General features: G+C 33.4%; 1 pseudogene; it reads left to right on the top strand.

The window, feature by feature from the left end:
* The first annotated feature begins 36,633 nt into the window (after positions 1 to 36,633).
* LOC120204691 lies at positions 36,634 to 58,125 on the top strand (annotated as a pseudogene).
* The last annotated feature ends 13,964 nt before the right edge of the window (positions 58,126 to 72,089 follow it).

Below are 72,089 nucleotides of genomic sequence, written 5' to 3'. Positions count from 1 at the left end.
TCCTATCGAAAAGAATCAACCTTTTAAGCCTTAAAGTAGTTAATTCCTACTCAAATCGAAATAAATAAATATTATAATTTCATTCTAAAGCTCATTATTAATTCCAAATTCAAATGAATAAATAACATTAAAATAAAACAAATTAAGTCTAAGGCTTCTTTTTAAATACATTCCTTGAATTTTAATACATAAAATGACAATGTTTAATTATTTCCTATCGAATAGAAACGACCTCTCATACCTTAAAGTATTCATTTCTTATTCCAATTGAAATAAATAAATATTACTATTTTTGTACTACAATTCATTATTGATTCAAATGCTATTTCTTTTGAGATCCGATTAAAACACATACAAAATAAAACGAAAATAAAATACATATATCAAACAAATACGATTAATTAATTATTTTATCAACCTTTAATTAGAATAGGGATGTTCAATTATTTAAAAACATTGAGAGGAGACCTTATATCTGATCTAACATTATTTTCTCAGTTAATTTAATTAACATAACATAATCTTTTTCTCAGTCCCAAATTTTAAATGTAATTAATTGTATTCGTTTAGCTTGATAGGATACCCTTTTATTTTAAGATTATTAAAAGCGACCTCTTATTCTTTAAGACAGTCACTTCCCCTAATCTCCAAATAAATGGATATTCCCTTAGTCAAATTATTTCGATTCGAGTCAAGTCGTGCTTATGAGGGTCTCCTACAATTTAATATTCAATTTAATTAAAGGATGACACATAAATAAATAAAAGAACCTGGATCTATATGTTCGAGTGATCATTTGCCTATGTATAATATTTTGGAAAATACTTTACGTAATATATTAATAATTTATCTTGATCTAATAAAACTAATGTACATATCTACAAACATCTTAATAAAAAAAACAAAGGAGTACATTTCATATTAATGAATTAAATTGTATATTATGTTAAATTTAATGAAAGAGAACTAAGGACAAAGAAGTATTTACAAAATTAATGTATTAGGAAAGTACCAAACATGTATTATATATTATATATTAAATGTAAAATATTCATCATTATCAAATTACAAATTAATATATAAATACACATCAAAGCAACATGTATTAGTGACCAAATTCAAAAGAAAAGCAAATTCCAGGTTATAATAACAAATTAAAACAATCCATGTTTAGGCCTGAATAACAAAAAATTACATCATTTTGGCACTGGAATCATGATTTATCCATAAACAAGTATGTGATTAAAACAAAAGTTTTGAACAAAACATATCAAATGTGCAAACTGGAAAAACGTAAAACATATAGACTTGGGGAACAAAATAAAACAGTGTTCAAATTACAAGCAAAATGTAAGAAAACATCATAAATTAAAATAAGCTAATACATAGAACCAACATGAACAGTGCACAAAATAAAAAAGTCAAATTTAGAAATATGAAAAACTGGAGTGGGGGACCAAACTGAAATAAATAAAAAATGGAAGGACCTCTAACCTAAATATCCTCTATGCTGATGGGCGGACTGCCCTAGCCCTTAAATGCTGTCATTTTGGCAGCGATTTATATATGATGTTTTGGTTAAAAATTGCCCTAGCCCTCCAATTTTATACTCATTTGTTTTTTTAGAGAGATGGAGAGAAAGAGATAAAAAGGGAGAAAGATCTCTATTTCTCATCGTCGGGGAAGACGACCACCGCTCGCAGATGGCCGCTCACGGCGGTCGGGGGGAAAACGAAGCCCATAATGTTCCTTTCCACTTCCTTAACCAAAATCTAAGACCCTTTTACTAAAAGAAACATCTTAGAAGCCTAGATATGAGGATTTACCGTCGGGGTAACTCAAAAATCTGACGAAGATCAAGTTTTCCGGTGAACTACGGTCACTTCAATGGTCAACAAAGCAAGATAAGACCTCTTCTATCTCTTTCCTTTTCTTTCTTTTTCGAATGGTTGTTTTTCTGTGGGTTTTTATCAAAAATCTCCTTCTCCTATCTGTTTCCTTTTTCTAATTTTTTTCTCTATTGTATTTTCTTTTTTTTTTCAAAACTGAATGCCCTTTCTTTCTCTCGGTTTTTCGTCCATTTTTTTCATAACCCCCTCCTCATCTCTTTTTGTTTGCATGCATATATTTCCCCATTCTGATCTTCATCCAGTAAGGAAAATTGAAACATCTAATGTCTCGAATTTTCTGGTATTAGGTAGATTTAGGACTTTATTTTAAAATATTGGATTTGGTCTTAAGAATTTCCTTTTTTTTACTATTGATAACGGGATAGAGCAGTTGGATGACTTTGGAAATAGCGTCATCAGGAATGGATGGCTAGAATAGTGGCGTTGGCATGGGTATGTTCTGTTGACACTGGAGGCAGCAATGGCGGCATGGCCTGAAAAATCACACGAGGGAGTAGTTTCTCACTCCTGCTTAAATTGGACAGAGCGGGTTTTAGCAATGTTATGCAAATGCAGTTGTGCAGTGTATGAAGAAAAGTAAAAAAACAAACACACAACCAACACAAAACAGAGTTCTCAAATCCCTTTAAGACATATTTAATCTGAAAACATTATCAAACAACTTAGTACACCTATTCAGTCGTTAATCAAATTATAAACATAAAATTTATTTAAACCAAACAAGGGATCAAAAACTAAATTAGAACGAACTTGTAATTTTCATTGTAAAGACAACTAATTAATTGACTAATGGCTCGACTCTCTAAAAAAATTCCCCAGTGGAGTCGCCAAGCTGTCGAAACGATTTTTTTCAAAAAAACAAATTTAATTTTTAAATGTTATTTTTAAAAGATCACATCTCGACTAATTTGGTGTTTCCTTTTAATAATAAAACATGGTTCAATGAGCTTCCACTATTCTTTGATTATGGCGTGATTGGCACCCAAAATGTTGTCATTTTAATAAAATTTAATTTTATCGAAAACATCAATTTTCAGTCTTCATTACCAAAAAATTGAGTTCGGGAGTCGGTTATGCGTGGGGAAGGATTAGCACCCTCACAGCGCCCTAAATCAATAACTATTCATTTAATTAATTATATTTGTAATGACATTTACGAGTTCGAATTTAATTTAATTTAAGATCCCTTTAAATGATAGTCTTTGAATTTTAGGGTGAAACACAATAATATTTTATTATCTCCTATCTAGAAGAATAAACCTTTTAAGCCTTAAAGTAGTTAATTCCTACTCCAATAAAAATAAATAAATATTATAATTTCATTCTAAAGCTCATTATTAATTCCAAATTCAAATGAATAAATAACAATAAAATAAAACAAATTAAGTCTAAGGATTCTTTTTAAACACATTCCTTGAATTTTAATACAGAAAATGACAATATTTAATTATTTCCTATCGAGAAGAAACAACCTCTCATACCTTAAAGCATTCATTTCTTATTCCAATTGAAATAAATAAATATTACTATTTCCGTACTAAAATTCATTATTGATTCAAATGCTATTTCTTTTGAGATCCGATTAAAACACATACAAAAAAAGGAAAATAAAATACATATATTAAACAAATACGATTAATTAATTATTTTATCAACCTTTAATGAGAATAAGGATGTTCAATTATTTAAAAACAATGAGACGAGACCTTAGATCTGATCTAATATTATTTTCTCAGAGAATTTAATTAACAAAACATAATCTTTTTCTCAGTCCCAAATTTTAAATGTAATTAATTTTATTCGTTTAGCTTGATAGGATACCCTTTTATTTTAAGATTATTAAAAGCGATCTCTTATTCTTTAAGACAATCACTTCCCCTAATCTCAAAATAAATGGATATTCCCTTAGTCAAAATATTTCGATTCGAGTCAAGTCGTTCTTGTGAGGGTCTCCTACAATTTAATAAGCAATTTAATTAAAGGATAACACATAAATAAATAAAAGAACCTAGATCTATATGTTCGAGTGATCATTTGCCTATGTATAATATTTTGGAATATACTTTACGTAATATATTAATATTTTATCTTGATCTAATAAAACTAATGTACATATCTACAAATAAAAAAACTAACGAGTACATTTCATATTAATGAATTAAATAGTGTATTATGTTAAATTTAATGAAAGAGAACTAAGGACAAAGAAGTATTTACAAAATTATTGTATTAGGAAAGTACCAAACATGTATTATATATTAAATGTAAAATATTCATCATTATCAAATTACAAATTAATATATAAATACACATCAAAGCAACATGTACAAGTGACCAAATTAAAAAGAAAAGAAAATTCCAGGTTATAATAACAAATTAAAACAATCCACGTTTAGGCCTGAAACACAAAAAATACATCATTTTGGGCACTGGAATCATGATTTATCCATAAACAAGCATGTGATTGAAACGAATGTTTTCAAAAAAACATATCAAATGTGCAAACAGGAAAAACTTAAAACATATAGACTTGGGGAGAAAAATAAAACAATGTTCAAATTACAAGCAAAATGTAAGAAAACATCATAAGTTAAAATAAGCTAATACATAGGACCAAAATGAATGGTACACAAAATAAAGGGTTAAATTTAGAAATATGAAAAACAAGAGTGGGGGACCAAACCAAAATAAATCAAAAACAGATGGACCTCTAACCTAAATATCCTCTGTGCTGCTGGGTTGGCTACCCTAGCCCCTAAATGTTGTCATTTTGGCAGCGATTTATATATGATGTGTTGGTGAAAAATTGCCCTAACCCTCCCATTTTATACTCATTTGTTTTTTTAGAGAGATGGAGAGAAAGAGATAAAAAGTGAGAAAGATCTCCATTTCCCATCGTCAGGGAAGACGACCACCGCTCGCCAGTGGCCACTCATGGCGGTTGGGGGAAAACCAAAGCCAATAATATTCCTTTCGACCTCCTTAACCAAAATCTATGACCCTTTTACTAAACGAAACATCTTAGAAGCCTAGATATGAGGATTTACCTTCGGGTAACTCAAAAATCTAGCGACGATAAGTTTTCCGGTGAACTAAGGTCACTTCAATCGTCAACAAAGCAAGATAAGACCTCTTTTCTCTATTTCCTTTTTTCTTTTTCGAAGGGTTGTTTTTCTGTGGGTTTTTTTATAAAAAATCTCATTCTCATATCGTTTCCTATTTTTGATTTTTTTCTCGATTGTATTTTCTTTTTTTTCAAAACTGAATACCCTTTATTTCTCTCTATTTTTCGTCCCTTTTCTCCATAACCCCTCCTCATCTCTTTTCGTTTGCATGCGTATATTTCCCCTTTCTGATCTTCATCCAGTGAGGAAAATCAAGACATCTAATGTCCCGAATTTTCTGGTATTAGGTAAATTTAGGACTTTATTTTAAAATATTAGATTTGGTATTCTGATTTTCCCTTTTTTACTGTTGATGACGAGATGGAGCAGTTGGATGACTTTAGCAGCAGCGTCATCAGGAATGGATGGCCAGAACAGTGGCGTTGGCATGGGTCTGTTCGGTTGACAGTGGAGGCAACGATGGCGGCATGGCTTGAAATCCTATGGTTCACACACCCTAATTGAAGTAGGCTAGGGTTTGGGCTAGTTGGGTGATTTAATTTGGGCCTGGTTGGCTGATGTAATTTTGGGTCCGATTAGGCTTATTGTAATGGCTTGTAGAAAATAAAAAATTATAATTATAATTATAATTATAATTAAATAATAATAATAATATACCAGACAAAACAGGTGTCTACAGTTTACCCTATTTGTCCATGCTTGTGTTATCAAGAATAGGGCAAAGATAAAAAGACAACGTGTTTTTGTCATGTTTCATCTTGATATTGCCTCAAGTGACACTGACAGATTACCCGAAGGATTTAATCATCATGCTCAAAAGACATACTAATAGACGGAAGGACTTATCAATTTTGGAAATAGTTTACTAGGTAATAAACTTTGGAAATCGTTTTCTTACTTTTCAAAAATTTCATTTTCTGAAAAATACTAAATGAGAAACTTTGAAATCACTTTCTCATTTTCAAAGTATCATATGAAAGCATCTTGCCCAAAGGTATTATAGATGTCCTGAAAGATTTATCATTTTGCTCAAAAGACTGACAGATGACCCGAAGGACTTAATTATCATGATCGAAAGACTTATTGATTGCCTAAAGGACTTATTAAGTAAGAAACTTTGGAAATCGTTTTCTTACTTTTCAAAAAATATCAAATTTCAGAAAATATTTAAATGAGAAACTTTGGAAATTGCTTTCTCATTTTTCGAAAATCATGTGAAAACATCCTGCCCGAATGTCTTGTAAATGGCCCAATGGACTTATCATCTTACTCAAAAGACTTATAGATGGCCCAAAGGATTTAAGCATTTGGATCGAAAGACTTACTAATGGCCTGAAAGACTTTCCAATTTTGAAAATAGTTTATTAGGTAAGAAACTTTGGAAATCACATTCTTACTTTTCACAAATTTCACTTTTCTGAAAAGATTTAAATGAGAAACTTTGTAAACCGCTTTATCATTTTTCGAAAATAATGTGAAAACATCCTGCCCGAAGGTCTTGTGGATGGCCCAAAGGACTTATCATCTTGCTCGAAAGGCTTATAAATGACCCGAAGGATTTAACCATCATACTCGAAAGACTTACTAATGGCCCGAATGACTTACCAATTTTGGAAATAGTTACTAGGTAAGAAACTTCAGAAATAGCTTTCTTACTTTTCATAAATTTCATTTTCTGAAAATATTAAATGAGAAACATTGAAAAGCATCTTCTCCTTTTTCAAATTATAAAAACAACTTAATGGTCGGGTAACATGCCCCATTTCTAAGTAATGTTTTTTTGTAGATTGGCCCTCTCTGTTCTTCAAGTTCTACCTTTCTAAACATGATTCCCTTCATTTGAGGTTTAAATTATAGCTTTCACTTATTGGGATTTTGACATCGTGAATCTTCTCTTTTTATTGGAAGATATGTCAAAACCATGTGTTTATGTTTCAAGCGTGAATGCAATATAATGCATTTTCTTTTATACAAATGATGTTATCATGAATGCATAAATGATTATTCAATCTTCCTTTGACTCTTAAGTGTAGAACTTTGTCTTCTTCCACTTGATCAATCTTCTTTAGGGATTACTCAGGTACCAGTGTAGTAACTTATAATTTCAAGCTTGCATTTTTAAGAGACATTTGATCATCTTATGTATTTGTGTCTTCTTTGCCTTTTATCTACATAAAAGTATCAGAAGAAATGTTTTATTTCTTGAATTCTTGTTGCTAAGAAATATGACCTTGATGCCCCTTTCTATCCTCCACTCAATTGCGCTATCAGAGTTATTTTTCCAAGACTCTATAGTTAATTGATGGTTAAATGGTTTGCGCTACAAGGTAAGCTCTTCTCAAATTCATTTTCTGCCCTTGACACTCGAAGTTGTGAGGCACATTCTCAATGTCTTTTCATTCTGAACCTTGTTATGTCAACATGATCTGGGTCTTTGGTCATGCCCAATGTGGGTGCTTTCATGACTCATCCATATTTGGGTACCTAAATTTTATCCTTGATTGGTCTTACTCTAACATCATTAATAAAAAATCACAAGCGTTTCTTATTAAGGCAATTGTCTACTTAATGATCTATTACTGATGTTAATGATGCCACAACAAATTATGAGAAGTTTTGTTCTCGAGTCTTTTGATCTTTCAAACTTCATTGTTTTAAAAGAAAACGAAGAATGTCTTCATTTCTCCTATGTTGTTTATTCTTCTTGCTTTGGCTCTTATTCTTTCCTATCACTTATTCATTTGAGGCAGAACAAGTCTTATTATCTTTAAGTACCTCTTTAATTCTCGAGAGATTGTTCTGTTTGAAAAAAAAACTCATCTTTCAATTTTTCAAAATGTGAAAATGTTTGATTAAGAATTTTTGAAAACTGGTGCCCCATCCAATAGGCTCACAATTGAAAAAAATTATAAAACAAGAGTTCATTGAGTATCTAACAAATCAATTACTCTTTTGATTCTTCAAGAATTATGGCCCTTTGACAAGTGTCAATATTAATGACAAATTTGAGGTATAGTTTGATTTTGGAAAGGTAAGTCTCTCAGGTTAGCCTTTTTATTATACCATATCTGGGAGGAAATGGTTGTTATGTTCATCTTCTAGAGAGACTAACTGGTTCTAAGCTATTAGCATCATATTTGGGATGTGAGGTGCTTCATCAAGAAATTTTTAAGATCGCCTCTTATGTTGTAGTTGCTCAATTTAATATTCGAGTCGCCATTTTAGGTTTTCAACTCGAATCCTCCTTTGGCTTCAAGACGTCTTCCAAGATTTTATGTCTTGAACCCCCCTTTGTCATTTTTCCTATCATGCATTAAAGATTTTAGAAAACCTTTTGAAAATAAAAAATTAATCCTGAGAGGCGAAATGAAATATGAAGATAGTCTCTTCTGCTTAGAACTCCATCTATGATTAAAGGGACTTTTTAGGCATGCAATGTATGCTACGGTTCACGATTACGAAAGATAGGGATAATAGGCCCAAAAAAGTGTTTAAAGGTTATCAAACCAAGGATCAATTCATTTTGATGCCTTTAATCTCATCTTATCAGCTTTAAATCTTCTTGCCACTTGTCTTTTATTTTTATTCTTTTTTTGGATTCATTTATACTGCCCATTTTTGGGTTTTCATCCTAGAGTTAATCTCCATTTCCTATATCTTTGGCATTTCTCGCTCTTCTTGTTGAATCTGGATCTTTGAACCATTTATACTTGATTAACCTTGTGACTTGAGGCTCAATGAGTCACTTATTTTGAAGTACTTGATATGTTCTCTTTCTTCTTATTCTTCTACTTCTTTTTTCTTTTTTTCTTTTTTCTTTCTTTCTTTTTTTTTTTGAATATGAATTTATTGGATGAGTTTAGGACTTCAATTGCTTTGAGCACCTTCTTGTCCTCTTTATTTCTTACATTAAGAACTTCTTTCATTGTTCTCGACTAGATTTGATCTCCGAGCACTTTGGATTTGAACTGCCTTGTGGTTCCTTGTTATTTATCACTTGATTTCACAAGGACTTGCTCTTGTAATAAAACCTGGATTGATGGTCTTCACTCATACGAGCAGGTTTCCTTCTCCTTTCCACCCAGTGTGGAGGGTGATCCTTGGTTAGGGTTGAATCAAAAAAAAATAATTCAAGCTCAAATGGGGACAACAAGAGGTATATATTTTTCTCCTTTTATGAATGGATATTGAAATAAAGTCATTCATCATTTCATACATAGAAGTCCTTGCAAAAAGAGGTATCTACAAGGGGATGAATAACCAGTATTAACTTTTATTTACATGAAACAAATGTAATTAATACATGATAGAATTACATCATTCCCTTCATTTCTCATTCTTCTTTCTTTGAGTGCCCTGATTATTTTAGGTTATCTTCATAAAGTTGATTTATGATGCCCCATCTCGTCTTTTCTTATAGGAAGATTCACAGACAAATGAAAGTTTTGCACTTAAGGCCTACAGGTTTTATTGACGTAAAAAAGGATTTTATGTCTGAAAAGATGAGGGTGTGACTTTATTGCCTCAAAGATAGGTAAGGGTATGAATTTTGGTGCCTCAAAGATAGGTAATGGTAAGACTATTTTGACTCAGATAGAAGTAGTGTCGAAATTTGGTTTTGGTAGTGACCATGAATTATTGAAGGTAAAAATTTGAGTAATTTTTCTTTTGGCTTTAGACGGGATATAAAGGGTCTAATTTTTCCACTTACGAAAGATCTATAATTCTTGAAAAATTAAAATAATCTTTAATTCATTTGATACTCAAAGAACTAATAAATAAAAATTTTGATTTATTGCTTATAACCGTAAACAATAGCATAAGTTCAATCACCAAATAATTTTACAAAATATTTAGGTAAATAAAGAAAGGACGAACAAAAATAAACTCAAACAAGACAATGCAAGTGAAATAAAGCTTCATGATGGATGAAATGCTCTCTTTCTAATTAGGATGCCATATATGATTCATCTAATACAATGTCATTGGACTCGATCAGATGTTACATATTGTGCTTTGATGCCCCACTCGAGTTCGTCATCTACTGATCAACCAATTCTTGTGTCAATGTTCTATTTTCAACAAGCATTTCTTTCTTCTTTAACAACAACCTACAATTCCCCGTAGAATGCCCATATGCCCCCAAGTTGAAATCACATACACTATCTTTCTTAAACTCATCTTTAAAGAATTGTCAGGTCACTTGTTCAGGTGATCCATACATCGTAGTATTTGACCACCACACTTGAGCTGATCCTCGAAGTAAAGATACAGCTACACCTAGCTTTTCATAATATGAGCATTGAAGACTTTCCAACATCGCCATCACATCGGTTAGCCATAAATCAGCATCAATCGGACCTTGATCCTCTTCTCCCCGAAACTCAGGAGCTCCCAAACTTCTTAACTCTTTTGAGATTAGCATTCGCGGTGCTGGAGGAGCAGGGGGAGGTGGAGGAGGTTGGAACCGAATCAAAATGGCATCAAGAGCTTGCATAAAGGCTCCAAACTCTGGCACATGTATACCCTGATGTGCAGGAGCACTAGCATTTTCAGAAGTGATCGATTGCTCGCTATTAGCTTCATATCTCTCGCTACCCGACTTTTCTCTAAATTCTTGACCAGACGCTCTTCACGAATTTGTAAAATCCGAAATCTAATATAACATACATAAGGATAATACTTAAGTTAGTAATGAGTGACATTATTCATATTCTAGCTATAGCCTATCAGTAACCTTGACATTTTAGTGGCATGTAAACCCTTTTTACATTAAAATACACTCAATTTCTACCGAGAATCAACTAAACTTGTAGCTCTGGTACCAATAAATGTAACAACCAATTTCTCGTGTACGGTTTCGTACACGAGTCATAGATGTCACATCGCTTTTAAAACTTTCCACTTTTTACATTACCAGTATAAAATTTGTTTCTAATCATAAAACATTTTGATTTAATAAACTAAAACCTTTATTTACTTATAATATGTAAATAGATCTTAAAGGTTCGAACATCTTTAAAAACATTTTACAACATCATAGTTCAAAATATTTTTTAGAGTATTGTAATAAATCGATCACATGCCAAATAACAACATCAAAAGTGGAAATATTTGTCGTATAGTTACTGATGAAGTGACCCTTGAATAAAAAAAGTCGGATGCACTCCTTACTCTGCTTGCTAAAACCTACGCGTGAAATAAAAACATGTTATATATTTACGTAGTGAGGCCATAACACTAATGAGGTGAAATCAATGCATCAGAATATCATAACAATCAAATTCAAAGTTATTGTTTTCAAATCATTATAAGTTCTTTGGGGTGCACACATAGTGCCGATACGGTCGTTCATAAACTTATTATAAATTACGTGGGTTGCACACTTAGTATCGATACAGTCGTTCATAAACTTATTATGAATTCTGTGGGTTGCACACTTAGTGTCGATACGGTCGTTCATAAACTTATTATGGATTCTTTGGGTTGCACACTTAGTATCGATACGATCGTTCATAAACTTAATATGAATTCCATGTGTTGCACACTTAGTGCCGATAGTACACATAGTATTGATATAACAATGCAACATATGTATTTAACTACATGCAACTATAACTCTTAATCTACATAATAAATGCACTCACCTGGTATGCCTCACTAGTAAGTTGGAATGATAACTGATTATTTGGCAACTTTATCTTTACCCTTTTTCTTGCTTGACTCAGGAGCTTGGTTATGATCTACACAAGCATTTATTAAGTACACATATAATACCAATGTTAGTATACTATCTAACATTTATACTTTTAACGATACTCAAAAGTACTATTATATTCAATTTCTATCAAAATTCATCCTATCTTAAATTTTCAAACTCAATAGTATCGGTACCCCTACTATGGTATCGATACTCCCTTTCAGTATCGATACCATTTCTACATTCTGGAATCCATGGTATCGATACCTTCCTCTTAGTATCGATACCCACAATAATATCGATACTAATTGCATCAATATCGATAATGTTCATTATATTTCCCCAATTTTAAACCTATAGTATCGGGTATTGTTCTTCTAGTACCGATACTCTTACCTAGATTTTCTATTTCTCAACTCGATTTTTATCCAAATTTCGTTTAGATCTCTTACTTTTACCTCAAACAATACCATTAAACTTAACATCACTTAACCCCACTAACTTTCCTCCATTTAGCTTCTTATAACATATAAATTCTCCAAAGAACATCCCAAATCAAGAAGCATACTACTTTTCCATACATGTTTTTAATCTCATACAATGCTTCTAATCTCATATTTACTTATTTAACAAGTCAAATATACTTGTAAACATCCATAAAAACTCATATTTCAACAAATCACTCAAAAACCCATTTTCTTCAATCTCAAATATATCATTCATCTCTTAGTTTTAATCCTTTTAAACCTTCCTTAAGCTTATACATCAGTTAAAGTTTCATGAACAAACCAAAAATGAAAGGAAAAACTAGCTAGATTAAGCCTTACCTTTGGTTATGGAGGAGAGCACGGGACGAGCAAAGAAGAAGAAGAATAGAACATAGTTTTTTTCCTCAAATTTTTCTTTTTTTTTCCTCACTTAAATATCCCTAATATAATAAATTTTAAAATCCATTTCCATCTAAAGGACCAAAGTGCAATTTCATTCTTCTATTCTTACTAATTAGTCTCAAACATAATTTATAAACCATTTATTATACTTTACCATTTAATTAATTTAATCCTCTAAAATTTTAAATATTTTCAATATAGTCACTAACACGATATTTGGGGCATTACACTTACCATCTCAGGCAGAGCTGATGTTTCCATAACATTACCTTTTTCTGAAGCATTATCTTCAAAGTCATACCCTTACCTCTATAGACGTAAAACCAATTATTTCCAACCATAGGAAAACCTAGAGGCATAAAGTACAAGGTGTCCGTGTGTATGTGAACCATTCCTGTAAGAAAACAAGATGGGACATTTGGGACAATTTTTTTTGAAGAGAATCTCGAATAATTGGGCCATGCTAGTATCGAGAAGAAGTAGAAATAAAGGGAACAATTTAAATAGTTCTATCATGCATTAATTATATTATTTTCATAAGAATAAAATTTAATCTTGAATATCTATCCCCCTGGGATACCTTTTTTGCAAGGACTTCTTTGTATGAAATGATGAACAACCTTATTTCATTATCCATTTAGAAAAAGAAAAATAATTCCTTATTGTCCCCATTTGAGCCTAGAATGTTTTTCATCTGATTTAACCCTAAACAAGGATCACCCTTCACACTAGGGGCAAGGTGAAGGAAATCTTCTCGTATGAGTGAAGACCATCTCTCTAGATTTTATTATAAAGACAAGTCTTCGTGAAATAAAGGGAAATAACAAGCTATTTCAAGGTAGGCCAAATACAAAGTGCTCGAAGATTAAATAAAGTTGAGAACAAAAAATGAAGAAAGAAAAGAAAGAAAAAGATATTCAAGAGCAAGAAAAAAATGGTATTCAAATGGAAGTGAATTCTCAAAATAAAGAGAATAAAGAATGTGTTCAAACCAAAGTGAAGTTCAATATTCAACAGTAAAGAGGACAAGAACTACAAGTAAAGAGTTCATCAAAATAAAACGACTCAATGATCCTCAAACCACAAGGTTGATCAATTACAACTAGTTCAAAGATCCAAATTCAACAAAAAGGTTGAGAAATAACAAGGTATGGAAAGATGAAAATGAACTGTACGATGAAAACCCAAAAATAGACTGTCTAGAGGGATCCAAAAAAAAGAAAATAAAAGAGTTTCAAGCAAACCCAAATTAGATAAGGAAAGATTGAAGACAAAAACACAAGTTGATCATTGGTTTGATCACCCTTAAAAAATCCTTTTGGCCTATCTATCCATTTCTTTCATAACCGTGAGCTCTGGCCTACGTTACATGCCTGAAAAGTCCCTTCTAATCATACATGGATTTCTAAGTGGGAGATATTATCTTCAGATATCATTCTACCCCTATGGGTTATTTTTTATTTGAAAATGATTTTCTAAAATCTTTAAAGCATGTATGTAAAAATAACAAAGGGGGGTTCAATACGTAATAACCTTTTGAAACCAAAGGAGGATTCAAGTTGAAAACTTGAAAAGGCGGCTCAAATATGAAGATCATGCAATTGTTGCATAATATGTGATTTTATATGATAAAGCTTCATACCACTTGAAGATACCTACGAGAGTTGGGAATCGGTGACATTTCCAGAAGATAAGCATAACAACTACTTTTTCATATCAATGAACACCATAATCAAAGATGCAAGATCTTGACAAAAAAATCAACCTGAAACACTCTACCTTATCAAATAAACCTAAGCCTTAAAGTTAGCATTAATTTTTACACTTGTCAAATGGATATACTTTTGAAGGATTAAAAGAGAAGTTGACTTATGTGATATTCAATGAACTCTTGTCTTATAATTCTTTTTGATTGTGAGCCTTAATAAAGTGGCAACATTTATAAAACTTATTTATCAATCTTTTTCACATTTTTTTAAACTGAAAAAGAAAGAAAAACATTTTTAAAAGGATAATCTCAAGTGAATAAGGTCCTTGAAGCTGGTGAGGCTCATTTTTCCTCAAGCGAAGAAAGGAGATAATAAATGAGAGTCAAAGCAAAAAAAATGATGCAAGAGAAACAAAAACATTCTCTGATTTTCAAACATTAAATCTTGAAAGATAAGAAGACTCAACAATAATATCTCAATCTTTGTCGTGACATCATCAATAATCAGATAAGTATAAGATCTTTTAATGAGATAGGGCCATGATATTTCAAAATTTCTTAGTATCTCATCATGCGGAAAAGATCCGAAGCATTTCAGATAGAAGAATTGATCACTTCTTGAGTTTTCATCTGGTTTTGATGCTTCACATAAAGAGGCCCTTAAACTATTTGATCAGAATAGAAAGAAGAAGAAGAAAGAACATTATATGACACTTTTGCTTTTCCAAGTTGACAAACAACATGAGAAGGACACCATTCAAAACTAAATTTTTTGGAACTCACATTGGGGCATTTCCAAAAGTATAAATCATGTTGAGACAACAAGATTTAGATTAAGAAGACATCAAAATTCAATCTTTGTCACTTGAAGTGTCAGAGGATAAATATAAAGACAAGAAGATATTGCCTTGAGAAATAAATAATTCATGCTTTAGTTTACCGATGGGCCCTGAAAAATAATTTTCATTGAGCATCTAATGCCCCAAATATTGGGTTAGTGACTATATTGAATGATTTAAAATTTGGAAGATTTAATCAAATAAATGATAAAGTATAAGAAAATGAATGAGGATTTTTGTTTAAGAATAATTAGTTAAAATTGAAAAATGAAAGGGAATTTTAGTCCTTTAGAGGGAAATGGATTTAAAAGTTATTTTAGTTGGGATATTTAAGAAGAAAAAAAGGGTCAATTAAGTTATTTTCTTCTCCTCTTGCTCGTCTCGTGCTCTCTTCCATAGCCAAAGGTGAGATTTCTTCAAATTGGTTTTTCTTTTAGTTTATGGGCTAGTTTTAAAACCTTAAGTGATGTGAAACTTAAGGAAGGTTTATATGGGATTAAAACTAAGTGATTATTTAATTATTTGAGATTAAAGAAAATGGGCTTTTGAGTAATATGATGAAAAATGAGTTTTTATTAAAGTTTAAAAGTATATTTGACTTCCCAAAGAGGTAAATAAGAGATTAGAAGCATTAGATGTGATTAAAAACATGTGTGAAAAAGTAGTATGATTCTTGGTTTGGGATGTTCTTTGGAGAAATTAGATGTTAAAAGAAGCTAAAAGAAGGGAAGTTAGTAGGGAAAAGTAGAAAAGAGTTTGATAGTATTGTTTGGTGTAAGCATAAGGAAATTTGACCAAATTTGGGTAAGAATCGGGCTGAAAAATGGAAAATCTATGTAAGGGTATCGATACTAATAGATTAGTACTGATACTATAGGCTTAAAATTGAAAGAATCAGCTGAACAGAATCGATACTGATATAATTGGTATCGATACTGAGAGGGGGTATCGATACTGTGGAGAAGATATCGATACCATTGGTTACAAAATGCAGAAATGGTATCGATATTGTTGGTTACAAAATGCAGAAATGGTATCGATATTGTGGAGAAGGTATCGATACCATTGGTCACAGAATGCAGAAATGGTATCGATACCATTGGTTACAGAATGCAGAAATGGTATCGATATCATTGGTTACAGAATACAGAAATGGTATCGGTACCACATTATAGTAGTATCGATACCATGGTAGGGGTACCGATACTATTGAGGTAAAAATTAGAAAATAAACTGAAATTGTTATAGAAATTTAAATAATAGTACTTGTGAATATTATTAAAGTATAAATGTTATGGAATATACTAACATTTAGTATGGTATATGTCTTTAATGGATGCTTATGTAGATCATAATAAAACTCCCGACTCAAGCAAAATGAAAGGCAAAAATAAAGTAGCTAAGTAGTCATATTTGCGTTTTGGATATAATAACGAGGCAAGCCAGGTGAGTGCATTTATTATGTACTTATATGTTATGATAGTCATAGATGCATGTTGCTTAATATATGTATGGTGATTACCAAATGGTACTATGTGTGCAAGAACTAAGAAATTCATAATAAGTTTATGAATTTTCAAACGGGCACTGTGTGTGTGCAAAACTATGAAATTCATAATAAATTTATGAATTTTAGTATGGGAATTGTGTGTGCAAAACTAAGAAATATATAATAAGTTTATAAATTTCCGTATTGGTAGTGGGTGTGCAACCCACGTAAATTATAATAAGTTTATGAATTACCGTATTGGCACTACGTATGCAAACTATAGAGCTTATAATGAATTAAAAGAGTTAATTGATATTAGGAATAATTATTAGAGTAGAAATTGTTCTAAAATAAAAGTCTAAAGGCCTAACTGTGCATTTGGTAGAAAGGTGCCAATAATACAAGTTAGAAGAAAGGTTAAATGACTTTAGGATAAAAGGCTAAATACCGAACTGAGTTTAAAGGCATGAAAGGATGCCATAAATGAAATGCATAACGGTGCATTAAATGCATGAAAGGATGCCATAAATGAAATGCATAACGGTGCATTAAAGACATGAAAGGATGCCATAAATGAAATGCATAACTGTTCATTAAAGGCATGAAAGGATGCCATAAATAAAATGCATAATGGGGCATTAAAGTCATGAAAGGATTCCATAAATGAAATGCATAATGGGATGTCATAAATGAAACGCATAACGGTGCATTAAAGGCATGAAAGGATGCCATAATTAAAATGCATAACGGTGCATTAAAGGCATGAAAGGATTTCATAAATGAAATGCATAATGGTGCATTAAAGGCATGAAAGGATTCCATAAATAAAATGCATAAAAGTGAACTAAAGGCATGAACGTATGCCCTAAATGAAAATAATGAATACTTACTAAAGAATAATGGGAAAAATGCACAGAAAGAAAAGTATGTTGAAAATACAAAGAATGTTTACAATGATAGTATGAAAGAAATTTAATTTAAATAATAGGGACTTATCTAATTCTTATGGATGATACGAATTAGTTCAAAACCAAATAACCAAAATATGCTTATGTATACACAAATGCTCTTTATAATATTATGGCTCACTAAGTATATATTTAACGTGTGTTGATTTCACGCGTAGGTAACATCAAAGACTATTCGGGTTCTAAGAGGAGTAGAAGCTCTCATCAATCTAAGGTTGACTCTCATCAGTAACAGTAGGACAATAAGGTTTATTTTGAAAAATTATTGGCTAATCAAAATTAAGAAAATTTGCTCTAAAATGTATTTAAAGTGATAAATTTGGTAATAGGTTTTAATGACTATTTTATTGTTTTATTAAGATGTTTTTAATTTTAAATTTCAAACAAAATTGTATAGATTTTACAAATTGGTGAACTTTTAAAAATCATGTGACACCTATGACTTGTGTACAGAAATGTATACGGGAAATGGGTGTTACATTTATTGGTATCAGAGCTACAGGTTTAGCTGTTTCTCGAACAAAACTGGTTTTATTTGAAACTAGAAAAAGGGATTACAAGCCATTAAGATTGTCAAGGTTACTGATATGGTGTCATTATAGTGTGATTGATGACACTCCTTACTAACTGTAGTGTTATTACTAAGTATGTCATATTAGATGTCGAAAACTAAGGATAAAGGTAAGAAAGTTGATAATGTTGAAAAGAATGTCGAGATTAAAATCGACCCAAGAGAATCCGACGTGACTTCAGTATCACGCTTAAGAATGGTAGAATTTGGTAGGAATTTTCCTCCATTCTGTGGAAGAAATGCCCCAGCGTTTAACGAAGTTTCTGTATTGAAAGAATCAATTAAGAAGTTTGAACGACTAACAAGAGAAGTTGAATCAGATGAGGATTCAGAGGAGATTTTCCGAATCTAGTGTTAACTCTGAGGTTTCTTAAGGTAGTCTTAAATGATTGAAAAATATATTAGTGAAGCATTAAATTGTTTAAAACATGGTTAATTGGAGTAAGAGGAAATCAGTAAGCGGTAAATATGTTGTCCGCTAAACGTTTAAAGAAAGCTGATTTATTAGTAAATCAAATGATTATGAGGTTGTTTGAGAAGAAATGTTGAGTTTTATATACTTGATATAGTTACTTTTAGAAGGTAATTTGTGAAAATGGATTGTCTACTCATTCTATGCTACAATGAATTAATGCTTAGATTAAGATTGACTCTCAAGAACTTGAAAAATATCAAGTTTGTAATGATAGGAAAAAGAGTAAATTTGTTTATTAGGGTAATATTTAGCATTAACTTCTAAGAAGTGATTCCTACGAAGTTATCAAGTCTTCTTATTAAATTATGTATGTATTTAGACTTTCCTAATTTAAACGGAAAATGTTTCAACTGCTCGAGAATGTTTTCAAGGATCCCGAAAAGTTACACAGATTACCTCAAAAAGGAAATAAGAAAAAATTTAAAATAAAAGTATTCTATTCAACTTAATCTCGAGTGAGATGATAGTGGTAAACCCTAGTGGGTCATAATGCAAATGTGAGTTGGACATGTAGTAAACAATTGATAAAGATTCCAGGGGCTATGTTCCCGGTGAACTTGATGGAATTATCATTTGATAAGTTAAGATCATATTGGGTATATGTTGTTTGTCTCCGAAAATGATTAATTCAAAAAAATGTAGAGGGTATGGAAATTATAGTTTTTGGTGAGAAAGTAAAATCATCACTCAAGGTGATATCGATAATGATTGTGAAGAAAATGATGTTAGAAAAAAATATATTTATATATATAGTTTTTTGGCTAATGTGATAGATACTCATTTAATTAAAGTAGAATTGTCATATAATTTCATAAAATTGGGAATTTATAGATGTCTTTTCAGATAAATTCATAGGGTTACCTCCATATTAAGAGGTGGAATTCAAAGTTAGTGGTTATTAAGGTATTGAACATGTTTATGTGATTTCGTATCAAATTAATTAAGTAAGCCAAGAGAATTAGGGGTCTAATTATAAGAGTTGATTGATTAAAATTTTATCAGTCTGAGTATTTTATCTTGGAAAGTATTTGTGTTATGAGCAAAAATAAAGATGAATCTATGTGGTTATGAATAGATTTTTTAAGTTAAACAAGGTAACAAGAAAGAATAGGTATCCTCTTTCGAGGATTGATGATCTGTATGATCAATGGAAAGGCACATCAATGTTCTTTAAGATATACTTTAGGTCAGGATGCCACCAATTAAAGATTAAAGAGGATATTAATATAGGCACCAATGTTTATACAATATAAGTTGGGTAAGTATTATGTGGTTTTTTTAGTGATGCATCTCCTAACGGCTTAGGAAATGTACTTATGCAGAAAGATAAAGTTGTGGCATATGCCTCAATAAAGTTAAAGACTCATAAGAGGAATTTCCTTATGCATGATTTAGAGTTTGTAGCAGTCAAGTTATTTTAATAAATGGACGCTATTAACTGTATGGTGAACGATACTATGATTATACGAATCATAAAAGTCTAAAATATTTGTTGACTCATAAAGAATTGAAATTGAGATAGAAAATATGGATAGAGTTTTTAAAGGATTATTATGTGATCATTGATTATCACCAAGGGAAGGCAAATATTGTTGCAGATGCACTTAGTTGGAAAACGTTGGTAGCTTGGAAAGCTATGGATGTGCGATTAGTATTGACAGAAATGACACTATTGACTAAATTAAAGATAAAGATGACGTTTTTAGATTGGAAAAAAGAATTACAAAAAAAGTAAAAAATTAAAATTTTCTTTCGGTAAGAATTGTAAGTAGAAATGACGAGATTAACGACTTTTGAGGTTAGGTCCGATGGATGTTGTACATCAAGGGAGACTTTGTATTTATGACAATGAAGATATAAGGAAAGATAATCTTTTTGGGGAATTAATTTAGTTGATTATGCATTCAGATGGAAATAAAATGTACCAAGTTTTAAAGAGTCAGGTTGGTGACCTAGTTTGAAAAGAGCTATCAAGGAAATTGTGACAAAGTGTCTGATGTACCAATATAGGAAAGCTAAACATAGAGTATCTTCCGGATTGTTTCACTCGATCTCGATTCAAGAATGGACAGGGGAAACAAGTCACTGTGGGCTTTGTTACAATGAGATCTTTGACATCTAGCAAGAGAGACTCAATAAGGGTGATTGTTGATAGAATTACCAATACAACTCACTTCATTTTGATACGAACATATTATTAGATGGATAAATGTGATGATATATGCACATAAGAGATAGTTCGACTACATGTAGTGCTTATATCAATAGTGTTCGATCGAGGCCCAAGGTTTACTTCAAGGTTTTAGAAGTCCTTGCATGAGTCATTGGGTATTCGATTGAATTTTAGCACAGCTTTTCATCCACAAACAGATTGGCAGTCATAACGAATTATTCAGGTATTGGAGGATATGCTAAGGGCATGTGTGATTGATTTAAAGGATCATGGGAAAGATATTTGTTTTAGCGGAATTTGCATATAATAATAATTACCAATCGAGTATTAAGATGGCCCCGTATGAATCATTGTTTGGGAGAAAATGCATAACACCCTTAAATTTGTTTGAATTAAAAGATTCCTCCAGTTAAAGTATTTTAGCAAAACCATAAGGTAAAAGAAACTACTTGGGAAAAAGAAGAGGACATAAGGAAGCAGTTTTCACGCCTCATATATCAGGTACTTCTTAAAATTCGAGGATGAATTTTCTTAAGGGGGAGAATAGTAATACCCCCAAAATCGGGTTAGTGACTATATTGAAATGACTTAAAATTTGGAAGATTTAATCAAATAAATGGTAAAGTATAAGAAAATTAATGAGGATTTGTGTTTAAGACTAATTAGTAAGAATTAAATAATGGAAGGGCATTTTAGTCCTTCAGAGGGAAATGGATTTAAAAATTATTTTAGTTGGGATATTTAAGAAGAAAAAAATGGGTCAATTAAGTTATTTTCTTCTCCTCTTGCTCATCCCGTGCTCTCCTCCATAGCCTAATGTGAGATTTCTTCAAATTGGTTTTTCTTTTAGTTTATGGCTAGTTTTGAAACCTTAAGTGATGTGGAAGCATAAGGAAGGTTTAAATGGGATTAAAACTAAGTGATTATTTAATTATTTGAGATTAAATAAAATGGGTTTTTGAGTAATATGATGATAAATGAGTTTTTATTGAAGTTTAAAAGTATATTTGACTTCTCAAAGAGGTAAATAAGAGATTAGGAGTATTAGATGTGATTAAAAACATGTGTGAAAAAGTAGTATGATTCTTGGTTTGGGGTGTTCTTTGGAGAAATTAAATGTTAGAAGAAGCTACATGAAGGGAAGTTAGTAGGGAAAAGTAGAGAAGAGTTTGATAGTATTGTTGAGTGTAAACATAAGGAAATTTTACCAAATTTGGGTAAGAATCGGGCTGAAAAATGGAAAATCTGGGTTAGGGTATTGGTAATGATAGAACAGTATCGATACTATAGGCTTAAAATTGAAAGAATCAGTTGAATAGTATCAATACTGATGTAATTGGTATCGATACTGAGATGGGGAATTGATACTATTGAGAAGGAATCGATACCATTGATTACAGAATGCATAAATGGTATCAATACTATAAGGGAGTATCAGTACCACATTATAGTAGTATCGATACCATGGTAGGGGTACCGACACTATTGAGGCAGAAATTATAAGATAAGCTGAAATTGTTATAGAAATTTAAATAATAGTACTTGTGAATATTATTAAAGTATAAATGTTAGGGAATATACTAACATTTAGTATGGTATATGTTGAAAACATTTTGATGTTTCGATAAAACAAATTAAGTTAAATGAATTTTAAGATTTTACAAATGATTTTCTAAGTATATTCCATAGAACAATTCGAATATCAAAATATTACTCCAAGCTTTTCAAAATGTCAATTTTAATTCTTACTCAAGTGCAAAAATTAAGTTCAATCTTAAAATATTTTTGAAACAATTTTACAGTATTTCGAGCTCCATTCAAGCCAAAAATTACAGTTTACTTAGAGGGTACCGATTCCCCCTAAATGAGGGAACTGATACACCCTGAAAGGTTTTGGCTCAGAGAAATAACAGATTACTCGGAGGGTACCGATCCCCCTGCAGGAGGTATCGATTCCCCCTTCTCATAACGGTCGAAATATTTGAATTTTACACTACAGGAACCAATTCTCCATGAGGGGGTACTGATTCCCTCCACGCTCAAGCTGTTTTATTAATTGTTTTCACACAATAACGGCTCTATTGACTCCACTAATGATCCCCAACGTTCAGAATCAATTGAAGGAGTATTTAAACAAGCTTAGAAGCCATTGATGAACAACAATTATCAAGAATCAAGAGAGAATCAAAGAGAAAGCATCAAACCTCAAGTTCGAGCATTTTCAAGCCTATTTCATTTAATATTCATTTTTGCTTTCAAGAACACTTATTGTACTCAATTGTATTATTCATGAGTGTTCTTTCTTTGTTATAGAATTGTGCAAACATCTTTCCTTGTGAGGGTTTTCTTGAAGTTTGCAAAATTTGTATTGTTCTCTTTCGGAAAGAGTGTTCTCAAGAATTTGAGGTATAATTCTTGAGTGATTTGTAAGGTTACTCTTTGTCCTGAAAAGAAAGAAAAATTCGTGAATTTGTAGAAAATCCATAGTGTGGATAGCTAAGGTAGTGGACGTAGACTTTGGTTGAGAAAGTCGAACTAATCCAAATCGCAGTGCAAATATTTTCAATTTTCTGTAAAAACTTCTATCGATATTTGTATTGCCAATTTACCCTATCTTGGCCAATTCCATCGATCGATTAACTCAACAATTGATATCAGAGCTTGACTCATTTTAAGGTTTAATCACCTCTTGAGTAGATCCGAGAAGAGTTACATCGATATTCAAGTCATCAATGGCCGACACTTCAAACTCCGACTTCGTTCTCGATTCAATGCCCTTCAACAAGCCTCCTTTCTCGATTCAATGCCCGTCAACAAGCCTTCTTTTTTCAATGGAGCTAACTATGCTTATTGGAAGAATAGAATGATGTACTTTATTCAAGCAAGTGACATGAGAGCATAGAATGTCATAGAAGATGGATACATCAAACTTTTCACTCACCCAAGATTGTGGAGTGAATGAGAGACAAGAATGTTCCAGCTCAACTCCAAAGTCATCCATATCATATTTTGCGTACTTGGACCAGATGAATAAGGAAGAGTTTCATCGTGTACAACCGTCAAGGAGATATGGGATAAACTACAAGTCACTAAAGAAGGCACGGACGAGGTAAAAGAATCTAAAATTAGTCTTCTAACTCATAGCTATGAAAATTTCAGGATGAAACTGAATGAAGATATCAAAGCTATGACGAATAGATTTTCAACGATTGTTAATGGTCTCAAATCATATGGAGAGATCATTCCAAATGAAAAGCTCGTGAGGAAATTAGATTTACTCACTTCCAAAATCATGCCAATCAAAGAATACGACAATCATCTAGGCTAAGAACTTGAAGTCCTTAACCCTTGAAGAACTAATAGGTTTCCTCCTCACTCATGAAATGATGCTTGAAGATGAGGTAGACCTCGATAAGATTGACGAGAAACCAAAGGAAAAGGAGGAGAAGAAGAATGTTGGAGTTGCTCTCAAATCTACAAGAGATGAGAATGATTCAGATGAAGATGACGATGATGAAGAAATGTCATTATTTTCCAAACGGTTCAGAAAATTGATGAGGCCCAACCGAGGAAGAAAATTCAAAAAGGAATGAAGGCTTCAAAAATGAACCGAAGGAGAAAGGCCCCATTATTTGCTATGAATGCAAAAAGCCGGGGCATGTCAAATATGATTGCCCTCAATTGAAGAAAAAGGGTCAATCTAAGAAGAAGCACAAGGCTCATGTGGCTACATGGAGCGATGAGGAAGGTTCCGATGAAGAGGAACAAGAAGTTGCAAACTTGTGCTTGATGGCCATCGGGGATGCTCTAAGGTAACCTCTATCTCATTTGATTCAGATGATTTATCTTATGATGAGTTATTAGGGGATTATAATGGTTTGGCTTCGGATTATAAGTCTTTATTTTCAAAATAGAAAAATGATATTTCAAAATTGAAAAACGAAAATAGTCTTATGTCCAAGACCAACAATGAGCTTGAAAGTAAGATTAAAGAATTGCAAATCAAACTTGATTGTTTTTAAAAGAAAAATACTGATTTGCATAACTTACTTTCAAAAGTTCATGATGATCATCAAAAAGAAATTGATGACCTTAAAACTTCTTTTAATAAAGTTGGTACAAAACGTTTTGAAAAAAGAGAAAATTCAAAATCCAACTTTGTTAGAAAAAGTTTTAGAAACTACAATCATAGAAGTCCTCAACGAACCTTAAATGGTAAAATTATTAGGAGTATATGGGTTTCTAAAGAACTCATTACTACTAAATATATGAATATCCTACATCAATGGATACCCAAGGGGACTAGGATTTTAAGTACTAATGAATATGGACCCAAAAGACTTTGGGTACCAAAAATTAGAAATTAATCTATGTTTGTAAGGAAATGAGCATTGCTACAAGGCACGGGAAACGAATTGAAACCCATGGTACCTTGATAGTGGATGCTCAAGACACATGATCGGAGACAAGAGCTGGTTCATAGAGCTTAACGCCAAAAATGGAGGAGTGGTGACCTTTGTTGATAACTCAGAATGTTACATTAAAGGTATAGGTACTATATGTAATACCTCTTCTATACAAATTAAAAATGTGTTATATGTGAATGGATTAAAGCATAATCTATTGAGTATTAGTCAATTCTGCGATAAGGAATTCAATGTCATATTTGAAATTAATGGTTTTAAAGTAATCGACATTGCATCTAATCAGATTATGCTTATTGGTCATAGAATACGAAACATTTACATGGTGCATTTAGATTGCATTGATATAAAAAATTTATGTCTAGTTGCTAAGGATGAACATGATAGTTGGTTATGGCTTAGGAGACTAGGACATACTAGTATGAGTGTTTTGCAACGACTAATTCAAGGAGACTTATTAAGAGGGTTGCCAAAGTTAAATTTTGATAAAGATAAAATTTGTGATGCTTGTGCTAAAGGAAAACAAGTTAGAGCTTCCTTTAAGTCCATTAATGATGTATCAACTAGTAGAGTATTACATTTGATCCATATAGATTTTTTGGGCCAACTAGAACTACTAGCTTGGGTGGAAAACAATATGCATTTGTCTTGGTAGATGACTATTCTAGATATACTTGGTTTCTATTCTTAAGTACTAAAGATGAAGCATTAGAAAATTTCATCACGTTTTCAAAAGTAATCCAAAATGAAAAAGGTTACTCCATCATTAGTGTTAGGAGTGATTATGGCACTAAATTTAAAAATCTTGGATTTATCGATTTTTGAATTTCTAATGGTTTTAGTCACAATTTTCACCACCTAGAACCCCTCAACAAAATGGAGTTGTTGAGAGGAAAATCGAACTTTAGAAGAAATGGCTAGAACTATGCTTTGTGAAAATAATTTGCCAAAATATTTTTTGGCGGAAACCACAAATACTGCTTGTTATGTTATAAATCGAGTAATGATTAGGCCAATTTTATAGAAAACTCCATATGAAAATTTCAAAAATAAAAGCCTAACATTAGCTATTTTCATCCTTTTGGATGTAAATGTTTTATTTTAAACAACGGTAAAGATAATCTTGGCAAATTTGATGCTAAAAGTGATGAAGGAATTTTTATGGGTTATTCCTTAAATTCTAAGGCTTATCGGGTTTTAATAAAAGAATTTTAGTAATAGAAGAGTCTATACATGTTGTTTTCGATGATAATCCCCTTTCGAGGAAGGATTCTTGTATAAATGATTATGTAGGTATTGTAAATTCAAATGACGTTGGACATGACGTTGGAGAACCATCATCAAATGAAGAAATGAAAAATGAGGAAACTCACGATCCCCTCGAGAATCCAACCATTGAAGAAAGGGAAGTATATTTCCCAAGAGATTACAACTATGTCAAGGATAGTGAAATTATAGGTGATCCATCTAAAGGGGTAACAACTCGATCTTCACTTAGAAATATATGTAATTATGTTGTATTTATTTCATGCATAGAGCCTAAGAATATTAAAGAAGCATTAAATGATGAAAATTGGATAATGGCTATGCAAGAAGAATTAAATCAATTTGAGAGAAGTAGAGTATGGACATTAGTTGAAAGGCCTAGTAATAAATCTACTGTAGGTACTAGATGGGTATTTAGGAATAAGCTTGATTAAAGTGGTAATATAGTGAGGAACAAGGCTAGAATTGTAGCTCAAGGCTACACTCAAGAAGAAGGAATATATTTTGATGAAACATATGCTCCCGTAGCTAGGATGGAAGCAATAAGAATGTTATTAGCATTTGCATGTTTTCATGAATTTAAACTATATTAAATGGATGTTAAAAGTGCATTTTTAAATGGTTTTATAAAGAAGAAGTGTATGTGGAACAACCTCCAGGTTTTGAAGGTTCAAAATTTCCAAATCATGTTTTTAAATTGACAAAAAGCACTTTATGGTTTAAAACAAGCTCCTAGACCTTTGTATGAAAGATTGTCAATTTTTTAATTGAAAAAGGTTTTTCAAAAGGGAAGGTTGACACTACATTGTTTTTAAAACATAAAGGTAAAGATTTATTAGTAGTACAAATTTGTGTTGATGATATAATATTTGATTCTACTAATGATGTTCTTTGCCAAGATTTTTCTAAGCTAATGCAAGGTGAATTCTAGATGAGCATAATGGGGGAGCTCTCATATTTCTTGGGACTCCAAATCAAGCAAAGAAAAGATGGCTTCTTCATCAATCAAGCAAAATACATCAAGGATATGCTCAAGAAGTTTGGATTGGAAAATGGTAAACCACATGCCACTCCAATGAGCTCTTCTACAAAGCTTGACATAGATGAATGAGGTAAATGTGTGGATATTAAGTTGTATAGGTCAATGATTGGTTCTTTACTTTATCTAACTGCAAGTAGATCGACATTATGTTTAGTGTTTGCTCATGTGCTAGATTTCAATCATGCCCTAAGGAATCACATTTACTAGTCGTTAAGAGAATCTTTAGATACCTTAAGGACACTCCTAGTTTAAGACTTGGTATCCTATAGACTCTAGTTTTAGCTTGCATGCCTTCTAAGATGCGAATTATGAAGGATACAAAATAGATAGGAAAAACACCTCCGGTACTTGTCAATTCCTTGGAAATATGTTGATTTCATGGCTTTCAAAGAAACAAAATTGTGTTGCATTATCTACCACTGAAGCGGAATACATTTCAGCTGGTAGTTGTTGTGCACAAGTTTTATGGATGAAACAACAACTTTTTGATTATGGAATTGAAGTAGGTACCATTCCTATCAAGTGTGACAATACAGTGCTATTTGTCTCACTAAAAATCCTATCCAACACTCTAGAACTAAGAATATTGAAATTAGACATCATTTTATTAGAGATCATGTCAATAAATAAGATGTAATTCTAGAATATGTTGATACTTTGCATCAATTAGCGGATATTTTTACAAAACCCTTAGATAAAGAACGATTTTGGACACTTAGGAGAGAATTAGGTTTAACAAACCTACCTTGACTTAGGGTTTAATAATTTTAGCCCTTTTAATTAAAAATGAAAAATACTTATAATAATAATACTTTTGATTGAATTATTTGTTATTAGTTAGGGGGAGTTTATGATTCTTGGTGAAAATTAATTATATGTTCAAATTATGTTTAAGGATAGAATTTATTGTTTGAACATAGTTAATCTTCTTAATATGAGTTGCCAATACCACTAGAGAAAATTAATTTAGCATTTTGAGTGTTTGAAATACATATTTTTAATTTTTCTGGCTCTAGGAATCGATACCCCCCTTGCATGGGTATAGATTCCCGCTTTGAGTAGGTACTGATTCCCCTTTGAGGGAACCGATACCCTCCACGAGGTCTGGTTTTTAAACGCCTAAAAATAATTTCTTCTCTCAAAACCCTTTCTTAACTCTTTCTCTCACCATTCCCTCTCATTATCACCCCTAATCTCCATTTTTGTTAAAATCTTCAAAAACAAGTTGGATTACTTCAATTTTCAACTCTAAAACCTGCTAGCATCATTAATTTCATGTAAACAACATCAAAATCTACTTAATCTTCATCTTTCAAGGTAATTTTTCTAAACCTACTATTTTATTGATTTTGAACATAGGACTAGTTTTAATTAGTTCCAGGTTGAAATAGTTATTGGGCATTGTTTAAATTTTCATTTAGAACTATAATCTACAACTAATTTCATAAAAAACACAAGATTTTTTCAAAATTATTTGAAATATTCAAAATAATATAAAAAATTCAAATTGTTGTGTTTTGATTTAATTATATTATTATTATGAAAACTATACGTATATTGATTTTCAAACCTTGTTTTCAAACTTAGTTTTCAAAATTGTCCATTAGGATTATTTTAGAGAACCTTGAAATAATGAGGACTCATTTGAGTTTTGGGATTGATATTATTGCATACATGTGTTTTAAAATTGCAGGTTACTCTATTCCGATTTCCTTAGTCATGTCTCAAAAATGCCCTAGGACATCCACTAGTCGATCAAACCAACCACCAAACCCACCCTCCTCCTATTCAACAAATTCCTAATCTCGATGATCCTAATATGACTATTCGTAATTCATGCTATGTTAGACATAAATTTTAGATATCTTCCTACCCTATGAGAGTGGAAATTTGATAAACTCTTTGAACTTGAACCAATAGTTTATCATCAACTTGTTCGAATTTTCTATTCTAATGTCGTTTGCATTCAAAATCGGGCTAAAACTGCAACCATATGAATTTGATCCTGTCTTCTAGGAAATTTCTTTTATATTGACCCGAAATACATAGCCAACGCATTAGGATTAGATAATGACGGCTTAGACAATGAAAAACAAATGGTTGGTTCTCATTATGAAAGAAGGGATAGTGCGAGTGTATTAGATCTCCATGAACGTTTCCTTCATCTAATGATATCTTAGTGGTTTCGACAATCCGGAGGTAGATACTCCATTCTTCGAGCCTTGGATCTTTGGTGGATACATTGTATCCAAAATAATCTTAAAATAAACCTACCCCATATTATCTTTACCGAAATTATCAAAACCGTAAACCTTGTTCCTAGTAAGAAACTCTGTTCATCTCTAGTTTATGGTTGTATTCTGAGTAATCTGTTTTCTAAAGCCAAGCTTAGGGTTGGCCTTGATGCCTCTTTTCCTCTCAAAAATCTAATCAATCTCTTTTCCTTAACTAAATCGGGATGGAAGATAAATGAAGATATTTGTCAATGGGTTTGTACCAGTGAGCAAACTCCGAGAGCTAGTTCTTCACGAGCTCCACCGGCACAAGCTGAGGACGATGATCCTGAACTTCAACAGCTGATGTAAGATATCAACAACGTTCCCAACAATGAGCCGGAGCAGCATGAGGAACAAGCACATCAAGAAGATCAAGTGCCTACATACTTCCGATCATTTATGGAGAATCTTGATATGAGGTTTGCATCCATAGAATCACATCTGACTGCTAACAACGAAATGATGAATCGTCATTTCGACACTTTGGACGAGAGGGTCAATGCACTTTGACGTGATGTGGCCAACATTTGGACACATTTATCTCCTACTAATCCACCGATGGACGATTAGGCCTTGTTTCTTGCTTAGCTTTATTAGATACAACTTCGAACTTATTGCTTTAACATTTTGATGCTTATGGATGTTTGGATTTGTGAATGTTTAAATTTGTTTTAGATATTTTAACTTATTTGGTTTGGCTTAAATTTCATTTTGTGCATCATTTACATCATTTTAGATATATGACCAATTCTGCCATTTCACATTATTTTTTAATATTAAATTATGAAACTAATGACTAACGTCTTCTCTTCATTGTGATCTTAGAAGCTTAAGCTATTTTTAGAAAAAATCAACTGGCTAAAATTTTCAAAAACATTGTTTAAAGGTGCTTTAGAGTCTCTTTTTGATTTAACAAAAAGGAGGAGAAGTGTTATAGTAAGGGGAGTAATTTTTCAAACTTAATTTTTGATTTCAAAAATGATTTTTCAGTTAAGAAAATCTTCAAATTACTAATATTTTGTTATATAAAAAAGGGGGAGATTGTTGAAAACATTTTGATGTTTCGATATAACAAATTAAGTTAAATAAATTTTAAGTTTTAACAAATGATTTTCTAAGTATATTCGATACAACTATTCGAATATTAAAATATTACTCCAAGCTTTTCAAAATGTCAATTTTAATTCTTACTCAAGTGCAAAAAATAAGTTTCAATCTTAAAATTTTTTGAAACAATTTTACAGTATTTTGAGCTCTATTCAAGCCAAAAATTACAGTTTACTCAGAGGGTACCGATTACCCCTAAATGAGGGAACTGGTACCCCATGAAAGGTTTTGGCTCCGAGAAATAACATATTACCTAGAGGGTACCGATTCCCCCCATCTCATAACGGTCGAAATATTTGAATTTTACACTACATGAACTGATTTTCCATGAGGGGGTACCGATTCCCCCCACGCTCCAAGTTGTTTTCTAAATTGTTTTCACACAATAACGATTCTATTGACTCCACTAATGATCCCCAACTTTTAGAATCAATTGAAGGAGTATTTAAACAAGCTTAGAAGCCATTGATCAACAAAATTATCAAGAATCAAGAGAGAATCAAAGAGAAGCATCAAATCTCAAGTTTGAGCATTTTCAAGCCTATTTCATTCAATATTCATCTTTGCTTTCAAGAACACTTATTGTACTCAATTGCAATATTCTTGAGTGTTCTTTCTTTGTTCTAGAATTGTGCAAACATCTTTCCTTGTGAGGATTTTCTTGTAAGTTGGCAAAATTTGTATTGTTCTCTTTGGGAAAGAGTGTTCTCAAGAATTTGAGGTATAATTCTTGAGTGATTGGTAAGGTTACTCTTTGTCCTCAAAAGAAAGAAAAATTAGTGAATTTGTATAAAATCCTTAATGTGGATATCTAAGGTAGTGGACGTAGACTTTGGTTGAGAAAGTCGAACCACTCTAAATCGCTGTGCAAATATTTTCAATTTTCTGCAAAAGCTTCCACCGAAATTTTTATTTCCAATTCACCCCCCTCTTGGCCAATTCCATCGATCGATTAACTCAACAGTATATGTCTTTAATGGATGCTTATATAGATCGTAATCAAACTTCCGAGTCAAGCAAAACGAAAGACAAAGATAAAGTAGCTAAGTAGTCATATTTGCGTTTTGGATATAATAGCGAGGCAAGTCAGGTGAGTGCATTTATTATGTACTTATATGTTATGATAGTCATAGATGCATGTTGCTTAATATATGTATGGTGATTACCAAATGGCACTATGTGTGCAAAAACTAAGAAATTTATAATAAGTGTATGAATTTCCGTATGGGCACTATGTGTGCAAAGTTATGAAATTCATAATAAATTTATGAATTTTAGTATGACCACTGTGTGTGCAAAACTAAGAATTCATAATAAGTTTATGAATTTTCGTACTAGTAGTGGGTGTGCAACCCACGTAAATTGTAATAAGTTATGAATTACCGTATTGGCACTACGTGTGCAAACTATAGAGCTTATAATGAAATGAAAGAGTTAATTGATATTAGGAATAATTATTAGAGTAGAAACTGTTCTAAAATTAAAGACTAAAGGCCTAACTGTGCATTTGGAAGAAAGGTGCCAATAATGCAAGTTGGAAGAAAGGTTAAATTCCTTTCGGATAAAAGACTAAATACCTAACTCAGTTTAAAGGAATGAAAGGATGCCATAAATGAAATGCATAATGGAGCATTAAAGGCATGAAAGGATGCCATAAATAAATACATAACGGTGCATTAAAGGAATGAAAGGATGTCATAAATGAAATGCATAAAGGTTCATTAAAGGCATGAAAGGATGTCATAAATGAAATGCATAACGGTGCATTAAAGGAATGAAAGCATGCCATAAATGAATTGCATAACGATGCATTAAAGGCACAAAAGGATGACATAAATGAAATGCATAACGGTGCATTAAAGGCATTAATGGATACCATAAACTAAATGCATAATGGTGCATTAAAGGCTTGAAAGGATGCCATAATTGACATCTATAATGGTGCATTAAATGCATGAAAGGATGTCATAAATGAAATGCATAACGGTACATTAAAGGCATGAAAGGATGTCATAAATAAAATGCATAATGGTGCATTAAAAGTAATAAAAAGGATTCCATAAATGAAAATAATAAATAATTACTAAAGAATAATGGGAAAAATGCACAAAAAGAAAAGTATATTGGAAATACCAAGAATGTTTACGATGATACTATGAAAGAAATTTAATTTAAATATTAGGGACTTGTTTAATTCTTATGGATGATACGAATTAGTTCAAAACCAAATAACCAAAATATACTTATGTATACATTAATGTTCTTTATAATATTATGACTCACTAAGTATATATTTAACGTGTGTTGATTTCACGCGTAGGAAACTTAAAAGACTTGTCGAGTTTTGGGAGAAGTAGCAGCTATCATCAATCTAAGGTTGGCTCTCATCTGTAATAGTAAGATAATCAGGTTTATTTTGAAAATTATTGGTATGTAATCAAAATTAAGAAAAATTGCTCTAGAGAGTATTTAAGTGTAACTCTAGTAATAGGTTTTAATGACTATTTTATTGTTGTATTAAGATGTTTTTAATTTTAAATTTCAAACAAAATTGTATTGTTTTTACAAATGGGTGAACGTTTTTAAAAATCATGTGACATCTATGATTTGTGTACGGAAACGTATACGAGAAATGGGTGTTACAGAGCACTTGAGTCTGATGTAAATAGGGCGTCCGACCATATACTTGATTGCAACTAGAATTCAAGAAAGATAACACTTCTTCTAAGATTTTAATAAAAAAACAAGATAAGAGATAGAGAAGGTATGATAACAAGATGATCAGATTGTTTTCCAAAGAATGCAAGCTTAAGCTGACAAGTGGTTGCACTGATGTCAAGGCCAGGCCTATTCAAGAGTGATCAAGTGAGAGAAGACTGGGTTATCGACTCTAAACCCAACAAAAAATTAATGATCAACATTTCTACACATGAGATAGTCATGCATTTCATTTAGATACATTTAATCTCATTCAAATTTTATCTCTGGATAATAATTACAAATCTTCCAAGAAAGAATGAAACGAAGTGAAAATCAAAATTCAAAACTATATTTTTCTAAGATTTGTTTTGTAACAGAAATGTATTATTTTTGTAACAAAATGAGCTTATAAAAAATCTGAAACTATTATAAAGGGTTCTTTTGTTCTTCATTCCCATTTTTTCCTATTCACAAGCAATGTAATCAAAGGAGTTATTTTTCCTCGATCCTAAAAAGAAAAAGCAATACAATAAAGAGAATTTTTCTAGCAATCAAAAACTAAGTTTTCATAAATTTTTAATCATTTTTTTCTCATTCAAAACTAACCAAACAAAACCAAAACTAAAAGAGAGAGAGAAAAAGAAGTTTACCTCTCAGCCAGAGCTTCTCACTGATGTTCAGAGTCTCTGATGGCTAATCTGAACGGTGAAAAGATGCAACATGTTCTTGGGAGCAACATACCTCAAAAGAAACTCGATCCAATGGTCGACGATCGAGATCAGAGCGTCGAAAGTTGAAGTCTCTTGACCCTTTTTCATGATGTTGGAGGTTGTTTTTTCATAAAACCGAGGCCTAATTCTGACTCTTGGCGTTAAAGACAGCTAGCCAGGAAGTTTTGGGCCCGAACGACCACCGGAGACGGCGACGACCAACATTGACTGATGCGACAGAGGGCGACAACGCTCCACCGACTTTTGGAGAAGCGAAGAGAGAGAGAGAGACAAGGAAATTCATAAAATGAGGAGAAAAATGCTAAAAAATAATAATGGACATATTTTATGGGACAGAGGGAGTAATAAAATTCCACATCATACAAAAATACTAATAAAATAATGTAGAGTGAACAAAACAAGAACAATTCAAAAGTACTATGAGTAAATTAGAAAAATTGAAAGTGCAATGAGTAACATAGGAGAGTGAGTAAAGTTTGGTGAGGAATAGTTTATTTTACCCTAAATTTTAAAAGAAAATGTCCAACACTGCCAAACATTTAACGGATGAGGGACCAAACTAGAAATAAATCAAAAGTTTAGTGAATAAATTAAAAAATTTAAAATTAGTGACCAAAATAGGAGTAAAAAGAAAGTTGAGTGAATAAATTTGTAATTTACCCAATAAATAGCATACCTTCGAACATAAAAGAAAGGCTAATTTAACAATTATTAGCCCGGACATGAAGAAAATTCTTCTTCACTTTTCGTTGTAAACAGTAGAAAGAACAACTCAAGCCTGGGTGAGTAAATTGGTACTAAATAATAAAATCCAAAAACTGAAAAACAAAACTTTAAATTTTTTAGGGTAAACTACTTTAAATACTATTCACCTTTAGGCTCGGGCTCATTTATGCCACCAACGTCTCAAATTTGCTAATTTTAACACTAACTTTTAAGTTTAACTGCAATTGTGACACTCCGCCGTTAATGGATTAACGGCATGATGATATGGTATCTCTGTGATGTGACGTTGCTGACGAGGCTCCCTCACCAAAATGACGTCGTTTTGGCATGATTGTGTTTGGTGCTAAAAAACCCAAAATGACTAGTTTTGTTTGAGAAAATTTAGTAAAATTATGCTTTTGAGGAGATTTGAACTCAGGACCTTCGAATCAAAAAACAAAACTTAACCACTACACCAATTTAAAGTTTTGATTTAATTTTACAAACATAATATACATAACATGAGTCAGAATTCCAAAAGTTACTTTCTAAAAAACCCATGATATTATTAAATTCTCAAAAAACACCTTAAATTCCAGAAAATCTCAAAAAACTCCTAAATTTCTAAAAATCTCAAAAAAAATTATAAATTCTAAATTATAATACCTAAAAATCATAAGATTCATGTCAAATGGTTGTAGTCTCCTCAAGTGATCGGATCGCCATTTATTTTTGGAAGACCTATCTTTCAAAACCCTTCATAGCTCTGTGCTACTGGACCTTTCTTCTTTAACATTATTTTGGTTTCAGGTTTGTATCTCCTCCAAACTGTTGAAAGCATAGACTTTTATTGTGTTTAGCTTTTCTTAGTGGGTTGACTATGTGGGTCTTCGCTTGTGCTTCAAGTAGGCGAGTATTCTAATTTATGGTGTTTTTATTGCTCTCCCAAGGTTCAGAATTTGAAGAATAAGGTTTCAAAGTTGAATTTTGATTTCTCATGATGTTGTTTGAGATTGGACTTGATTGGTTCTTATACAATCTCATTTTTCATCCAGTTTCTGTTTCTGTTTCAAGTCTATGGAAATGATACATATTTTTGCTTTATGTTTAGTTTCCTCTGATAAATATTGCTTTGTTTCCTGGAAAATCATAGAGAAACCTCAATTTTATTCAATACTATCAAGGTTAAGTGCTTTAGAGAATATATTTGGGTTGAGCTATTTTAGTTTGTGGACATTCAGGAAGATGACCCTTTTGGTCAAGGATAGAAAAATGTTGGTCTTGTCTCCGTAGAAAATAATTTGATTTCTTAATTTCTATTTCTCTCCGGGAAAGGGAGTCGAATTTTTAAGCTAATAGCAAGGAGATGCTTAATCAAATTTGATTGTAATGCAGGTGTTAATGTTTAACAAAATTGGAAGCATTGTATTGGATGACATTTCTGTAATCACTATCATGCAGAAATGCTTTTGGGTGTATTAATCATATCGAAATATAAGGCTATGTTTTCTGGACTTTGTTGCGTTGTGATGTGATGGCAATCGATGTGGTCTCTACTGCCTCATTTCCGGCTTTGGAGGTCCTTTCTCAAACCGTAGAGTCCAGTCTCGAGACTTTGGTTGATGCAAATGATGTTCTCTTTAACAAAGACTCAAACCGTAGAGGCCATTCTCGAGACTTTGGTTGTTGCAAATGATGTTCTCTTTAAGAAAGATAGTTTTAAGAAACTTGCATCTTACTTGGAGAGAATTGTTCCAGTTTTGAAAGAGTTCAAAGGGAAATATAGTTCTAATTCCGAGAGCTTGAACAATACTATTCAAATTCTCAACCGTGAAATAAAGGCTGCAAAGCAAATAACCATAGAAAGCAGCACCAAAAGCAAAGTATGTCTTTTAATGAAGAGAAAATAACCTCAGTGACCGAAAATGCCTTATAATATACGATTTTAACCAACTTTTTTTGGATTTACGAAAATGACCAACAAATTCACAACGCGAACTCCAATTTCGCAACCCAGTTTCCAAATTCGCAACTCGAATCTGTAAATTGCAACGCGAATTTGTAAATCACAACACAGAAGTCAAATTCGCAACACATAAGTCAAATTCGCAACGCGATAGTCAAATTCGCAACACTGAAGTCAATTCGCAACACAAAAGTCAAATTCGCAACGCGAATCTATAAATCGCAACACGAATTTGTAAATCGCAACACATAAATCAAATTCGCAACACATAAGTCAAATTCGCATCGTGATAGTCAAATTCGCAACACTGAATTTCAAATTCACAACGGAATTTCAAATTCGCAATTGAATTTCAAATTTGCAATTCAATTTTCGAATTTGCAACACGAATTTAATTTCGCAACAGGTTTTAGTTTCGCAACACAAATGTTTTGGGTATATAACTACGCAGCAGCAACAACTCATAACCTAAATCCCTAAATCGCAACTCATTCCATCTCCATCTATCACTCCCTCTGGCGACATCCGTTCCTATATCCAACGACATCCTTCCCCGTCTTTAATATTTTTTACATAATTTTATTTCTATATAATTTTTCATTGATTTCTCTCCCAAATTATCAACTATCAACTTAATAAAGGTATGTTTTTCTCTAAGTTAGCGATGATATGTAGTTTATAGCTCGTTTGTTTAGTAAATTAATTTATAATTTGTAGAATGAAATCATCTAATGTTGATCATGTTTGGATAGATTTGTGTTTTGGAGGGTTATGGGAGAATGTTCATGGTGTTTTACAATATGTGCCTTTACCCATGAATCTTCAACTAAAAATGTCATTAAAAAGGTTAAATTATGAAACTCTAATGTTATGTGTTGCAAAGAAATTGAATTTAGAGCCTCTAAGTGGATTTAGGCTATCTTATCAGAGAAAAGGTAAAGTTTATGTGTTAATCGACAATGAAGACGTTGAATGATTCATTGCTTACATTAGTGTTTCGCAAGAATATGATATTACATTGTATGTTGTTGAACCTAGAAGTAGTGAAGTTGGGTCAGTAGCGGGCAGTAATCAACTAAGTTCTTCAACCCCAGTTTATGGTGCTCACAATGTACAACGTTGTTATCAACCTCAAAATTTAATGGTTCCACCACAATTTCCTTACCAAGAAAATTTTATTTCACCACATTTCCAATACCAAACACAATCTCAAAACCCACAACCTTTTCCTAATCCAAATCCCAATCAACTTTCAGCACCAAAATCCGATTTTCGTATTGACCAAATAGACGATTATGAGCCAACAGAAAAAATTGTGAGTACTAGTCAGTATTCGAAATTTGATCTTGGTTAATACCCAAACTTTGATCTTGGTCAATACTCGGATTTTGATGATGTTTCAGAAGAAGAAATAGACCCTGCATGTAATGATTTTGATATTGGTCAATACCCAAATTTTGATGATGAAACAGCCGTTGCCGAGGAAGATGTCGTTGATGATAATGAAGAGGAAGTTACGACTGTGAATGAACATGTTGAACATCCATTCTATAATTCATATAACCCTGAAGAAGAAAAAGAAGAAGAAGAAGTCCCTGAAGAAAAGAAAAAGAAGAAAATGCCACGGGAGTATAACTAGAATATACCAGAATTACTTAGATACCGGAAGAAGAGTTGGTAAAGATAGCAGTTGATTGTTACACAAAATTTATTCGTATCAAGAAAGATTATTGTTTTGATACAAAGGAAGACTTGAAGATAGCTTTGTATACGAAATATGTGGAAGATGGCTATCAACTAAAAGTTAACAAATCAAGCAATCATTTTGAAACAAAGTGTATGATTGACAAAAACTGTACGTGGCGTATGATTGCAAAGAGGATAAAAGATTGCGAAATGTTTCAAGTTAGGACTTTTATTAATAAATATACAAGTTCAAGAAACCAAGTTTTTCCTCACCATAGACTGGCAAACAAAAAGGTGTTGGGTGGTTTTCTGGCTGAGTTAATGTTTTTGAATGGAATGGTATATAACGGACATGAAATTATGACTGACATGAATGCTCGGTTCAAGATTAGTATCTCATATTCTCAAGCTTAGAGAGCCAAATGTTATGCCTTGGAATTGTTGAGGGGGTCGCCAGAAGCATCGTTTGCCCAACTGTCGGCTTATTGTCACAATTTAAAGCTGAAAAATCCTGGGTCGGTAACTCATATCAAAACAGATAGAGATGGACGCTTTGAGTTGTTGTTTATCGCCATTGGTGCTGCGGTTAGTAAATCATTATAATTTTGTTGACTCATTTTTGTTAGTTGCATGCATTTCACATTTAAATGATTATATTTCTTGTGTATATGATTTTGTAGATTCGTTTGTTTATTATGTGCATGCGCCCAGTTATTATAGTTGACGGAGCACATTTGAAAGGTCGATACCTTGAAGTAAACTTATTAACAGTGGCCATGGATGCTAACATTGGGATACTGCTAATAGCTTACGGGGTTGGCAAATCTAAAACCTCTGATTCATGGACATGGTTTATGGGGCATCTTAGGGATTACATAGGTCCTCTTAGCAATCTGACAATCATATCAGATAGGGTAAACTCAATTGACAACGCTGTTAGAAGGTGTTTCCCAGATGCTTTTCTTGGACTTTATGGTGTTCATTTGTACATAAATCTAAAATCAAGGTCTGCTGGTATAAAAAATCACAAATGGACATACTGGAAGGCTGTAAAAGCTTATCGGGAAGTGGATTTTAATAAGCATATAAATTGTTTAAGATGTGTTTTGCCTCAATGTGCTCAAACACTAGAAGATGTCGAGTTTGAAAGATGGTCAATAGTACATCAACTTGGAGCAAGATATGGTTTCATGACGTCTAATAGTGCAGAATCAATCAACGCTCTAAGTCGTCATTCCCGGAAATTACCCATTACTATGTTAATGGAGTTTTTTCGAGCCTCTATTCAACAGTGGTACTACAAGAAAAGAAACCATGCTGGTATTATTTCTTTAAATTTGTAACTTATCATATATTTTACTAAGTATTATTTATTTAAATTTACAGGAACATTGGAACGTCGTGTTACACCATGGACTAAAAAAAGATAATGAAACGTGTTGTGAAGTCAAAGTCATGGAGAGTTGAACCATGTTCAAACACTTTGTTTGAAGTATTGGATAATAACTTAAATGGGCTTGTTGATCTAAATGCAAAGGCGTGTAGTTGTATGAAATGGAAAACATCTGGTTATCTGTGTGGCCATGTTATAAAAGTTGCTCTTCATCTAAACCAATATGATTCAAGCGCACACGCTATGGATTGCTACACTACAGAAGTATATCGACAGAATTATGCCGAGATTGTCTACCCTTTTCCACATCCTTCTGAGTGGGACATACCAGATGACTTACAAATAGTTTTGCCACCAGTCATGGACAGCAGGCTACCTGGCCGACCAAAAAATCACGATCGTATACCGTCTAAGGGTGAAGAGAAGAGGATATCGACATATAGTCGGTGTAAGGAAAATGGTTATATAAGGTTGACCTGTGGATCACTAGTGCCATCACAATCATCTTTTCCTCTACCAAAATATGGTTCCTCATCAAAATCCAAAGCTCATATGGTGCCAAGGAAAAGGAAATCAAAATCAAAATCGCAATCAAAATCAAAATCCCAATCACAACCGGCTTCACCTTTTGGGACTTATTAACTTAGGTGATTTTTAAAAGCAAACGTTGTATTATGTGTATTTTATGTGTGAATGCATACATTTTCAGTTAGACATTCATTAGTAACTTGAGTTTGAACATTGCTATGATCTGTTTAGTTGTTATCACTTATCAGATTGTTGTCTGTTATCTTTTTGAAGGTGTTTTCCTTGAATTCGCAACGTCAATTTGTACCTTCAACAGGTCTTGTTTTCCTTCAACATATTGAAGATTGAATTTAAAACAACAAATCAACTTTTACAAATCAATTAAACAAGAAAAAAAATAATTCTTATTTACACATCAAATTAAACAAATCAACTTTTACAAATCAATTAAACAAGCAAAAAATAATTCTTATTTCCTCATCAATTAAACAAATCAACTTTCAATGTAAAATTCAATTAAACAAGAAAAAAAGGTGTACCCATACTGTTGTTTGCGCACAAATACATCAATTTCACGCAGCTCACTTCAGGATTAACCTACAAAAACCAAACGTTTTCTCAAATAACACTTTCTACACATCTAAAACCAGCAAACAACAAATTACTGAATTCTAGGTACTTAACCAAATATTTTCAAACCAATTAAAGAGTATATATGTTAACAACACTTGATCAAACTTACCAATTGTTTATGCACACTTTCAACACGCAGATACATGTAGCCAGCGTCTCACATATATCGCTCTAGCCATAAAATGCCGAAACCACAAGCCTACTGCACCTCTATCTCTATCTGTGGGAGGTAGAAACTATTTACTTCCTGTCGTCAAACATTCCAAGCACATGCATACGAGAGGACAACGATCCCCTCTGGCTCCCTTCGCTTATTATGGCGCAGTCTCGTCTCTGATCATTGTAACTTTGAACTTCTTTGGCTTCTTGTTTCCAAAATTAGTCCAATAATCAATCGCAACCAAGTATTTAGCCAAATGAGCGCTCCATCCCTTTGTAATAATATCTCTCAAATCATACAATGGTAAGTAATTCAATATGCTGTCATATACCATTGTCTTTAGGGATAGGAGCGAAAGCTCGACGAGAAGCCAATGATGACGTTCCAAAACAGGGATAAACACCTATAATCATAAATAATTGCACACATCAAATAAAAATTATGAACAATTTTAAAATCTTCAAAAAATAAATACTAACATTATCGACCTCCCACCACGCAAGATAAAGTTTATCTTTTCCATTACCCAACATATATGAAGAATCTCTCGGATCCTTCAAGTGAGCTACGTGAAAAGGCGTCGGCATAATAGTCCATCGAGTATTTTTTATTTTCTTCAATTTCCTTATTACTATAAGACGTGACACCCATGCATCAATATGTTGTTTTATAAAACAAATACATATGTTAGTGAATTTATTAATAAATTAAAAAAAATTAATCAAAATGCAATATAAGAAGAATATAAGACTTACCCCCTTCGAAATAGCCATTATCTTCAACCCCTACTAAAACACCCCACCAAGACCGATCAAGAAACAAATGCATAACATCGTCGAGTTTGCATATGTTAGAATAACACCCCTGGCTCTGCTCATGTAGATAAAAATCAACTGCGTTCTTAGCCCAAAGGGTATTATTTGTAATTGTGTCCGGTAGTGTTTCCCTCTACTGCTGAGGAATGGTACTGGTCGGTAACTCATACGAAAGCCAACACGCATCCATTATATCGGGCACGGGGAGGGTTTATCAATATGTCGATAAATGACGTGTTGTGAATCGGGCTCTTGAACGATGGGAGGGACCCATTGAACGATGACAGGGGCCTCTTGAACGGTGGGAGGGGCCTCTTGAATGATGAGAGGAGCCTCTTGAACGATATGACGCACCTCTTGAACGATGACAGGTGAATCAGGCTTCTTCTTACGGAGTCTTGGCACTTGTGGGGTGAAAGGAGACGTAATGGCACATGCACGACGTCTGATGCGTGAACCCCGTCGTGCAAGAAAAACCCGACGTAAAGCATCTACCTTATCGGTCCGTTGAAAATAAATTAATACATAAATCAGTAAATAAATAAACAAATAATGCCGAAAAAATGTTATTTGCATTTTTAGTATAGTATTAAACAAATTTACCTCATTGCGTTGAGTATGAACCTCATTTTGTAACGATGAAACAATCTCACGTAGAGCGGCTACCTCATCACGTAAAGTAGATACCTCATCACATAGCGCACAATTGTCATCACATAAAACATCCACCTCACCACGTAAAGACCGTACCTCATCACGCCATGCACCATTGTCTTCACGTAAAGTACCGACCTCATGACGTAAAGCACCGAGCTCATCACGTAACTCCCCTAACTCATCCCTTAGAGGTGGAGAACAGGGAGATAAATGACGTGGCCTCTTTGTCGGTCGCCTGTCATGAGGTGATGGTGGAGAAGAGGCTCGATGATGTGATGGAATAGGTGATGGTGGAGGTGGAGAAGAGGTTCGATCAGGTGATGGCTCCGGGTGTCAAGCTGTAGAATCAGCCCGATCAGGTGATGGATCTCGAAGTGGGGGGTGCTCATCATCCGTCCCATCAAAAAACCGCTTACTAGCTTGCCACCAATCAGTGGCAAGCTCACCCTTTGTGGGTGTCAGCCTCTATAATGGATAGTTGGCCTCATAACAATATAAAAGCTCAAACAAAGTTAAACGTGTACTAGTAATAACTTGTTTAACTATATGGTAGTATTTGTGTGTTAACTTACATCATTCATCGTCGTATATGGTAGTAACTCTTCCGAATCCAACATGCGAATCCTCTTCCAGGTAACAACACTAGGAATATCATTTGAATTTTTTATCGCATATGTCTGCATGCTAGGAAAAGCCTCAAATATCCAAATCTACAAACAATATAATACACAAACATCAGTAATTGTTAAATAATTAATTATAAATTTGGAAACATTATATAGAGATTCTAACCTTAAAGGCCCAAATAAAGCCTGCCAAAGTGTATTTAGAACCATCGCCCCGTAAACTATATCAGTCCTCAAAGGCAGACAAAACTTCTTCCAGGTAGCTTTCCATATATATGAACCCCACGGAAACAGGTTCCATGCATTTAAGTCTTCTACCAATAATATTAGGTCCTCAGAAATAGGTTGTCTGCCATCTTTGCCTGAAAAGACGGCATGTAAAAGTAATAAATGGTATACTCGGACAACATCAAGGTCATCCATCCGAGTAAAACCATCTTTAACAAATAATCTCTTCAAGTCGTCGACGTGTAAACTCGGCTTCGACTTTGCCAGCTCAGGAAAAATCCGAGATAACCATGATGGGTGGGAGATATGACTAGTGTATCGGGTTACTTCATAGTGTCCAAAGCGTAGACCAGTGATTAAGAAAAACTCCTCCTGCCCAAAACAAGTATACGCCAGAGGAAAATGAAACCATAACTCTTCATCACCATGTTGTATCCTCTCGGGTAGATCGTTATTCATGGTCTGAAGAAACAAATGTGTCAACATAACATCTCCACTCGAATGTTGTACTTTCAGCCATGGCCCGAAGCAAGTATCCTCAAACAATTTTCTTTGTAGAGGTGTAAGCATCGACGCAATTTTAGTGGCTAGGCTCAATTTATTCCTTAAGGTCAATTGAGCCGAAAAAAATTTCTACAAAAACAATAAAAATACCAAGCTAGATATACCAAAAACTAAAAATTATATCCTATAAACAGAAATGATATTAAACAGTGAAAACAAAGCCAAATATGTTTCAAACTAGCACGGTATTCACCCAAGTCATTATTCCATCATAGTTCACAAAATGCATCAGATAACATTCCAGAAGTAAGCACTTATATAAACATAAAAGGACAACATATAGGTTTAGTGCAGGTTCAAAGACAACATAAAGAGTAGTAGTTTATTCTTGAAACTTAAATTAGCAACACTGTAAAGTTAGTATTTGTCTTTGTTTTTTGGTTGAAGTAATACAATTCATTCAAGTTTCAATTTGCAGAATAAGAGTAGTTTCTGAAACTTAAATTCGCAAAGCGAAAATGAAAATGGCAACAAGAAAATCGCAACGCGAAACTAAAATCGTGTTTCGATTTTCATTTTCGTGTTCCGAATTTAAGTTTCAAAAACTATTCTTCTGCAAATTGAAACTTGAATGAATTGCATTTCTTCAACAAAAAGACAAAACAAAGACAAATATTAACTTCACAGGGTTAAAGACTAAACAGTTTAGCAGTATTGGCAGTAACCGAATGAATTTACTAAGCAATCTTAGTGAAATGGTTATTCTATATATATTTAAATTACCAGTAAATTTATCATCAATATAAGAAAAATCTAATAATAATACAAAAATTTCAAAATAAAAATAAGAGATTAAAAAAACTAACCCTCGGTGGTTGATTTTCCATTTCTGACCGTGAATGGTTGTGAGGGTTGCTCTGAGAGATGCAGATAGACGAATTTCGTCGGAGATAGGGACGGATGTCACCGTAGAGAGTGAGAGATGGAGATGGGACTGAGTTGTGATTTAGGATTTTAGGTTATGATTTGCGATAATATAGTTTACATTTGTGTTGCGAAATTAATATTGTGTTTTGAATTCGAAAATAAAATAAAATTTGTGTTGCAAAACTAAACGCGTTTTGCGAATTTGACTTTCGCGTTACGAATTTGACTTTTGTGTTGCGAATTTGAAATTAAGTGTTGCGAATTTGACTTCTGTGTTGCAAATTTGACTTCTGTGTTGCAATTTACAAATTCGTGTTACGATTTACAGATTCGCGTTGCGAATTTGACTTTTGTGTTGCGAATTTGACTTCAGTGTTGCGAATTTGACTATCGCGTTGCGAATTTGACTTCTGTGTTATGAATTTGACTTCTGTGTTGCGATTTACAGATTCGCGTTGCGAATTTGGAAACTGGGTTGCGAAATTGGAGTTCGCGTTGTGAATTTGAGATCGCGTTGCGAATTTGTTGGTCATTTTCGCAAATCAAAAAAATGTTGGTTAAAATCGTATATTATAAGGCATTTTCGGTCACTGAGGTTATTTTCTCTTTAATGTATAGTCGTGGGATAGTCAGACGTTTAGAAGGTATCATGACGGAGATAAGCAAGGCACTGAGTCTCCTTCCATTGGTGTCTTTAGAACTTTCTTCATCTATAGTTGTAGAAATCGGGAACCTTTGTGATAGTATTCAGAAGGCTGAGTTCAAGGAAGCTATAGCAGAAGAAGAGATCTTAGAGAAAATTGAGACTGGCATACATGAGAGTAATGTTGATCGTTCTTGTAAACACTAAGTTTTTGTACCATTTTTTTTATTATTATCATCATTATTATTTTTATTATTATCATTATTATTATTATTATTAAATAATAATTATAAATAAATTTTACAGACCCAGAAGTCCATTTACAAACTAAACCCAAACAACCCTGTCTAGACCCGACCCAGATGACCAGTAAGATCCAAACCCAATTAGGGTTTTCAACATCTTCTTCAGTCGCCAATGCTATCAACCGTTGGATCTGGCACTATCCAACAGCCCAGATTAAGCCCAGCAGAAACCATAGGGTGATTTTCGGCGGCGCCTTCAACCACTCTGCCACCTCCAACTGCTCTGCTGCCATGTTCCCTAGTCATCTGCTGCCACGACAACGAAGCCACCAGAAGAAACAATTTCGGCCGCACAACTCACAGATCTATGGTGAGTCACCATCATAGATCTGGTGACTCACTGAAAATCCACCGAATGAATGGTGTTTTGAAGCCTATAAAGGCCTTCGAATATGCAAAGAAAGACAGAAAGCAAGAATAGAGAACACATTCAAGTAGTATAAGCAAGAAAGAGAATAGAAAACAAAAATAAGAGAGAAGAGATTGAGAACTTACCATCATTATGAGAACCCAAAATACCGAAGGTATTTCTTTAGATCTACAAAATTCTAGGGTTTTTTAGGAAAAACTAAGGTCGGATTCAACTTTAAGGCTTCGAGATCTTCGATTTGGTGTATTTTGGTATTTTCAAGCCACCATGAATAGTTACCTACAGTAGCCGGCAGTGGTCGTAATAGTGACCGGCTGGTGGCCGGCCGATGACTGGAGCTCCCTCCGGTGAGGGAGTTTAGAGATAAGGGAGAGCTTCTCTCTCCTTAGAGACAGAAGCAAAATGAAGAAATGAGAAGAATTGAGGATTTTAGGCCTATTTATACCTAACTCAAAACTACGTCGTTTTGGGTAGGACTTATGAGTGATTTTACGTATGGGTAAATTATTTTTGTGGTCCCTGTATGTTGTACCCTTTTATATTTTACTCATTGAAATAAATTTCTGCACATTTCAATTTAATCTTTACATTTTATTTTATTTATATTTTTGTCACTGCTTTATGTTTAAATATTTAGGGTAAATCTATATTTAGTCCTTTTAATTTTAATAATTTATATTTTAATCACAGGTTAATAATTAAGGCTAAATTACACTATCAACACCTAGATTTCATAATATTTTTAATTAGGGATATTAATTTAGAAATTTTACAATTTAATCCTATAATTTTAATTTTCTTTATTTTAGTCACTGTTTAATGGCAATTTTATTTTATTTTTATTATTACCTTTTAAGTTTCAATATTTTTAATTTAGTAATTTAATTATTATTCTTTATTTTATATTTATTTAATTTTAGTCATATTAATATATATATATATATATGAAAGATTAATAAGTATTATTAGATTAATTTCACAATTTGATTAAATAATAATATTTATTTATTTTTAAATATTAAGGGAAAGGGTTGTCTTAAAAAAACTTGATATCATATTCTAATATTTTAAAATAAATAAATATCTTGTTTATAAAAACGTAAAATATATATTTATTTTAGTTTTGGTTATATCAAATTATTTTAATATTGAATTCTTATAATTTTCTATTAAATAAAATTATGTGCATGAATCTGAAATAATAGAATCGTAAATTAAATTTATATTATCAGAGACAATTTATAATCAATGGGCACCAATTTTGGACGTTGTGGGGGTACTAATCCTTCTCCAAACGTAACCGACCACAGATACTTTTTATTTACTAAAAAGAATGAATTTTTTGTTATACGCACACCGGTTTATCTTTTAAATAGTTTTTTCTTAAAAACTCTTTTAAAAGATAATTTTTAGGTATTCGACCTGTAACATCCTCAATATCAGGTTAGTGAAAAAATTGTAAAACTTTAGAATTTGGTGACAAAGCATAATAATTGAATAATATTATAATTTGGTATAGGGTTAAATAAGATGGAATTCAAGGATAGAATATTCATTTGCATGGAAAATAATTAAAGAAGATATATATATAAGCTACACGTGGAAGAGAATGAAGCAAAATACAAGGTTCCAGAGTTCTCTTCTTCTCTTCTTTCTCCACACATAAAGGGGTCAAAACAAAGGTGAGATTTCTCATGAGCTAATTGTTTGCTGAAACTTAAGTTTTTTTATCATTAGATGCTAATTAAGATTAAGGAAAGCTTAAGTTGCTTTAACACAACAAGATGAAGGGTGTAGGAAGAATTCAAGATTAAGAGTTATTGAATGGAATTTTGAAATAGAGTTCATAATTAGAATTGGAGGTTGAATTTAACTTGTCATCGACTTAATTAAGACATACGAAGCGCTAGAATTAGATTTAGAACATGTTGGAATTTGAGTGAGATTCTTGAATTCTATGAGGAGGATTGGATTTTAAAGTTTAAGAGGTATTGAATGGGTATTAATTAGTTTAAGTAGGTGTATAAGAGTCAAGAATATAAAAGGAAGTGAAATATAAAGTGTTGACAGGAAAATAAAGTGATTTTCGTGCTCAAAGTCAAGAATAAATAAACATCGAATGCAATTAGTGAATTAATACATAAGGAGTACATCGATGCACCCCCTAAAGATAAAAACATCGAATGTGATTTGTGTACCGATGCATGGATAGTGCATCGATGCACATCTTAAGGGATGCATCGATACACTGTATAGTGCATTGATACATACCTTCATTAAGAGATGAAAATAGTCTTTCTTTTAGTGTAAGAAGTGATAGTTTCGAATATATCAATTAGTATACTGATATGTATCAATGTATTACAATATATATTTAGAGCGTAATACTGTTCCAGAACAATCAAAGTATTAGGATCGAGTCAAATCAAATAAGGCTAAGGTGAGTGCATATTTTAGATAAAGTTTTATAGGGACAAGACTTGTGATAAGTCTATCTCTTATCATTGAATCCATGATTTCTTATTCTTGTACATGCATATATATATAGTTATATTGTAAATAGTGATTACATGCATAATTCATCCATGCTTTAATATGACATTATGTGTAATGAATGGTATTATCAAAGGATAATGCTAAGTAATATATGAAAAGATAAAGTGATCATATGTGTGCATGTGAAGTGAATTATGTATTATATGAAAAGTGATAAAAGAGATATGAAAATGAGAAATGTATTCATATTTAAGCCCATGTTATTTAATATGAGAGTTGTAGGTATAATTGGCATGCCAAGAGTCTATGGAAAATCAGTGGTCCTTCGGGACATAGTGGTTCATTGGGACAAATACTTAGTGCCCCTAGTGGGATTTTATTCGAGCTATGGTGACAGCATTGTGCACAACCTTAATGTACACACGTACCTCATGTTCTCAATAATGTACATGGGCACCCAAAGATAAACTAAACAAAGTTCTTATGGAACATAAGTGTTCATTCATGCATATCATACTCATATGTCATAATGTGTTATCTACAAGTGCATTGCAATGTCCCAGTGGATTGATAGTAGTGTATGTTCATGATAATATTGTTATATGTTTATTTTATGCCTCACTAAGTTGTGACTTAGCGTGTAAGTGATTTACACGTAGGTACCAAGGAACAAGAAGAACATAAGTAGGAGTGGCAAGGACAACATCACTACTAGAAGATCATATCAGAAGTAACTAATAAAGTATGCATGTTAATCGTGTATAGTATGTTGGCATGTAAGAAAGGTGTCAGTTATGAATGCTCTGATCGATTTTGTTTATTTTGGTCAACTTATGTAAATAAATACTTTTATTTTAATGAAAGTTTTAAATTTCCTTGAATTTCGTCAAGACTCAAAGTTTGAAAAGTCAATGTGACACCTCAGATTCATATCAGGGTCGGTTATGGGTTGGGGGTGTTACATTTAATGGTATCAGAACTACAGTTTAGTCGATTCTCGGCATAAATCGAAGTCTAGAGTGTCTCATAAGGTATACATGCCAACGAAATAGTGAAAACTTCTGATATGATATAATAGTAAGTATGTTGTTTTGCTAAAGAATGATATGTTTATATCTTTATAGATTTCCAGACACGATAGCTCTAGAAGTGAAGCGGGAGATGATAGGCCCACTGAAAGCAGTAATTCACCTGCCCTGGCCAGGCAAGGTGAAGAACAGGCACCCTATGGAGTGTCTGTGAGTGATCAAGAAACATTCTTCAGGATGTTGGACGTTGTATTGGTGCGTTTCCAACCTCCTGTTACTTCAACTCTGAGAATGAATATTTCAAAGGAGTTGAAGGGTTTAGGAGCATCAGAGTTCAGAGGTGAAGCCGAAGAAGGTCCTGTTGCTGCGGACCTTTGGCTTAATGATATGAAAATGATACTTGAGGGACTTCATTACTCCGACTCAGAGAAGTTAGATGGAGTGGTTTCCTTGCTTAGAGGGCAAGCGAGGATTTGGTGGACCAACGTTACATTGAGAATGTCTGGTGATCAAATAACTTGGTCCTTGTTCTTAGAAGAATTTAAGCATAAATACATCGGAGATCAATTTATCCGACAGATGAAGCAAGAGTTCATGAATCTGAAGAAATGGAACCGTACAGTATGCTTGCGAATGGTTTGTTGAGGGATTGCGTCCTTGTTTGAAAGAGATGCATATTGTGCTGAACTTATCTTCATTTAAAGAAGTGGTGAATCGTGCTAAAGCTCTGGAAAGAGCTCAGAATGAGAGGTTTGGAGATTCTTGACCTCAGACATCGAAAAGATCGGGTGCATCATCGAGTGTTGCACCATAAAAAAGGGGCAGAGATGTTGGTTCTCGACCCAAGCGAGATCAGAGTCTGTGGCATCCTCCGCTAGGGGATCAAATACGATGAGGGAATGACAAACACTATCAGTGGAATCTGGAGATGGGAGATCAAATCCAAGTCAAGTTAGTGAGAGAATTGAATATTCTGTTAGAAGCTACTAGTAGTGAGGTGGTAGTGACTAATCTATTAGGGCACGGTGCTCGAGTCAATATGACGTGTTAAGGGTGTCCCATATGGATTCAGGGAATTGAATTCCCTGCTAATCTGATGGAATTACCTTTTGATGAATTCGAGGTGATAATGGGAATGGACTAGTTATATCATTATTATGCTAATGTTGATTGTAGACTGAAAAGAGTTACGTTGAGAAGTCCAGAAGGTATAGAAGTTATTGTAATTAGTGAATGATGGAAGCCATTGGCTAATGTAATATCAGTGATTTCAGAAAAGAAGTTATTGCTACAGGGATGTCACAGGTTTATTGCTAGTGTACTGGATGTTAGAGCTAAAGAGAAGGGGATTGACGAAATTCCTATAGTCAGAGAGTTTTCTGACGTTTTTCCTGCAGAGTTACTGGGTTTGCCTCCAGACAGAGAGGTAGAATTTCAGATTAAAGTAATGCTGGGGACTGCACCTATTGACATGGCACCATACAGAATGGCTCCAAAAGAGTTACAAGAATTAAAGATCCAATTACAAGAATTACTGGACAAAGAGTTTATCAGACCGAGTGTCTCACCATGGGGAGCTCCAGTTTTGTTCGTCAAAATGAAGGATGCATCCATGCATCTTTGCATTGATTATAGACAACTCAATAAAGTGACCATCAAGAACAAGTATCCCCTCCCCCGAATTGACGATTTATTTGATCAGTTAAAGGGAGCTTCAGTGTTTTCGAAAATTGAATTACGTTATGGTTATCATCAATTGAAGATTCAAGATAAAGATATTCCAAAGACAACATTCAGAACAAGATATAGTCACTATGAGTTTATCGTAATGCCGTTTGGAGTTACAAATGCACCAGCTGCTTTTATGGATCTTATGAACATAATATTTCAACCCTATTTGGATCGGTTCATAGTTATGTTCATCGATGTTATTTTAGTGTATTCAAAGTCGGAAGAAGATCATAATTCACATTTGAAGATTGTTCTACAAATTTTGAGAGAAAAGAAGCTTTATGCTAAACTCTCTAAATGTGAATTTTGGTTAAGTGAAGTGACGTTCGTTGGACATGTGATTTCTGAAGAAGGAATTCGAGTGGATCCCCAAAAGATTAAAGCCATTTTAGAGTTGGAAGTTTCAAAGATATGTCAGAAGTACTGAGTTTTCTGGGGTTAGCTAGCTATTATCGAAGGTTCGTTAAAAACTTTTCGATAATAGCATTATCCCTAACTAAATTATTGAGGAAGGAGATAAAATTTGTGTGGACTCCGGAGTGCCAAGAGAGTTTTAAAAGGTTAAATAATATTTTAACAGAAGCTCCAGTGTTCGTTCAACCTGAGTCTGACAAGAACTTCGTAGTGTATAGTGATGTGTCTCATAACAGTTTGGGATGCGTATTGAAGCAAGAGGGTAAAGTGGTAGCTTATGCATTGAGACAATTAAAACCGCATGAAAAGAATTATCCAACACACAATCTGGAGATGGTTGCAGTAGTGTTCGCTCTTAAGATCTGGCGTCACTACTTGTATGGTGAAAGATGTTATTTATATACATATCACAAGAGTTTAAAGTATTTGATGACTCAGAAAGAGTTGAATTTAATACAGAGGATATGAGGGGAAATCTTAAAGGATTACGATGTAGTGATCGATTTCCATCCGGGGAAAGCAAATGTGGTAGCAGATGCCTTAAGTCGAAAGGCGTTTGTAGCCTTACGAGCTATGGATGCCAGACTATCGTTAATAGGAGACGATGAAATATGTGTGGAATTGACTCTCAAGCCATCATGGCTAGATCGAATTAAAGAATTGCAAGCTAGAGATGAAACGTGTTTAAAGAAGCTACATCAGATAAGGAATGGAGAGGTTACAGATTATGAAATGAAGGCTGATAGGAACCTATATTTTCAAGGGAGGCTAGTGATTCCATATGATGATGAGTTGAAGAAAGATTTGTTAACGGAAGCTCATTGTAGTCCATTGACCATGCATCCGGGAGGAAACAAAATGTATATGGATATCAAGAGTCGATATTGGTGGCCTGGAATGAAGAGGGACATTACAGAATTTGTATCTAAATGTTTGATGTATCAGCAAGTCAAAGCTGAGCATCAGGTTTCGTCATGATTATTGTAACCAATTTCGATTCCTCAGTGGACATGGGAGAATGTAACAATGGATTTTGTAATGGGGTTACCTTTAACTCCAAATAAAAGGGATTCAATCTGGGTGATAGTAGATAGATTGACTAAGTCAGCTCATTTCATTCCGGTGCAGACTGATTTCTCCATGGATAAATACGCTGAGTTATATATTAAAGAGATTATTAGATTGCATGGAGTGCCTGCTTCCATAGTTTCTAATCGGGACCCTCGATTTACTTCGAGATTCTGGAAGACCTTGCATGGAGCATTAGGCACTCGACTGAATTTCAGTATAGAATTCCATCCTCAAACAGATGGACAATCTAATTAAACTATCCAGATTCTGGAGGATATGCTAAGAACATATGGAATACAATTCAAAGGATCGTGGGAAAGATACTTGCCACTTGCTTAGTTCACTTACAACAATAGTTATCAATCAAGCATCAAAAGGGAACCCTATTAGGCTCTTTATGGAAGGAGATGACGTACGCCCCTAAATTGGTTCGAGCTTAAAGATAAAGAAGTTCTTGGTCCTGAGTTGATCCAGGAAGTTGAAGAAAAGGTCCAAATAATTCAAAGTAATCTCATAGCAACAATTGATAGTCAAAAATTGCATGCAAGCCTAAAAAGAAAAGGAATTGAATTTCAAGTCGGAGATAAAGTGTTTTTAAAAGTGTCTCCATGGAAGAAGGTTTTGAGGTTTGACCGAAGAGGAAAGTTGAGTTCTCGGTTCATTGGACCTTATAAGATCGTAAAGAGAGTTGGACCAGTGGTATATCAACTAGCGTTGCCACCTGAAATGGAGAAAATCCATGATGTCTTTCATGTCTCAATGCTTCGGAAATATCGATTTGATCCATCCCACATTGTGATTCCATAAGAGATCGAGATTCAACCGGATTTGACGTATGAAGAAGAACCGGTTCAAATCTTAGATAATGAGATTAAACAATTAAGGAACAAGACTATTCCATTAGTTAAAGTCTTATGGAGGAATCACAAGATAGAGGAAGCAACGTGGGAACGTAAAGAGGACATTAGGATTCAGTACCCCCATCTCTTTGCATAATGAAAATTCGAGGATGAATTTTCTTAAGGGGGAGATTTGTAACATCCTAAATATCGGGTTAGTGACTAAATTATGAAACTTAAGAATTTGGTTACTAAAGCAGAATAACTGAATAGTATTGTAATTTGGTATAGGGTTAAATTGCAATGAAGATGGAATTGAAGGATAGAATAGTCATTTGCATGGAAAATAATTAAAGAAGATATATATATATATATTAGCTACACGTGGAAGATAATGAAGCAAAATACAAGGTTCCAGAGTTCTCTTCTTCTCTTCTTTCTCCACACGTGAAGGGGTCAAAAAAAAGGTGAGATTTCTCATGAGCTAATTGTTTGCTGAAATTTAAGTTTTTTTTATCATTTGATGCTAATTAAGCTTAAGGAAAGCTTAAGTTGCTTTAAAACAACTAGATGAAGGGTGTAGGAAGAATTAAAGATTAAGAGTTATTGAATCAAATTTTGAAATAGAGTTCATAATTAGAATTGGAGGTTGAATTTGACTTGTCATCGACTTAATTAAGACATACGAAGCGTTAGAATTAGATTTAGTACATGTTGGATTTTGAGTGAGATTCTTGAATTCTATGTGGAGGATTGGATTTTAAAGTTTAAGAGGTATTGAATGGGTATTAATTAGTTTAAGTAGGTATATAAGAGTTAAGAATATAAAAGGAAGTGAAATATGAAGTGTTGAGAGGAAACTAAAGTGATTTTCGTGCTCAAAGTGAAAATTCTGGGCTATGTGCATCGGTACATCTTCAATATGTACCGATGCACTCTCAAATAAATAAAATCGAATGCAATTAGTGCATCGATACATAAGGAGTGCATCGATGCACCCCTTAAGATGAAAACATTGAATGCTATTTGTGTACCGATGCATGGATAGTGCATCGATGCATACGTTAAGGGATGCATCGATACAGTGTATAGTGCATCGATACATACCTTCATTAAGAGATGAAAATAGTCTTTCTTTTATTGTAAGAAGTGATAGTTTGGAATATATCAATTAGTATACTGATATATATCAATGTATTACTATGTAGATTTAAAGCGTAATCCTGTTCCAGAACAATCGAAGGATTAGGATCGAGTCAAATCAAATAAGGCTAAGGTGAGTGCATATTTTTGATAAAGTTTTATGGAGACAAGACTTGTGATAAGTCTATCTCTTATCGTTGAATCCATGATTTCTTGTTCTTGTACATCCATATATATATATAGTTATATTGTTTATAGTGATTACATGCATAATTCATCCATGCTTTAATATGACATTATGTGTAATGAATGGTATTATCAAAGGATAATGCTAAGTGATATATGAAAGGATAAAGTGATCATATGTGTGCATGTGAAGTGAATTATGTATTATATGAAAAGTGATAAAAGAGATATGAAAATGAGAAATTTATTCATATTTAAGCCCATGTTATTTAATATGAGAGCTGTAGGGTATAATTGGCATGCCAAGAGTTGAGGGATAATCAGTGGTCCATTGGGACATAGTGGTCCTTCGGGACAAATACTCAGAGCCCCTAGTGGGATTTTATTCGAGCTGTGGTGACAGTATTGTGCACAACCTCAATGTACTCACGTACCTCCTGTTCTCAATAATGTACATGGGCACCCAAAGATAAACTAAAGAACGTTTTAATGAAACATAAGTGTTCATTCATGCATATCATACTCATATGTCATAATGTGGTATCTACATGTGCATTGCAATGTCCTAGTGGATTGATAGTAGTGTATGCTCATGATAATATTGTTATATGTTTATTTTATGCCTCACTAAGTCTGTGACTTAGCGTGTAAGTGATTTACACGTAGGTACCAAGGGACAAGAAGAACAGAAATAGGAGTGGCAAGGACAGCGTCACTACTAGAAGATCAGATCAGAAGTAACTGATAAAGTATGTATGTTAATTGTGTATAGTATGTTGGCATGTAAGAAATGTGTCAGTTAATAATGCTCTGATCGATTTTGTTTATTTTGGTCAACTTATGTAAATAAACTACTTTTATTTTAATGAAAGTTTTAAATTTCCTTGAATTTCGTCAAGAGTCAAAGTTTGAAAAGTCAATGTGACACCTCAGATTCATATCAGGGTCGGTTACGGGTTGGGGTGTGTCACACGACCTACCTAACCCAAAAGATTCGATGGCGACTCCAAAAACATTTCCTTAAAAAACCATTTATTTATTCACTAGCTTTTCCACCAAAAAATATTCATGCCCGGACGAAAACCGGTTACGACAGTTCTTATGCAAATAATCTGCTGGTTTTCATTGCCGAAGCTGTCGGGATACCGACCAGAGATCTTCTTTAAAAAAGGAATTTGAAGATTTCAAAAGTGAGCTTGAAAATGTCATGCTTTGGAAGGACAAAGCTGAGGCTATACAAATGGATCGGATAATTGATTTGTTGGAAAGGGCAGATGCTGCTTCTTCTCCTAAAGAGAAAGAGATGAAGTATTTCACTAAGCGGAAATCTCTTGGTAGTCAACCATTGGAGCCTCTCCAATCCTTTTATTGTCCAATCAATGGCGATGTAATGGTAGATCCTGTGGAGACTTCTTCTGGACAGACATTTGAGAGAGGTGCCATAGAAAAGTGGCTTAAAGAGGGGAACAACTTATGCCCTCTAACAATGACTCCCTTAGGCACATCCATCCTACGCCCTAACAAGACTCTGAGGCAATCGATAGAGGAGTGGAAGGACAGAAACACAATGATAACAATGGCTTCAATGAAACCCAATCTCACATCCGGATATGAGGAAGAAGTGCTTCATTGTCTAGGACTGTTAAAGGATCTTTGCGAACAGAAAGACATGCACCGAGAGTGGGTTATGTTGGAGAACTATATACCGGTTTTTATTCAACTTCTTGGTGGAAAAAATCGGGACATAAGGAATCGTGTGATCGTCATACTTCACAGTTTGACAAAAGATGGTGATGATGCGAAGGTACTCAATGTGAAACTGTATCCTTTTGATTCACTATTTTAATTTTCTGCTGTGAGTTGCAACCAGATATCTTTAATCATATAGAAAATGTACTTATTTGAAATATTGGTAGTAGTGAAACGAATGATCGGATGTGTTAGGAATTAGATTCATCTGTTTGAGCAATTTGCATGGATAAAAATATTTCATATGCCATTTTATTTTTCACCTAGCGTTGGAGTTTGTTTTGTTTCACCTTACTTCATAAACAGCAGAGACATCGCACTTTTAAAGAATGATACAAGTCTGTATATATCCGGGATTACAATCATCTCGGTATCCCATATAGACAAATCTTTTTTGCAGTCCATTGGGATGGAATCTTCTTACTGGTTTACTGACCTCTTCAATCAAAAAAGGATTACTTGCTTGTAGCTTGCATATATATGGATTCCTGCTAATCAGAAAAGCATATATGTTTCTCATATGATTTTTACCCAAAATTATTGAAACATGTTGCAGGATAGAGTGGAAAAAGTTGATGGTGCAATTGAACTTGTAGTTCGTTCCTTGGGGCGCCGCACGGACGAAAGGAGGTTAGCAGTGGCATCACTTTTGGAACTATCAAAATATGTTGTCTTACGAGACAGTATTGGGAAGGTTCAGGGTTGCATTCTCCTTTTGGTGACGATGGCAAGTGGCGATGACAGTCAATCTGCCAGAGACGCCGAGGAAATATTGGAGAATCTTTCATTTTCAGATCAGAATGTCATACTAATGGCAAGGGCAAAATATTTTAAACATTTGTTGCAGCGTTTGTCAACTGGTTCATACCCTATACTCGATGACCTTTTAAGTACTCATTTGGGTGTTCATATTTCCTCATCATTATAAGCTTAGCAGTAGACAAGTTCAAATGTATGATTGTTCTGTAGGAAGCATATTTTTGAAGAATTAATAAGACAATTTTTATAGAACATTTTGACCAGATCGTATCTACAAGATGTAGGCTATCTGTCGAAAACTTGCTGGTTAGTGCACTGTGATGAATCAACTTGTAGTTAATGTTAACATCAAAGATTTGCTTATCTCAATATTGATGCATGATATGTAACCTAAGATTAAGTCCGAATTTCTTTGTCAGTACAATTTTTCTGTGTTCTAAATTCATTACTGTAGTTGCATTATTTTCTTCAAATATAGAAAACTCAACAGTCCTGGTAGCTGCAAAAGTGGTTTACATGGCTTGGTTTAAGTATATTATGTTCTTATTTCTTTCCACATTTGGCTTTTGCCACTACTGGACAAAACAATTATGGAAGTATTTCTAAATCTCCACACGACCAGAAGATGTAATACTAGTCACTACAAGAAATTTTGATTGTTTTTCAACAAAATTATTTATCATTAAAAGTATTAAATTTGTCATGATATATTTTTTTTGATTAATTTTATTTGTTACTATGTTTGTTAGAACAACCCTGTCATGTAAAGTATATTGTGACAAAATTCTGTTTGTTACCATTTTATAGTATTTATTATAACAATGAAATTTTGTTACTATAATTAACTTATCACAATAAAATATTTGTTACAATCAATTAAAAATTTCGTCACGAAAACTAAATTTTATCATAACTAACTTATATTTTAACATCAAATATAAAGAGTTTTTGTGCCGAAAATAAATACTGTAACAAAAACTATTTATCACGGTTTCTATTCCGTCACTAAATATAAAATAAGGAGACAAAATATTTATTAAAATAAAATATTTATTTTATCACAAAAAGTAAATTTTATCACAATTAACTTAAATTGTGATATCAAATAAAAAAAATTCGTGACAAAAAGACATGTTATAACAAAATTTAATTTCTTACCGCTTTTATTTCGTCACTAAATATTTTCTATAAAATTTTTCAGTGACTAAATACTTTTTTTTTTGCAATTTGTTATTGTGAAAGAATATTATTTCGTCACAATCTTTTTATATTGAGAAATTAATATTTGTTATAAATTGCTATTTTGATTAAATAAATTTGTCACAATTTTTATTTTAACAAAAAATTGTGACGAAATAAATTTGACATAATTTTTTATTTTGACTAAACTTACCGTGTTATCGTAACTAAATAAATTTGTTACAATTTATTATAGTGATGGTGAAAGAATGTTATTTGTCATAATTTTTTATATTGAGAAATTAATATTTGTTATAAATTGTTATTATGACTAAACAAATATGTCAAAAAATAACATAATTGTTAATTTGAGAAAATATTATGACTAAATAAATTTAACATAACTTTTTATTTTGATTAAATTTAATATTCAATATTCTATAATCAAATGAAAGTTTCAGAGGGATTTGTAGAGCAGTTTTTACCAGCTTCTTTGCAATTCCCTGCGTGGACCAAAGCCAATAAAATGTAATTTTTTTTGTTCTTTCATAATCCTTATTTTAGGATGAAATTCAATATTCTATAATTAAATGAAAGCTTCAGAGGTTAGAACGGTTTATTCACCTCGATGATTTATTTTGCAAGAATTGTAACACCGTTGCGCATGCTATAGCTTGAATTCACCTCAAAAGCTAAACAAGAACTACTGACCAACTACATCATCGGTGGGTGGATGTATCAGTGGTTGTTGCTTGTCATTGCTTGAGTTGCAACACTACGATATCGAGGTGATAAACATCATTGCTTGTCATTTCCTGAAACATAATTTCCACCACAACATCTCTGTGTTTCACAAAGCCAAAGAAATTTCTCATATCACAACGTAGTTGCCTTAGATTTAGGGTTATCCAAACCCAACAGCAATGGTAATCGGGCACTTGTTATGCCCGAGACACCATATTAAACTTCATCAAAATTACTCTCACTAACGTTTTTCTTTCGACATAATGTTGTAATAAGATTAGGAAAGACCAACGCACTAGTTTTCTTACTTAAGCAATCATGCACTTGTTTAACAATTATCTTACCCTTATTAATAGTACGCGTAACCATAATAGAGGGTTACCGTTGTGTTATGGGCGGTTGTCATGAGCTTATGCTTCATGAAATGGTTCCAAAATTTTTCTTATGGTTGAAGTCGTTCCACATTTATAGTGTAACGATTGGTTTGTCGGCCATTACAAGAGGTATTTGAAAAAGACAAATCCTCCAAAACTTCGTCGTAAGTTGTAATGTAAGTATCTCTCTCAAATTTTTCATGTTGATCTTCAACACCATGCAAATGAAAATACTGATTAATGGAAGACGGTGTTAAACGAATGTATTTACCATGGACAAAAATGGAATGTTGATTTGACTTGGAAATATTGGCATAAAACTCCTTCACTAAAGCAGCATTAACGGGACTGGGGTGTCTCAAAAACTTGTGCCATTTTAATGGCTCAACAATGTCCATCACATTTGACCCAAAGCCACCATCTTGCTCACCAGTGAAAATGAACCCAACTCAAAGAAAATCTTACGGTTTTTGAAATTTTGAAATCGTGCCTTTGCTTCATCATTTTCAAACTGTTGAAGAATAGGAGCGTCTGCCTCTGTAGGTATCTAACACACCATTGTTGTAGCGTTTTGAAGGAAGAAAAATGAAAAAGGAGTGAGCTTTGTGTTCTTGAAGATTTTCGGCTATGGAGGAAAATGAGAGAAGAAGATGTAAGGAGAAGTTAAAGGAAATAGTGAGAAAGATGGAGTGAGTGGACGGTTGAAAAGAAATGACTGAATGGGGTAAATGGGTAGGTAGGAAAAAGAAAAAGTTGGGCACACTCAAGCATCATGCAGATACAACACTTCCTTGTCACATAGAGATGGAACTCCATTGTAAGCTTTCAAACGCTGGCCGTTGACTTTGAAGATTGTCCCATCATATATGTTCTTGATGCCAACAGCTCCATGGGAATAAACATGATGCACCTCAAATGGTGTTGACCATCGATATTTAAGCTACCCAGGGAAACGTTTTAGTCTGAAATTGTAAAGTAGCACTTGTTGGCCAACATGAAAATGCCTTGGCATCAGTTTTTGGCCGTGTCAATTCTTGTTTTTTTCCTTGTATATCCGTGCATTTTAATGTGCTTGTGTCCTAAACTCTTCCATTTCATTAAGTTCCAGTAGTCTCTGCTCTCCAGTTAACTGAGCATCAAAATTCAATTGCTTAATGGCCCAGTACTGTAATACCCATCTCCCGTATACCTTTCCGTACACGAGATATAGATGTCACATAACTTTTAAAGCATTTCCTTATTTGAAAATCCGTAATATTTTGTTTCTTTTTATAAAACATTTTAATTTAATGATAATAAAACATTTCATTAAACTTACGTAGGAAAACAAAAGTAATGTTCAAACATTTCATCTTTTTACATCATGGTAAATCAAATACTTTTCAGAGCATTCTTGGTAAATATATTACATGCCAATTAAATACATCAAAAAGTAGACATGGATGTCGTACAGTTACTGATGAGGTGACCCTTGCTTTGTGATGTTAGATGATCTTCTTATTCCGCTTGAATAATAACCTACGCGTGAAATTAACAGATGCTAAGAAATATCTTAGTGAGGCATAAATAATCATAAGTAAAATTCTAAACAAGAGTATATCATGACAATTTCTAATATCCATTAACTCTTTCAATTCATTATACACTCTGTAGTTTACACCTGTAGTGCCAATACAGTCATTCCCCAAACTTACTATAATTTACGTAAATTCATAAACTTATTATGAATTTTATTTCTTATTTCTTATTTCTTAATTCTTACACACAATGCTCATACGGAAATTCATAAACTTATTATGAATTTCTTAGTTTTGCACACACAGTGCCCATACGGAAATTCATAAACTTATTATGAATTTCTTAGTTTTGCACACACAGTGCCCATACGGAAATTCATAAACTTATTATGAATTTCTTAGTTTTGCACACACAGTGCCCATACGTAAATTCATAAACTTATTATGAATTTCTTAGTTTTGCACACGTAGTTCCCATACAGAAATTCATAAACTTATTATGAATTTCTTAGTTTTGCACACGTAGTTCCCATACAGAAATTCATAAACTTATTATGAATTTCTTCGTTTTTCACACATAGTGCCATTTGGTAATCACCTTACATATATTAAGCAACAAGCATCTATGACTATCATAACATATAAGTACATAATAAATGCACTCACCTGGCTTGCCTCGCTATTATATCCAAAACGCAAATCTGATTACTCAACTGCTTTGCCTTTGCCTTTCGTTTTACTTGACTCGGGAGCTTGATTTCGATCTACTCAAGCATCCATGAAAGACACGTAAAATATCAAATGTTAGTATATTCCCTAACATTTATACTTAAACAATTACTCAAAACACTATTATTAAATTTTCTATGACAATCTTAGCCTATCTTACAATTTATGCTCAATAGTATCGGTACCCTACCATGGTATCGATACTTCTATATTGTGGTACCGATACTCCCTTTAAGTATCGATATCATTTCTACATTCTAGATCCATGGTATCTATACTCTTCTCCTAGTATCGGTACTTCTATATTATGGTACTGATACTCCCTTTCAGTATCGATACCGTTTTGGCATTCTGGAATCTATGGTATCGATACTTTCCTTTTAGTATTGATAACTCATAAGTACCGATACTAATTGTATTAGTACCGATATTGTTCATCATATTTCTACCCATTTAAGCCTATAGTTTTGGTACTGTTCTATCAGTACAAATACCCTTACCCAGATTTTTTATTTTTCAGCTCGATTCTTACCCAAATTTTGTCAAATTTCCTTATGTTTACACCCAACAATACTATTAAACTCTTCTTTACTTATCCGTACTAATTTTCCTTCATTTAGCTTCTTAAAAAATTAACAACCTCTCAAGAACATTTCAATCTAAGAATCATACCACTTTTTCTAACATGTTTTTAAACCCATCCAATGCTTCTAATCTCTTGTCTACTTCTTTGACAAGTCAAATATACTAGTAAACATCAATAAAACTCATATATTAACATATCATTCAAAAACCCATTTTCCTAAATCTCAAATATTTCATCTGTCTCTTAGTTTTAATCTTATTGAACCCTTCCTTAAGCCTCTATAATACTCAATGATTCAAAAACCAACAAAAAATGAGAGGATAAACTATCCAAATGAAACCTTACCTTTGGCTATGAATGAGAGCTCTTCCATATGAAAGAAGAAGAAAAGAGATGGTTTTTGTTAACTTACTTTTCCCGTTTTCCCTTACTTTAATACCTGATTAAAAATGAACTTTAAATTCATTTCCCTTTAAAGGACCAAAATGCCCTCTTTATTCATCTATTGTTACAAACTAGTCTAAAACACTATTCCAAAACATTTTCTCATCTTTTATCATTTATTCAAAAAAATCCTCAAATTTTAAAACTTTTCACTAAAGTTCCTGACCTGATATTTGGGGTATTAAAATTCTCCCTTTAAGAAAATTCATCCTCAAATTTAAAGAAGCACCTGAAATGAAGAGATGTGGAAGCTGCTTCCTCATGTCCTCCTCTCTTTCCCAAGTAGCTTCTTCTACCTTATGATTCTACCAGAGCACTTTAACTAACAGAATCCTTTTGTCACACAATTTCTTATTTTCCTTAGCTAAAATCCTTAATGGTTCTTCCTCATAAGTAAAATCTGGTAGATTTCTATCTCTTTAAGCCTAATGACATGGGATGAATCTGATCTATACCTTCTAAGAATCGATACATGGAAAACATTGTGGATCTTGTCCATATTCAGAGGCAAAGCTAATTGATAAGCTATGGTTTTAACCCTTTTTTAAGATCTCATAAGGTTCAAGAATCTCAGACTCAACTTTCCTTTTTATCAAAATCATAATACCTTCTTCCAACGTGACACCATCAGAAATACTTTATCCCCCAATTGAAATTTGATTTCCTTTCTTTTCGAATCAACATAAGACTTCTGGCGATCAAAGGCTATCTTTAGATTGTTTTGGATAATTTTTACTTTTTCCTTCATTTCTTTCATCAAATTTGGGCCAACTAGGTCTCGATTTCAAACCAATTTAATAGTGTTTTGTACTTCCTCCCATACAAAACTTCCTACGGGGCCATCTTAATACTAGATTGACAACTATTATTATAAGAAATTTTGCTAAAGGCAAATATCTTTCCCATGATCATTTAAACTAAATCTCACATGCCCTTAGCATATCCTCTAGTATATGGATAGCTCGTTCTAACTGCCCATCTGTTTGCGGATGAAAAGTTGTACTGAAGTTCAATCGAGTACCCAATACCTCGTGTAAAGACTTTCAGAATATGACAGTAAACCTTGGGTCTCGATCAGATACTATTGATATAGGCACTCCATGCATTCTAACTATTTCTTTTATATATAACTCCACATATTTATTCATCGAGTAATCTACTCGAACTGGAATAAAATGAGCCGTTTTAGTCAATCTATCTACAATTACCCATATCGAGTCCTTTTTACATGGTGTCAAAGGTAGCCCCGAAAAAAATCCATGGTAACTCGCTCCTACTTCCACTCAGGAATGGATATCGGTTGAAGCAATCCGAAAGGCACTTGAAGTTCAACTTTCACTTGCTGACATGTCAAATATTTTGCAACAAACTATGATACAACTCTTTTCATACCAGGCCACCAATAACGACTCTTTAAATCGTGATGCATCTTATTCTCGCCTGGATGCATCGTCAAAGTACTATAGTGTGCCTCATAAAGAATATATTTCTTCAATTCATCATCATTATCGAGAATGCAAAGTCTTCTGCGGTAATATAAACATCCATTATCCCTTATTTCGAAGTCTTTGGCCTATTATTTTTTGACTTACACCATTCTCAGCAAGCATTTCTCATCTCGACCTTGCAACTCTTTTACCCGGTCTAAAAGCATCGACTTTAACTTTAGTTCAGCAGTCAAGGCCTCATCTTTCTTTAAAGACATGCGTATCTAACACCCGTAAAGTTGTAAAAGTCTTTCGAATGAGTGCATAAGCTACCATATTAGCCTTTCCGGGATGATAATCAATAATCAAATCATAATCTTTTAAGAGATCAATCCATATTCTAAGTCTCAAATTCATCTCCTTTTGAGTCATCAAGTATTTTAGACTCTTGTGATCCGTGTAAACATGAAAACTCTCACTGTAAAGATAATGGTGCCAAATTTTCAAAGCAAACACTACTGCTGCCAATTCCATTATGGGATACATCACTGAAAATAACATAATCATTACATGAGTCAGGTTGCACAAGCATTGGGGCCTCTGTTACTATTCTCTTTAGCATTTTAGAACTTTTCTGGCATTTTCCCGTCCACACAAAAGGCACATCCCTTTTTAACAACTTAGTTAGTGACAAAGCTAACATTGAGAAGTTCTTCACAAACCACCTATAATAGCCAGCAAGCCCTAAGAAACTCTGAACTTTCGTAACATTCTTTGGGGGTTGCCAATCTACAATGGCTTGAATCTTTTTAGGATCTACTCTTATGCCTTCTGCAGAGACTATATTACCAAGGAAAACAATCTCAGCTAACCAAAATTTACATTTGGACAGTTTCACATACAACTTCTTTTTACGAAGTATCTGAAGAACCACTCGAAGATGGGCATCATTCTCCTCTCTTGACTTGGAGTACACTAATATATATCATCTATAAATACCACCACCAATTGATCCAAGTAGGGTTGGAATACTCTGTTCATTAAGTCTATAAATGCTTTAAGTGTGTTAGTTAATCCAAATGGCATTACCATGAATTCGTAGTGTCTGTACTAAGCTCGAAAAGCTATATTTGAAATATCATCCTTCTCGATCTTTAACTAATGGTACCTTGACCTCATATCTATCTTAGAGAACACTGCTGCTCCTTTCAGTTAATCAAACAGGTCATCAATCCTGGGAAGAGGATACTTGTTTTTTTATTGTTCCTTTATTTAACTGACGATAATCAATACATAACCGCATAGACCTGTCCTTCTTTTTCACAAATAGCACAGGTGTTCCCCAAGGAGAAACATTGGGTCTAATAAATCCTTTATCAGGTAGCTCTTGCAATGGTGATTTTAATTCTCTTAACTCTATTGGAGCCATTCGATACGGAGCCATAGAAACAGGTTCGATACCTGTGTAAACCTCAATCTTGAATTTTACTTTATGATCTAGAGGTAAACCTGATAATTCTTCCAGAAAAACCTCTGGAAACTCTTTAACTATTGAAATATTGTTTAATCTCACTTCCGGTACTCGAGTGTCTATCACATTAGCTAGAAAAGCTATGTATCCCTTTGACATCATTTTCTTTGCAGTTATGACCGATATCACATTGGATGGTGATTTCACTTTATCACCTATCAATACTATTTCAGAGTCTTCCGTACCTTTTAAGAATAATCACTTCCCTCAACAATCTACCCACCCATGATGTGGAGACAACCAATTCTTTCCCAAAATGATTTCAAACTCATCGAAGGGAAACTCCATCAAGTTTACGGAGAACACCACCCCTTGAATTTTAATTGAACATTTTCTACATACCTGAGCTACGCTTGAACTTTGACCCATAGGGCTTGCCGCTATCATTTCACTATTAATTGGTTCTAAAGGAATTCCTCTAGTTCTAACCAACATTGTACAAATACAAGAGTGCGTAGAACCAGGGTCAACTAGAACAAATACAGGTTCATCAAAAATATGGAATGTACCTTTATGATCTCGGGATCATCTCGATCCTCACTGGTCTTTATATTATAAATTCGAGCCACTCCCCGAGTTTCTTGTCGCTGACTAGCCTCAGATTGACTGCCTGATCTTCCTTTTCCTCTACTTCTACTAGGTTCAGCTACTGATCTCTCAGTTTGTACTGATTTATCTCCAGATTTCTTTGGACAATTTCGGGCATAGTAACCAAATTAACCACAATGAAAAGAAGAGTCGGAGAGTAATCTACATACTCCCTAGTGTGACCTACCGCATATCTGACATAGAGGTCTCTCTCCAAAAGCTCTACCCGAGCTAGCAGCAAAGGAATGAAACTGTTTAGTTTTCTATGAAGTTGCAACAGAATCATCTCTGTTAGTATATCGGGAACTTGAGCCCTTGCCTCTCTTAGCATGATATGTAATTGAAGACATTCCAATCCTTTTTTCTGTCTGCATACTCTGCTCCACTGCTAGAGTCTCCTCTTGAGCTCTATCAATAGCCTTATCTTGGTTTATAACTTTTTGCAGACTAGGCAAGTTTAAGGCCAACATCATCTTTCAACTTAGGCCTCAGACCCTTAATAAACCAATCACGTCGAGCTTTATCATTATAAATTACCTCAGTAGCATAACGACTAAGCTTGTTTTATTCAGCCTCATACTCATGCAATTCTCGATTGCCTTGCTTCAAATTAAGAAATTTAATAATAGTTACCTCATAAACTGCTCCCCAATGTACTTTTTCTTGAACTCATCTTGAAAGAATTGCCAGTTCACTTGTTCAAGTGATGGATACATCGTCGTATTTGACCACCACACCCGAGTTGAACCTCGGTGTAATGATACAACTCTACCCACCTTTTCATGATCGGGAGCAATGAAGACTTTCCAACATCACCATACATCATTTAACCATAAATCAACTTCCATCGGACCTTCACCATCTTCTCCCCGAAACTCAGGAGCTCCCAAACTTCTTAACTCCTTAGGGATTAAAATTCGTGGTGCTTGAGAAGCAGGGGGAGGTGGAGGAGGTTGGAATCATGTCAATATAGCATTGAGAGCTTGCATAAAAGCTCCAAACTCTGGCACGGGCATACCCTGATGTGCCGATGCACTGGCGTTCTTAGATGAAATCGAATGTTCACTATTCTCTTCATAACTTTCACTACCTGATCCATCACTATTCTCTCGATCAGTCGCTCTTCTCGAATTCGTAGAATCTGACATCTAGTATTACATTCATAAGGATAATACTTAAGTTAGTAAGGAGAGACATCGATCATATTCTAACTATATCCTATCAGTAACCTTGAAATCTTAGTGGCATTTAAACCCTTTTTACATTAAAATAACTCAATTTCGGCCAAGAATCCACTAAACCTGTACCTCTGATACCAATAAATGTAACACCCATCTCCTATATACCTTTCTGTACACGAGATATAGATGTCACATCACTTTTAAAGAATTTCTTAATTGAAATCCGTAAAATTTTGTTTCTTTTTATAAAACATTTTAATTTAATGATAATAAAATATTTCATTAAACTTACGTAGGTAAACAAAAGTAATGTTGAAACATTTCATCTTTTTACATCATGGTAAATCAAATACTTTTCAGAACGTTCTTAATAATTCTATTACATGCCAAATAAATACATCAAAAGTAGACATGGATGTCATACAATTACTGATGAGGAGACCCTTGCTTTGTGATGTTAGATGATCTCCTTATTCCGCTTGAATAATAACCTACGCATGAAATTAACACATGCTAAGAAATTTCTTAGTGAGGCATAAATAATCATAAGTAAAATTCTAAACACGAGTATATCATGGCAATTACTAATATTCATTAACCCTTTCAATTCATTATACACTCTATAGTTTACACCAGTAGTGCCAATACAGTCATTCCCTAAACTTACTATAATTTACGTGGGTTGCACAACCACTACCAAATACGTAAATTCATAAACTTATTAGGAATTTTTTAATTTGCACACACAGTGCCCATACGAAAATTCATAAACTTATTATGAATTTCTTAGTTTTGGCAAACAGTACCCATAAGAAAATTCATAAACTTATAGTTTTGCACACACAGTGCCCATACGGAAATTCATAAACTTATTATGAATTTCTTAGTTTTGCACACACAGTGGCCATATGGAAATTCATAAACTTATTATGAATTTCTTAGTTTTGCTCACAAAGTGGCCATATGGAAATTCATAAACTTATTATGAACTTGTTAGTTTTGCACACATAGTGTCATTTGGTAATCACCTTACATATAATAAGAACCAGACATCTATGACTATTGTTAACTTCCTAAAAAGGCTACTTTTAAGGCCTTTTTCACTTAAGTTATTGTTTGTTTAAAAGCTCATTTTAGGCATTTTAGGATCATGTAGTTGCATATAGTGCATTTGTGGTGGTTGTGCTATTTTATTTCTTAATGGTGTTGTTTGAGGGAAAGGTGCAGTTTATTTGTGGTGTGCAGGGAATAGCAAGAAAAAAGAATTCTTTGGGAAGTATTGCCGCGGCATCACACGTTGCTAAAGCAGATTGAAATGCCTTGGCATTTCCGGCATAGAAAAAGATAAAAAATTATTTCTGCATAAGGACAGCTGGCACTGGACAGCTGTCTCTGCACGTGAAGGACTGCTGTAACCGCCTGCCAGAGCTGCCAAAGGACCACTGCCACTTGGAAGATAAGGTTCACACCCAACATGTGATTCTAGGGGTATGAGGGGTATTTTGCACCCAACAACCTCATCATTACCCCTAGATATTTTTTATTATATATGACACCTCATGGGGGAGGAGAGAAGGAGGACACATACGATAGCAAAAATCACATTTTTATTTTCTCTTTTCCTTTCTTCTTCCTTGGGATATTCCTCCATTGATAAAGCTCTAGGGAGTGGCGAGCTAGGATCCGAAAGGAGCTAGCGAGCTAGGTGGTTCGTGGTGGCCGAGAGGAGACCTCCGGTGGCGAGTCGAAGGCTTCTTCTCAACTTCCCTTTTTGCTGCTATTTTATATTTATTTGTGGGTTGTTGGAACAAATATTTTTATGACTTTGTGTTTGGATATTTTGAACCCCACCATGAACTAACTTATTTGGTGGTGGTTGATTTAATGGTTGTTTGAACTTATTTTTAATGGTATATTTAAGTTTATTTTGGTTCTTTATTTACTTTTCTTATGAATGCTTCACCATCTAGGCTTGTAAGAGGCATGAAAATGTCCATTTCTTAGATGAAGGTTAGGTATTCGGAAGAATCCTAAGCTAAAAATACTTGTAAGTATTCGGAAGAAACGCAAGATAAAATCCTCATAAGCAATGGGTTATAGTATTTTCAAGGGGCTTTGAACCGGCCTAGGAGTATTATAATCTAATCCCTTAGATCTCGGAAGAGACTAGGATAGGATTTCAACGACTAAAAAGGGTGTCTTTATCAATAGGGTAGCTGTCCAACATCGTTGAGTGAGAGCAGATGCCTTGGCATCCTATTCTGTTAGGTTCTTTAGAACACTTTAGGAAAGCCCTGTCGAGTAAGTAAAGACCAGTTAGCTTAAATATACTTGAGAAATAAGTTTAGCATGCGTAGATCAATCCCTACCATTCATTTTCTTGGAAGCTTGTCACGTGAGGATTATTTTCTTTTCATTTTATCTTTATTTACTATTTTACCATTTTTCATTGTCTTGACATTTCACCATACTCAACATTAAACAACCATCATTGCCATTGCATTTCCATTTGCTACACCATCAGACCATCACTACATATCCACCAGCATACATATTTACATTACCGTGACATTTGTATATATCAAGACTTACTATACTTAGATAATTTAGTGCATTGCTTTGGTTAGACTTTAGTAATTTCACCCAATCCCTGTGGAGACGATACTCACTCATCATTATATTACTTGAGCGATTGTGTATACTTGCACATTATTTGCGTATAATTTATAGTACTCACAACAGGTGAACAAATTTTTGGCGCCGTTGCCAGGGATTGGCAGCCTGAAGTTATTTAGTTTTTCCAGAGCATTTTATTTTGTTTTTCATTTTTATTTGTGTATAGTTTACTTTATATTTTTGTTTTATTTTCAGGTTTATCTAGTGTTTGCCTAGAAGAAATTCTGAAGAGCCTTTGGAACCAATAGAACCTGAGATTGAAAGATTCTTTAGAAGAAGAAGATGTGCTCAAAGAAATATGTATCAGATTGGAAACCAAGACATTGGTCAGGATGATGGAAATCATAATGTCGCGGCATTAGACAATGTTGATCCTGCTGTTAGGCCTTGCGTTATTCGCGATCACTTAAATCCGATGCTGGATGATCTGAATCCTGGGATTGTGGCACCTGAAATTCAATCTGCACATTTCGAGCTAAAACCAGTCATGTTCAACATGTTGAATTCTATTGGGCAGTTTGGGGGTATGCCAACTGAAGATGCCAGGCAGCACATTCGCAATTTTCTGGAAGTTTGTGATTCTTTTCGCCAAAAAGGAGTGCATGAGGATTTTCTGAAATTAAAGCTTTTTCCGTATTCATTGCGTGACCGAGCAAGGGCTTGGTTGAGTGGTGTACCAGCCAGTTCTATGGAATCATGGGCTGATCTTTGCAAGAGTTTCTTATTGAGGTACAACCCACTAAACATGAATACGCAGCTAAGGAATGAAATATCTTCTTTTTGCCAGGGCGACGATGAATCCATGTATGAGTGTTGGGATCGTTACAAGAGTTTGCTTCGGAAGTGTTCATATCATGGTTTTCATGATTGGACTCAAGTATTCATGTTCTATAATAGAGTCAATGCACCCACGAGGATGTTACTGGATGCCTCGACAAATGGGACATTGCTGGATAAATCACCTACTGAGGCGTTTGCTATATTGGATAGAATTGCTAATAATGATTATCAGTTTCCTTCCTCAAGGCTTGGGAGTGGAAGGAGAACACCTAGAGCATTTGAGTTAGATACCAAGGATTCGGTGTCCGCTCTACTCTAAGCCATCACTAATATGTTGAAGAGCTTACAACGTTCCACTGATGTGAAGGAAATAAAAG

This window comes from Hibiscus syriacus, unplaced genomic scaffold (assembly GCF_006381635.1).
Source record: "Hibiscus syriacus cultivar Baekdansim isolate YM2019G1 unplaced genomic scaffold, ASM638163v2 tig00011277_pilon, whole genome shotgun sequence".
Classification (NCBI taxonomy): domain Eukaryota; kingdom Viridiplantae; phylum Streptophyta; class Magnoliopsida; order Malvales; family Malvaceae; genus Hibiscus; species Hibiscus syriacus.
This window is presented reverse-complemented; position numbering and strand designations above follow the sequence as displayed.